Source organism: Salmo salar, chromosome ssa13 (assembly GCF_905237065.1).
Source record: "Salmo salar chromosome ssa13, Ssal_v3.1, whole genome shotgun sequence".
Taxonomy (NCBI): Eukaryota; Metazoa; Chordata; class Actinopteri; order Salmoniformes; family Salmonidae; genus Salmo; species Salmo salar.
The window spans coordinates 94,099,528-94,170,841 of NC_059454.1; the positions used below are offsets into that span (position 1 = coordinate 94,099,528).

General features: G+C 42.1%; 6 protein-coding genes and 1 long non-coding RNA gene across 9 annotated transcripts in view; 5 read left to right on the forward strand and 2 right to left on the reverse strand.

The window, feature by feature from the left end:
• Positions 1-4,952: 4,952 nt before the first annotated feature.
• plchb (1-acyl-sn-glycerol-3-phosphate acyltransferase theta-B) lies at positions 4,953-8,514 on the reverse strand (the record flags this gene model as incomplete). Its single annotated transcript, NM_001141489.2, is given in 6 exon segments — positions 4,953-5,026; positions 5,215-5,289; positions 5,481-5,775; positions 7,530-7,602; positions 7,967-8,165; positions 8,469-8,514. Coding segments are annotated over 5 exon segments (685 nt in total), but the record flags the coding sequence as incomplete, so codon positions are not given.
• A 1,472-nt stretch (positions 8,515-9,986) lies between these two features.
• On the forward strand, positions 9,987-14,321 carry LOC100194936 (Coiled-coil domain-containing protein 98). Its single transcript, NM_001139965.1, is given in 9 exon segments — positions 9,987-10,161; positions 10,322-10,412; positions 10,496-10,532; positions 10,676-10,742; positions 10,937-11,133; positions 12,104-12,223; positions 12,331-12,415; positions 12,522-12,630; positions 12,712-14,321. Coding segments are annotated over 9 exon segments (1,215 nt in total). The 5' UTR covers positions 9,987-10,074; the 3' UTR covers positions 13,134-14,321.
• Positions 13,647-15,862, reverse strand: LOC123726100 (uncharacterized). The gene is made up of 3 exons (XR_006758395.1): positions 15,669-15,862; positions 13,949-14,023; positions 13,647-13,705 (listed from the first exon to the last, which is right to left on the reverse strand). It is a non-coding gene; the product is annotated as an uncharacterized lncRNA (long non-coding RNA).
• Positions 15,863-17,117: 1,255 nt separating this feature from the next.
• Positions 17,118-27,710, forward strand: LOC106568159 (helicase POLQ-like). Its single transcript, XM_045692783.1, is given in 14 exon segments — positions 17,118-17,406; positions 17,946-18,139; positions 18,302-18,374; positions 18,452-18,549; positions 18,771-18,869; positions 19,806-19,951; positions 20,073-20,096; positions 20,098-20,310; positions 20,481-20,622; positions 20,740-20,844; positions 20,990-21,197; positions 21,845-22,002; positions 27,545-27,640; positions 27,705-27,710. Coding segments are annotated over 14 exon segments (1,851 nt in total).
• Positions 27,711-30,288: 2,578 nt separating this feature from the next.
• LOC123726101 (helicase POLQ-like) lies at positions 30,289-40,567 on the forward strand. The gene is made up of 3 exons (XM_045692434.1): positions 30,289-30,452; positions 39,749-39,862; positions 40,075-40,567. Exons 1-3 carry the CDS (start codon positions 30,309-30,311, stop codon positions 40,213-40,215), a joined length of 399 nt encoding a protein of 132 aa, XP_045548390.1. The 5' UTR covers positions 30,289-30,308; the 3' UTR covers positions 40,216-40,567.
• A 2,188-nt stretch (positions 40,568-42,755) lies between these two features.
• Positions 42,756-57,463, forward strand: LOC106568158 (heparanase). 2 transcript variants are annotated; one of them, XM_014138237.2, is made up of 12 exons: positions 42,756-43,191; positions 43,966-44,105; positions 44,444-44,572; positions 44,723-44,896; positions 46,493-46,664; positions 50,926-50,973; positions 54,523-54,616; positions 54,782-54,888; positions 55,712-55,826; positions 55,996-56,120; positions 56,406-56,558; positions 56,981-57,463. In XM_014138237.2, exons 1-12 carry the CDS (start codon positions 42,974-42,976, stop codon positions 57,138-57,140), a joined length of 1,635 nt encoding a protein of 544 aa, XP_013993712.1. In that variant the 5' UTR covers positions 42,756-42,973; the 3' UTR covers positions 57,141-57,463. The 2 variants fall into 2 exon arrangements, with proteins under 2 accessions (XP_013993712.1, XP_013993713.1); XM_014138238.2 differs by lacking the exon at positions 50,926-50,973.
• A 10,448-nt stretch (positions 57,464-67,911) lies between these two features.
• The window catches only part of LOC106568258 (probetacellulin), a 7,914-nt gene continuing 4,511 nt past the window's right edge, over positions 67,912-71,314 (forward strand). The window contains exons 1-3 of one of the 2 annotated variants that reach the window (XM_014138426.2): positions 67,912-68,153; positions 69,719-69,823; position 71,314. The exon at position 71,314 is cut by the window's right edge and continues 126 nt beyond it. In XM_014138426.2, the coding sequence (XP_013993901.1) occupies positions 68,114-68,153; positions 69,719-69,823; position 71,314 (146 nt within the window). In that variant the 5' untranslated portion in view covers positions 67,912-68,113. Of the gene's footprint in view, positions 68,154-69,630; positions 69,824-71,313 lie in introns of both variants that reach the window. The other variant, XM_045692435.1, reaches the window with a different exon arrangement.

The following is a 71,314-nucleotide window of genomic DNA, read 5'->3' on the forward strand; positions in this document are numbered from 1 at the left end:
TAAGCTTCATGTGTGTATGGAACATTTCTGGAATATTTTATTTCAGCTCATGAAACATTGTATAAACACTTTACATGTTGCGTTTATATTTTTGTTCAGTATAGGTCCAGAGACAACCTCTAATTAGCCTCCATAGGCAGCAGGTAGCCCAGCGATTAAAAGCGTTTGGCCAGTAACTGAGCCGAATATGTGAAAAATCGGTCAATGTGCCCTTGAGCAAGGCACTTAACATTAACTGCTCCTGTAAGTCGCTCTGGATAAGAGCATCTGCTAAATGACTAACATGTAAATGTCAAATAGGCATTTCCATATTCTTTATACCTATACATCTGTCCTCTCAGATCTGCATAAGTGGCTAAGGGTTAGAGCAGGGCAAGTGGTTGTTTCTGGACCAGGCCACAATGTAGATTTCATAACATTTAAATTATGAAAATAATTAACAATAAACCCCCAGTCTTTGTTTTGGACTTTGATCAAAGCACCTTCAAACATGACCTTGAGCGAACAGTATACACTGAGTGAACAAACATTATGGGCACCTTCCTAATATTGAGTTGTGTCCCCCCCCACCCCACCCCTTTTGCCCTCAGAACAGCCTCAATTTGTCAGGTCGTGGACTCTACAGGATGTCAAAAGCGTCCCACAGGGATGCTGGCCCATGTTGACTCCAATGCTTCCCACAGTTGTGTCAAGTTGGCTGGATGTCCTTTTGGTGGTGGACCATTCTTAATACACACGGGAAACTGTTGAAAAACCCAGCAGCGTCACAGTTCTTGACACAAACCGGTGCGCCTGGCACCTACTACCATACCCTGTTCAAAGGCACATAAATATTTTGTCTTGCCCATTTACCCTTTAAATGGCATACATACACATTCCATGTCTCAATTGTCTCAAGGATTAAAAATGCTTCTTTAACCTGTCTTCTCCACTTCATCTACACTGATTGAAGTGGATTTAACAAGTGACATAAATAAGGGATCATAGTTTTCACCTGGAAAGAGCAGATGTCCTTAATGTTTTGTACACTCAGTGTATATTGTAGGGGGCTATTTAGGGTAAGGAGTTGCATTGTAAGGAGCATAACGTAACATTTGAAGGAAAATTGCACAAATGAATACTAATACCAGTACAAACTCTGTGTCAACGTAAACACATTCTTGAATAATGTTAAGTTTAGTGCAATCTGAAAACGTAGTATTACAGTAACATTATCAGAGATCATTTAATATCATAGATTAGTACTACTTGCAGTTAAGTTTGATATGTTTATGTTTCTATAAAACAATTCTTTAAAAAAAAGGCATTTCATGCATTAAAAACTGATACACTATATGTTGCGTATCAGAGTCTGATACCACACAATTATAATGAATCTGTATTCAATAACACAGGCCATTTATTTGGAATTACTCCAGTCCGTATGCATTGAAGTATGTAAAATACTTTGAAGTTATCGCCCACTGTCAGAGATTGTCCAGTGTTAATTCCAATGTCATTATCTCCTGGTGCTCTCTGTGTGAGGCTCTTGTGAGTTTCTAGCTTTCTTTCCCACGACCATACTGCTGTACATCTTCTGTTGCTGCTCTTTAAATTCTTCTTTCACCTTGTCTCTCTTCAAGCTCCCATCCCTGTAGAGAGAGACAGACATGTTCTACAGTTGCCATGGCGCCCTTTTGGCAGCCTTGGCAGAGAGCTCCTGTATATTTAGTAAATATTTCATAAATGTATGTTTTTTCAATTTTTGTTTTTGAATAGCCAAACGAGTATAGATTTAGTCTGGATTACATCTTACTTGTTTCCTGCCCGAGAAAGAACGGCAAAACAGCTTTTCAAAATCAGCTATTTTGACTTGAATTCGGTCGGCCTACATTGGGATGTTTCTACGGTCTCCTTGATCCAAGACTACAATGCAGTGCCGAGTTGGCAGTGAGGAATTCATTGCTCAAGAGCATTCCTTCAAAGTTGAGAATACTGTAACCTGAGTGAGTGCATGGGAAGATAAAAAACCAACGGCAGTGTCCTACAGCACAGAGAAGACGCGTAAGGCAAGACACCCAGCTTTAGGTACCTGCCCCCGGACGACCTGATTTGGCTGCTCAGCTCTCCCTGTTGACCACCTACACCTCCCTCTGTTCAAGCCTTGTGCTATTGACTGTCGCTCCATCTGTTGGAGGTTTGAAGTAGCCTACCCAGAACTTGAAGTACGCTACTCAGAACATTGAAGTAGCTTACTCAGAACATTGAAGTGGCTTACTCAGAACATTGAAGTAGCCTACTCAGAACTTTGTAGTCCAGACCTATACTCATGTCATTCAATTTTTTGTATTGATGTTTGTTTTGCTTTTTAAGCACCTCGAGATATGTTTACTTCCATGTGCTGTGTACTGCAATTCAGACTTTAGCTGCGGCCTACTTTTTATTTCACCTTTATTTAACCAGGTAGGCTAGTTGAGAACAAGTTCTCATTTGCAATTGCGACCTGGCCAAGATAAAGCAAAGCAGTTCGACACATACAACAACACAGAGTTACACATGGAATAAACAAACATACAATCAATAATACAGTAGGAATATATATATACAGCATGTGCAAATAAGGTAGGATAAGAGAGGTAAGGCAATAAATAGGCCATGGTGGCAAAGTAATTACAATATAGCAATTAAATACTGGAATGGTAGGATGTGCAGAGGATGAATGTGCAAGTTGAGATACTTGGGTGCAAAGGAGCAAGATAAATAAATAAATACAGTATGGGGATGAGGTAGATTGGATGGGCTATTTACAGATGAGCTATGTACAGGCGCAGTGATCTGTGAGCTGCTCTGACAGCTGGTGCTTAAAGCTAGTGAGGGAGGTAAGAGTCTCCAGCTTGAAAATACTAACACATTATTATAGAACTGTATGGTTCCCAGCACATTCTATTTTGATCACAGAACTCTATTATGATAGAATGACATGTTTTAAAGGATCTTTAGTGAGAATAAAGCAGTGAAAAATAAAGTTTGCTGAGGGTTTCCTTACCACGCCATGTCCAACAGCCCTCCCTGATGTGCGATAGCAGACTTCACTCGGTTGGCAAACTTGGTAGCATCTTCCCCTTCCTATTCAAAGCGGTAATGAAGAAGGATATGATTTAAAAAATATATATATAAAGAGGAGTCTATGGTTCTGGGGGTAAGAGGAGTGTGTACTCTATGAAGGTTTGGGAATAAAACACAACATAAGGTCTGACCAGTTGGTCATGGGAAGGAGTAGCAGTAATACTGTATATAGACTGTGACACCCTACCTGTCTGGTCATTGGGGGCAGGTACCACACATTGACCACGATGGCCCAGCTGGTCATCATTCTCAGTAGGTAGCTCACCATGTTGTACTTGGCACTGTTCCAGAAGGCATCTCCAAAGCGTGGGTCATACTAATAGGAAAGGAGATCCAAACGTATATTAATCAAAAGCACAGGAGGTTGGTGGCACCATAATTGGGGAGAACGGGCTCGTGGTAATGACTGGAGCGGAATTAGTGGAATGATTTCCAGGTGTTTGATGCAATTCCATTTGCTCCGTTCCGGACAATATTATGAGCTGTTCTCCCCTCAGCCTCAACTGACCAAAAGGCTTTTACATGGAAATTAAATAAAACAATAGCTGATAAAGTCAACACATAACAAGTGAATGTCAATATGTAACAATGTTTAATGTCATACAGTAACTGCTGATTGATGACAGAGCCAGGGTTAGAACACAAGAGAGGCATTTCAGAGATTCAGACAATGGACAATTTACTGAAGACTGCAGAGTACCTTGATTGCAACTGGGTATATTGTCCCTCCAATCTCAAAGCTTCCCTTCTTGAACATCATGACCGATGTGTTGTTGATGCAGGTTCCTGCAGGAGATAAAAAGGTCACGAGACTGCCACAACCACAAACTTCCAGGAGCATTGGAGTCAATTGCATTTCAATTCAAGTCAATTCAGGAAGTAGACTGAAATTTTATCAGAAAAATTGTATACGAGTTGACTTTATGGATTGACTGAATTTAATGGAATTGACCCCAACTATACCTTCCAGACAGCAGATAAAGGTGGACGAGACACCTAATATAAAGACTACAATAAAGTCCTAGTATAAAGACTACAATAAAATCATAGTATAAGGACTACAATAAAGTATAAAGATTACAATAAAGTATAGGGACTTACCCTCTGGGAAAATCAAAATGGGTAGATTGCTCTTCGCTGCAACATGAGCCCTCAATCTAGAAGAGGACGGAGGGAGGGAGATCAATAACCAGGACAAAACTAATCACGATGAAAACAATACAATGTATGAGATGATTGAGTGGCAGTAATGGTAATGTATATCGTTATACAAGCAATAAATCGACATTGGCAAGCGATTTATTCACTTTACAGAAGAGAACTGAGTAAATATATAGATGAAAAAGACATACTAAATGCATCTCCTGCCATCTTTTCCCATTTACTTTCTGTCTCACCTACTGGTAACAGCATGTCGGTCTCTCATCTCCGATCTCTCAAACCACACATGGGGGCAGGACCTCACCATTGATCTCTGGATGACCCCCATCAGCCCACTGTGACTTTGACCCACCTGGGAATAAACCCGGACACAGTGAGCATGACAACTCTAGTCTGCTGAGAACCAAAAGTGATGTATACGATATCAAAAATCAGTGATATGTTGACACAGCCATGTTCATGTTACCCACCATAGCGTAGCATCCATCATTGGCCAAAATGACAATGTCAATAGGTGAGGTGTGGTTTGCTACGCATATTCCTCCTTTTTGTGGTTTATTATTTCTGTAAAAAATAAGTATTTATTTCAATGACATCATGACATTGAAAACATTGATACTAATATTACTTCCTAAATGTTTATTTTAGGTAGGTTGGGCCGTATACTAACTTGTTGTGGTATTGGATGGTGGCAGAGAGGCCTCTGGCACAGATCCTGTAGCACATCAGATGGACTAACTCACTGAGCCAGTTCTTCACTCTAGAACACAAGAGCAATGTACAGTAATAGCCAGGGAAATTCTATTCTCTCAAGCCGTATATCAACTCTCGAGCTAGCTAGCTGTTATAAGAGATAGGAACATTCAATGTGACTATCAATGTTCCTACCACCACAGTTTATGAAAGTTCTAAAACATTCTTTAAAACCTTTGTTGTGTACATCGTTACCTCCTGTTAGGTAGAAACCCCACCAAAGTTGTCCCGATCACCAGCCAGCTCAACCCTATGATTGCCAGGGTTATCCTGAAAGAACGATCAAAACAAATGTAAAAAATAAAATAACATTCAAATCGTGTTTAATAATAATAATATTAGTAGTAATAATTGCACTCTATCCAATAAATCCACATCAGTTGACAGAAACTGAACTTAACAAATGGGCTGTTGATTGGTTATGAGATGGATAGAGTAAAGGGGAGGTGTGGTCAGGTCACCTGAGAGGGAAAAGGACACAGTAACGTATGATCACGCCCAGGCCCCAGATGACGGTGAGGCGCAGGCTGATGTAGTGAAAGTTGTGGTTGGTGCGGGTCAGGAGGTTCCAGGAGACCAGCTCCTCAGAGGAGAAGCACTGAGTCACCTGGTCATCCACGATGCTCTCCAGGCCCTTTCTGTAGAAGTAGAATGAGTCGCTCAGCGCAAACTCTCCCCTCGATATGGACTGGGTACGATACCGACGCAGCTCCCCCATCTCCTGTTCCATAGAGCCACCCTCCCTCTGGATGAGTCCTGGGAAGAGAAGAGGGGAACAGCACAGATAAATCCCTGAGTGGGTAGCATAGTCAGAGATTTTCAGATGTAGGACATTAAATATGATGGATAAGCCTGTAGAGTGGGGGATGTATAAGAAGGATTGTATGTAAAGAGTAAAATATACACCTACTAATTGAGGCACTGTATCTATCTATGCTCTTCCTCTATTGGTATTTCCAGAGAAGGAAATGCCAATGAGGAATGCGATGGGAGGACTGTTGTGGCATAGCCTATCAGTACCAGGTACGACTGAGAGCACTGCGCTTGCATTCCTTTTATCTGTCCTCAGCACTGATGTACTGTATTTTACCCAGTTCCAGTAAAACATGAATACTTTTCTAATAACTTACTGGTTAACAATTTGCTTGTTGTCATGATTATACAGTTATATATGCTTTAGTATTATGTTCACAGAAGAAGAGTTTTAGACAAAAGCATGGTGGGTTTTGTCATCTCTGCTGCTGAATGGTTTGCTAAATCTTATTGCATAATAACATTGTGTTGACTTGACATTTTTGTCCTTCCATACAAAAAAACCAGTCCTTTTTTAAGTTTCCTGTCAACCCTGATTTAGAATACCAATGTTTCTGTGATCAGAAGATGATTGAGTGTTAATTCAACAACATAGGGTAGGATTGCAGATAGACAACTTATAGAGACACCACAAAAAAGTCCCCAGTATAAATCCGATCTTCTGGAATCTTCAAGGCAGTTCAAAATAGAATATGATATACATGTCTAATAAGTATCAAATTTAACTCAACATAGCTCCACTGAAGACGGTGACGTGACGTCTTTCAAACGTTGTACAGTATATTTCCAAGGAAGAGAAGATGAAGGGGGCATACAGTATTTCACAGCATGGGTTGAGGGTTAAGCTATACACAGAGAGTCAGTTTTCTGCCTGAAGTTATGCAATCCTCTATTGCATCATCAGAGTGGGACATGGCTGCTCCACTCCACACGGTTTCCACTAGCTTCCATATCCCCAAAGTCAGATTACATAGCCACAAAGTAAAACTTGCCTACAGAAATTTGCTTTTTGGTCTTAATTTAAGGTTAGGGTTAGGCGTAAGGTTAGCGGTGTGGTTAAGGTTACTTACAAAATATACTTTTAAGAAGATAAATTGTAGAAATGGGCAGACTTTATTTATGATATTGTGGGTATAGAAGCTCGTGATGACCACTCCGCAACCCCACATCAGCTGAGCTGACCAATCATAAGCTGACCAATCATAAGCCACCACACTGACACACAGTCACATGTACAGGGTCTACTCTACTCCTTCCAGACAGAGCTGAATTCATTCAACCCCTCATACTACAAAACAATATGCTCTAAGAGCAGAACCAAGGACTCCACATAACAATGGGATGTTGGAAATGCAGTTCTGCTGAATTCAAATATTTCTCCTATAGACCATCAGAACTCAACTCAACTTACTGGATGTATAATTACCTTATTACTGTGTAATTAGCCTAATAATTATCACAGGGCTATTCACATTTCAGTTAGGGGCAAATACAAACTAAAGAGTATTGATTCAAATGGTATCATTCAGCATAGTGAAGGAACCATAGAAAATAATTGCTTAGTACAAAAGTTAATGAAAAAAATAAAGATTAGGCTACAGTTTGATAGTCATCCACAATAAGTTACACAGACAGGGTCCCTCCAGACCTCAGCATGAACTCATTCATCGATGGGTAGTGAGTGTAATGTCACTCACCATTGGGTAGCGGAGCAGGCACTGGCAGAGTGGGTCGATCCCTGTGTCCTCTCTGGATCCGAAGGGTGGCCCACTGCCCATAGAACAGATTTATTTTCAGCTGACCTCACACACAATGCTTTCTACATACTGCATCTTGCCCAACTGCCCCGCGTTCCCCGCATTGAACATTAACTATGTCAGTCTGTTCTACGGGGTCAGGGGGCAACATGAATACAGTATACAGAGCACAAAATCCTACATATAGTAGTGAATATAAATCCATGAAATATCCGATTAATGCATTTATACAAAAAAATATGTATCTTTTCATAAATCATCTGTTCGCAAACAGAATAACATAGTTCTTTATTAGATGCTATATGAGGTTATGCTTCAATAAAATGTTTCAGAATAAAATAAGAAATAGTGAGCTATATCGAACTTCCAGCAGTTACCTCCAATATCTTGACCAGAATCTGAATGTAGACCGAAGTGACCCCCAGGGAGAGGCCAAACATAGCTGGTATCATGATGAGCCCAATCATCACGGAGAACCACACCTGCAGCAACAAAGTCGCTATACTCCACAGGTCATCCATCCCTCCCTCAGAGAGGTCTGTCATGCACTGGTATGGCACATATGGTTCAAGTTATCTACAGAAGAGAGACATAACGTTTATTAGCTATTCATTCCAAATAAGCATTATATTTTCTTTTTATAATAGAGGAGACTGAATTCATATTTTTGACTTGGGCCTAGCTAGGTAGTTAGCTATGTAAAGTTAGCTAGGTAAACAGGATCTGAAACGGGATATGAACACCGAAATAGCCTAGCTAACTATACAGCCAAGCCGAGAAGAGAACCACTAGAAATAGCTTACATTATTGAGCCTACCATATCCGAGTTTGACTGCAGAACATGAAATGTTTCCAAATGTATTAAAGAGAAATAGTAACCTGAAGACCTCTTCGTTGTCTTAGCGAGTTTTCCATTCTTCTGTACGTCGCTGTAGCGGTAGTGGTCGCAGGTTGCAACCCAACAGTGTAGTCAGCCACAGGACAGTGCGCAAGATCTGCTGTAAAAATAAAACCAGGACGTCACTAGTTACCACATTCACAAAGTCATAAACCGCGCCTATTTCTACAATGCATCTACAATACAATGCATCTTCGCAGTGGTGAAAAAAGTACCCCATTTTCATACTTGAGTAAAAGTAAAGATACTTTAATAGAAAATAACTCAAGTAACAGTGAAAGTCACCCAGTAAAATAATACTTGAGTAAAAGTCTAAAAGTATTTGGTTTTAAATATACTTAAGTATTAAAAGTAAATGTCATTGCTAAAATATACTTAAGTAAAAGTATAAATACATTTCAAATTCCTTATATAAAGAAAACCAGATGGCATACTTTTCTTGTTTTTTATTTATTTACTGATAGCCAGAGGCACTCTCCAACACATAATTTACAAACTAAGCATTTGTGTTAGTGAGTCCGCCAGATCAGAGGCAGTAGGGATGACCAGGGTTGTTGATACGTGTGTGAATTAGACAATTGTCCTGTCCTGCTAAGCATTCAAAATGTACATTTGGGTGTCATGGAAAATGTATGGAGTAAAAAGTGCATACTTGTATTTAGGAATGTAGTAAAGTTGTCAAAAATATAAATAGTAAACTTAAGTACAGATACACAAAAAAACTACTTAGGTAGTACTTTCAAGTGTTTTTACTTAAGTAATTCACACCACTGTATCTTCCTAAAAAGTGATTTTTAACCGAACTCTAACATTAACCAAACAGCTAACCGTATGCCTAACCCTAAACATAAATTAAGAACAAAAGCAATTTTCTGTTAATATACATTTTTTTACGAAAAAGCCATTTTGACTTTATGGCTGTGGTAACTAGTGGAAATAATAAAACCACTCCCCCCACTGGCGAGTTGCTCGAAAAAAGTTCAGCTTTCGTGCATATTCAGCTGCGCAGAAAAAAAACGCTGTTTTTACGCAATCGTAACACCAAATATATTTATAACTAACCCGAGATAGTTTATCTGTGACGTTTACAGTTGGAGGAAATTAAGCATAGTGGGCAGAACAAGCAAGGAGGTGGGCAAAGCCAAACACGAGCTAGCGAGATCCTATTGGCGTGTATTTTCATATTTCAGTTAGGGAATGTCTTCTCTATGAAATGCGCGTATGCATTAACGCAATTCGACATTGCACTTCTTCTAAACAACGCCATTTTATAAAAAAGTTGGCAAAGCGTCAAGTCTATTCAACTTAGTGCACTGTGTTCGTAACAGATTGTAGTTTTGGGAACAGAACAATGTATTGGAGATCAGATTTTTCATCGATGATAAAATTAGCAGAATGTCGGTCCAGTTTCACCTAGTTACATCCTCTCCCACTACCCGCGACTGAACTTCCTCTCGCTACCATATTTGGTGGTGAGAAAACGTTCTAAACGGATGCTTCAGCTTTATAGCCCCTGTGACGTGTCTGGATTACTCCTTATGTTTGTGTGGTAACACTTTTGATGTTGTCTTTCTGACAAAAAGAAGCATGGAGGACTCAAACTCTTATATTCGCGTCTCTGGATTTGTTCTTGGTTCATTGATGTTTCAGCACTTGAACAGTGACTCTGATGTGGTAAGCAGTTGGCTAGATCGCTAGCTAACTAGCTACGTTAGCTAGTTAGCTAACACCACAACAGATAGGTCTGACCAAATAGCTTACCTATTCAGATACTGGTTATTATATTAAACTGACTGTACACATGTATGTAACGTTACCTCATAACATTTTGCAGGAAGGTCTCATTCTCGGGGAGACCAAAGCTGAAGAGCGAAGCAACATCACTGACTCTCAAATCGACAACATACAGTTTGAGCATACAATAAGTGAGTCATCAGCTGTGTACTTACATTTTATAATATCATCTTGGTGTGTGCTGACTGTTGTCTCACCCTGCTTTCTGTTCCAGACATTCAGAAACACATATCATGTCGCAAGCTCAATAGGTAAACTGCAGAGACTAAAGGTTTCTTAAAATTGTGATTCAGCTGTGTGTGTAACTATTTCAACAGTATATCACTTACTATCATAGATCATTTCTGGAAGCATGTCACTTAAACAAATCTATTTTTCTCTCCACCTCCCTTAGCTTCTATAATAGAATAGGGGAGGTGAACCGGGATGAAATAAGGCACATTTTATCCAACTATAAGGAGGTAAGTGGAAGAATATAGCGTGATAATATTGATGTCACAGATGGTGGTATTGCAACTAAGTCCAGGGAGTAAAGGAACCTGTGCCATTAGGCAAGTTGTTTGCGTTGCGTTTCTTTCCTTTCCTATCTTGTTTGATTAGCCAACAAAGCACACTTTTATTCACCCTCTTTCTTCTATTTCACTTTCCTATCCAGGAGAATGTGATTGGTTGGTATAAACAGCGGAGAAACACAGATCAACAAATTACCTTCAGAGAGCAAGTAGTCCACGAGAACCTGAAGAGGGCACTCTCCAATCATGAGCTGATCTTTCTGCTACTGACACCCAGTGAGATCACAACATCAGGCTCCACTCACAAACTGGAGTATGCAGTCTACAGATCACATGGCAGGTCAGTACATTCACATTTTGATGGCCTTCACACTGTTTTGAATCAAACTGTGTTGCACTGTGAGTAGTCTATCACTGCCTTCACTAAAAACTGATCTGTTCAGTATGGCTTTCTGCTTAACTCGGCTCTAGTTTAAACAGTTTAATTTATATATTCTACACTGAGTACAAAACATTTGGAACACCTTCCTAATAATGAGATGCACCCCCTTTGCTCTCGGAACAACCTCAATTAGTCGGGGCATGGACTCTACAAGGTGTCAGGCGTTCCACAGGGATGCTGGCCCATGTTGATTCCAATGCTTCACATAGTTGGCTGGATGTCCTTTGGGTGGTGGAATATTCTTAATACAAACAGGAAACTGTTGTGTGGAAAACCCAGCAGTGTTGCAGTTCTTGACACTCAAACTGGTGCGACTGGCACCTACTACCATACCATTCATAGGCACTTCAATCTTTTGTCTTGCCCATTCACCCTCTGAATGGCATGCATACACAATCCATTTCTCAATTGTCTCAAGGCTAAAAAAAAATCCATCTTTAACGCGTCTCCTCCCCTTCATCTACACTGATAGAAGTGGATTTAACAAGTGACATCAATAAGGGATCATGGCCTTCACCTGGTCAGTCTATTGGCCTCCCGGGTGGCACAGCGGTCTAAGGCAGTGCTAGAGGCATCACTACAGGCCCTGGTTCGTTCCCAGGCTGTGTCACAACTGGCCGTGATCGGGAGTCACATAAGGCTGCGCACAATTGGCCCAGCATGGTCTGGGTTAGGGGAGGGTTTGGCCTTCCTTGTAAATAATAATTTGTTCTTAAATGACTTGCTTAGTTAAATAAAATGGAATCATCAGGTATTCCTAATGTCTTGTACACTGTAGTTTTATCCATGGTTTGTTTTTTACTCTTGCTGTACAGTCCTTGGATTTAAAGCACCTTTCAAGAAATCCCCTTTTTATTATTATTATTAGTCAGTATTGCAGTGTTCCTGTCCTGGTCAGCAACCTGGGTTTGTTGGAAGAGCAGGACTACTGGAGACTCTCTGCATCTTGTTCATCAGTCAACTACAACCATGCTGTTAGGAAACACAGGTACTACTACTGGGCCTCAGCACTGGGCACTATTGACTTTGAAAAATGTAATATGTGTGTTTGTCTGGTACCTGAATGACTAGTCTTACACTTTTTGTCCTGTGTAGATCTAAATTCTTCTCCTCCGATGGATCTCTGCATGAGGTGGATGAGATTAATGACATGAACAACTCCTTGCAGGGTGAACTGAAGGTACGTTGAATTGATGGCAAGGGAAATGTAAAAGGTGTACCAAAGACTGCACAGTCCAACCATTGGTAAACATGGTGTCACCTGGGACTTGTTTTTCTTTTCACAGATGGCATGTAAGAAAGTGGAGGAGAGTGAACGATTGGTTGAGAAGCTGCTTGCAGACGTTTCTGATCTAAGAAGGATGGTCAATGAGAGGAAACAAGAGCTGAGAGAAAGTATAACCTTTGTTTCTATTGATGAATCAATCTTGATTTATTCTTGTGTGTATTGAACATTTTATTTACGTTTGTTTCCAGTCTCAGCAGATGGAGCCTCCACCCCGGCACAGCCCCGGGAGAATGTGCTGCTCTGCGAGGTCATCAAAACACTATTTCCTGGGGCATCTCTACTCCAAACGCAGGCTCTAAACTTCCAGGGGTTTCCATTGCCCGAGTTCTGCTGCAGCACTGACCATGGCATAGACATTGCCACAACACTGCCTTTGATCCTGAGTCATACACTCCCTAAAGCCAGGAAGGGGAGGCTTGGGAGAGGCGGAGGTACATCCTGGAGAAAATGTCCCCTTCGTGAATCATCTGAGGTGCCCAAGAGGAGGAAAGGCATGCTGGAGGAGACTGATGAGACTTTGTCAGTCAGTGGGTCAGAGACCGAGGAGGATTTGATCCCAGCCAATCGGAACGGAAATAATTTAGATGTGTCCAACTCCCCGGTTTTCTGAGGACCAAATGGACCACTCAAGAATGGTCATTTTGCATTAAATGTCACTGTGTATGGATTATAGGAAATTCTGTGGCATTCCCCTGTAACAGTCCTCTATCAACAACTGAAAACTTGATATGTTTGCAGGGATGCCTTCAATTAGCTCATTTTTAGGAGCAACATGTTTTATTTAGAAGTGACTGTCCAAGTTCTTGATTATAATAACTTTAGTGTTTATCAACAATTTTTCATAATGTGGGTCCAGACATGAATCCTGCGGAGGAAAATATGAGTATTATAGAAAGGCCTAAATGATCAAAACATGGCCATTTTGAGCAATAGACAGGTCTGTAGCACACAATGTCATCAGTACCCTCTGGTCAGTAGTGATAGATGGTGCATTGACGTTTTATAAAGAGAAACTATCACAGAGCAACCTCGAGGCTTAATGCTGCTGACCCAAGAGTATTGGATCATATGATATTCTGTCCCAAGACCAGTCAATAATAAAATGAGTGATTTGATGACTTACCCATAGAATGAGCTTTATTTATGGCTTTGGAAATCTCCCCTCTGTTTCTTACCACAGACCTGGAAAGGAATAAACACCTTGTTAATATGACATGATATGTGATATGAACATGTTTAGCTTTATCTGACCAAGTTCTCACATGTTATGTGCCTACTGTAAATTGTTCCTGTGAGGGGGTTTATAAACAGGGACAGCAGCTATTGGAAAGAAGTTTGGAGGAAATGTATGCATTTTATAATGAAACATTGCTCAATTGCATCTCTGCTCATCAGTACTGTATTATGTACTGTAGTCTGACAGACCTGAACATTCTTGAACATTCTCCACAGAATGCAGCCCTTCTGTGGTTGTTCATATGGATTCTCCATCCATAATGGCTGGGGAGATAAAAATGTACATAAAGTTATGTGAATCCATCCAACAATGTAGTTGCCATAGACGTAAACAAATGAGACATGGCTTCAAATCCTGTTTATAATGGTAATAATGTTCGTCATGTGGAATGTCACTCCTTGAGCACCAAGAGTGCATATGAATCAAGTTATATTTGCATTTTCAAATGTCATCCGAAACCCAATTAGTCCATCCATATAGATTTTATTTGTGCACTCTTACTAGATGGATAGCTAGCTAATCGTAACGTTACATATGCAGATTAAATCGTTTACAATTTCATCGTTCTTCTGGACTACATTAGACGAGCCTGGGATACTGAGACATTGTTCTGCGAGTAAAGTAAAGAATACATTAGCTTACATCAAATATAGTTTACTCTGGCCAGCTAGCTAGTTTATTAGCCAGCATATCCGACCCGTTTGCTTACATAGGGTCGGACAGCATTCCTGTGTAGATTAAGACACCGCGGAACTGGCAAAATATATGGTTCGGGAAATGTACATCAATCCAGGGATGACAAATGCTTTGTACTCCGAATTGTCTCATTATCCCAAATATTACAGCACTGTCTCTGTGGTTTCTTAATCTAGATAGGAATGATGTCAGACCCTAATGCAGCTGTAAGTAAACGGGTCGGATGCTGGATAGTTAGCTAGTTTATAGGACACATGTGGCTTGTTAACGTTAGCTAACAATGGATGGCATAGCTGCAGTTAGAGGTTAGCCATTTGGCTAGCTAATACTAGGTTATCTTAATCATTACGAACGTCAGTATGATTGTGCTTTTATCCCTAGCAATGAAATGTATACACATGAATAAAACTGCAATCTTATATGTGGCTCCAAGCCGTGAAATGTTTGATTATAAAGATCGAACGCTTCGGACAGCGAGCATTTTTGACCTGCTGTGTGAAGAAACAAACATTGACGTCACATCCTGTTCAAGTTTAAATGTTGGATGGAGCATGATCAGTAGTTCCTCCCATAATGAATAGATTTTCAAAGTGATAATTTGTTAAATTTCCATATAACACATCTTAATACTTCCTTATAACAAATATAATGAATCTAAAATATAAAAATACGGTACTGCAAATATGAACTAATTGTATCACTGTCAATAGGTCGGAATAAATACAGTCTATTTACTCCACTGGACTCAATTTGAAGTTAGATGTATATATTTCCTCGTCTCTGATGGGCTAATCCGTTAAATAAATTCATGTTTACTAAACGGATCCAACTCTAACGTCACCCAATTGAAGTTGACATTTAAAACGGTTAAGGTAAGGGTTTAGGATTTAGGGTTGGGTTAGAATAGGGTTTAAAATTAGGGTATGGACGTCCCAAGGATCCCCGATAGCACTAACCGTTTAAAATTGAATTCTCTGTACCGTAGCCATTTAACTAATTTAAAAAAGTTATCCTCTGTATATACAGACCATTTTTTGAGTCGTTTGGTAGTAAACTAAGCTTTAACCATGTCTAACGTCATTTAATTTAGCTACGTTCAACTAACGTAAAGTAACGAAACACGTAGAGTTTTCTGGCAACATTTCGTTATTTAACGTTAACTAACGTTAGCCAGTAAAACATTTTTTAAAGCTAGTTTGTTAACTCACTCACCCAAGTTGACTAATTTACTGTTAAAGTTGCGTCAATTCGATCTGGTATCAGAACAAAATAGTCAGCACATAGTAACTTCCGATTTCTTTGTACTTTAATTAATGCAAACACTTGAATGCTAAATGTGTGGTTCGTATATACGGGATCTCTGTAACACCACGCAGGGCAGACAGAGAACTCTAAATGACATCATAAATTCTTCATTAAATACTCTGACAGAGATAGTTCCCGCTCACTGCTGGCCTGTCAGAGTAGAGGCTTGGGTGTGGTTTAGACTTACTCCAGCATATCGTTGGCGTGCAGGCTGGTCCCAGCCTCTAGACGCATCTTTGTTGCCAGGCATAGTTGTCTTCTAGCTTATCTTCGTGTGTGTAACCGAGAGTCAGACACCCAAGGACAGTGCCTGTTCTTGTGCTACAGTTATCTTCCATTCTACCAGCCCCTCCCGTACACCTGTCCTTGAGCGGCCCCTCAACCAGGCATTGTGTGTGTGTGTCAAGAGTCTACTCAGCCTACACTCCTACTAGCCAGCAACCCTCCAGTTAGTCATGTCTATTATATGTCGCTCAATCTATGTTAATACAATATAAACCTCTTATGTTTAGCATTAGTATTCATAAGTTATGCACCACAACTAATTTTATTATATAGGTTTAAATAGTTATATTATATTGGTTATGCAAACAAATAGTTGGTCAAAACCTAACATTACCAAGTAATTGGGGAGCTCAACTTGTCAGTCACCATGCTTGTATTGAATGCAACGTTACTTACTTGCTTAGGCTAGGTGTCAGACAGAGTCAGGTTTGACAATGAGTGCCGAGATCAAAGTAAAACGACTGTCCTCGAGGAAGAGGTTCAGAGATGGGCTCAGAAGTCATCTCACGCCCTTAAGGAAAAGACCCAGTGCTTCTGGACGAAAATGTCCTAACAGCAGCACAGGAGAAATGGAGCATCCCAGGGCTATGGACCAATCTATGGATGCAAAGTTCAGTGAGGTGGGTAGCTAACATATCAACCGTACAGTACACTGTTTGTGGTCTGATCATATATTGTCTAGTAGTGCGTTACACATGTATTAACAGTTTAAAAAAAAATTGCAGTACTGTAGTGACACTGAGGATTTATTTGGGGACTATGACATCATTGTAGGTGACAGCTCTTTCCTGGCCAAGCTGGATAGAGAGGAGCAGAACATGAGATGTCATGACATTGACCATGCAACCAGCTACCAATGCCCTGTGGTTCTGCAGCATGAGAACCCTGACTTCACCTCACTGAAGTCTTCAACCTACAACTATCTGAAAAAATCACGTGATGACTCAATGACAGACTCAATCCTGAAGGGCTTCAGTAATTACTTTTTTAGACATGCAAAGCTCACAGCTCGCCTTTCAACAGGACTCTCTCCAAACAGCAGAGCGGATCTGCTGTCCAGATGGGGACAAAATGTCCACGCCTACGAGACGTCCTGAGTCTATCAGCACTGAAGATGGAAATGAGAGGCACAATGCAGGTGTGGTCCCCAAGGCGAGGAAGAGCATGTCAGATCATCTGAAGAGAGCCATGCTCGTTAATGCAGCAGCTCCTTCTAGTGTCTCACGGACTGCAATGCAGAAGGAGGCCGTAGTTACAGAGGAGATCAGTGTTGCCATGCAGGCTATGGAATCTGTCTCCATGGAGAAAATGGACCTTAGGCCTTTCTTCGGTCTTCCCACCAAAGTGAAGGCGCTGATATGTAATCTCAAAGGAATCAAAGATTTATATGGTGAATAGCTTTCTACCACATTTCCCTGTCTAATTGCATGTCCTCACTGTAGTTCTGTGTCAATTTTACCATGTTTTAAAAGTGTGTGGTTGTCTTGAGTAATTGGATTTCTTGCCCTGCTTCATATTACAGAGGATCATAATCAATGCTCTCTTCTATTTCAGAATGGCAGAAGAACTGTCTAAACCTGGACTCAGTTCAGCAGAGGAGAAACCTCATCTACTCTCTGTCCACCAGCGGTGGGAAGACTCTGGTGGTTGAGATTCTCATCCTCAAAGAGCTTCTAAGCAGAAAGAGGGATGCCCTTTTCATCTTGCCATACATATCTCTAGTGCAGGAGAAGGTATTGTGGTCATTATTTTATGTTTACAAAATATCTATAATTCCTCTTTCATCCAACTACACAGGAATTATAATCCAACATTTTAGTATTCAAGGTCACATTTGGGTTGGGAAATTGTCACAAAACTCATGTCAATGGCAAATCTGCATGCATTTCAAGGTTTGAGGGTTGGCCAGTTTTGACCTGGAGCTGGACTTCATGGTGGAGGAGTATGCTGGCAGTAAGGGCAGGTTCCCTCCAGTGAAGAGAAGTGGCAAGAGGTCCCTGTACATCGCCACCATAGAGAAGGCCCACAGCCTGATCAACTCCCTCATAGAGGCCAACAGACTGGACAATGTGGGGCTGGTGGTTGTTGACGAGGTATGCAAATATCTTAGTACATAAACATCTAAGACATTATCATTGGCAAATATAGAATAGCCACTCACTAAACACAAAAAATGAATCCTCTGATGCATTGTGTATTTGATGCAATCAATTATATTGTACAGTAGTGTCTAATTATTTATCTGTTTTTATTAGCTCCACATGTTGGGTGATGGTAGCAGAGGAGCTATCATTGAGATGACTCTAGCCAAAGTGCTCTATGTCAACAGTAAGTGTGACTGCTATTCTTACTCTCATCATGTTCATGGAGATTCTTTTGAAACATTTATTTTCTCCTTTACACAGAGTCAACTCAGATCATTGGAATGAGTGCTACTCTGGGCAATGTCCAAGATCTTCAGAGGTTTCTGAGCGCAGATAACTACACTAATGACTTCAGACCGGTTTGTAATTTCCTAACCATAGGCTTGATATACACAATGCTATTTTATCCTCTGTGGTATGCCTACTTCTTGTTTGTGAGAGTCTACATGCAACATGAAAATCACCAACATATATATTCTTTGAAACCTCACTTAAAATGGATACAAGTTAGACTGCGGGTTGTGCACTGCTTTGTCTCTGTGATTGTAGGCCACTGATAGCCATGGTGTTTATGTTTCAGGTCGAGCTTATGGAGTATGTTAAACTGAAGGACAGCATATACGAGGTGGAGCCAAAAGAGGAGGAGTGCTTCAGGTTCTCTCGGCTCCTAAACTTTAAGGTATGTTCATCCATTTTATTTTGAAGAGTCATCATATTTTATATGGCCTGAGGGGGGTGTGGTATATGGCCAATATACTACGGCTAAGGGCTGTTCTTATGACGCGGAGTGCCTGGATACAGCCCTTAGCCGTGGTATATTGGTAATATACCACAAACACCGAGGTGTCTGTTAATGGAATTTTATATCTTAATGATAATAATCAACAATCAATAAGCCTTGACTAATTCCCAAGGTTTGTAAGACAATGGGTTAAATAATTAGGCAAGGACTCAGCTTTCTGCAAAAGGTTCATTCGGCTTTATTCAGAGAACGTTCTGCCCAACATACACAAAACATCTATTATATACCAGGCTCCTCATTTACACACACACATAACACACTAAGGAGAGTTCATTGTTCTTCCTCAGAACTCTCAACACCGTAAATTCTTACCCAGCTGACAGTTTTTAGTACAATGAGATTAGAGAAACCTGGAGGGTTCAAGCTAGGTCAGGTCAACCACAGTTTAACAGTTCTTTATGTTTACTTAAACACACAGACCTCCATTTCTCTCTTATCCTCGTCAATCTCATGAGACTTATACTTAACACTTTAGTTACTCTTGCTACAGGCTATATATACCCATGCTACATAACTTCTAATTAATAATGGATTATTAATTCATTTGCCTTTATTAGATAATTCTCTTATCAGTGTCTTATTTCTATTATAAACTGGTTACCAACATAATTAGAGCAGTAAAAATAAATGCTTTGTCTTACCCGTGGTATACGGTCTGATATACCACAGCTTTCAGCCAATCATCATTCAGGGCTCTAACTACCCGGTTTATAATGAAATATATACTTGTCTCCAGTACCAGGCAGTCGGCTGTTGAAGGCTGACACATTGTATTTGAAGTCTTAACACCTGACTAATCCTTCTGTTTTCCAGTACTCCAGTGCAATACAGAAGATCGATCAGGATCATATTGTTGCCTTGGTAACTGAGGTCATTCCAAGCCAGTCGTGCCTTGTCTTCTGTCCCACCAAGAAAAATTGTGAGAACATGGCTGAGATGATCTGCAAATACATGAAAAAGTAAGAGACATATCTTTGTATCCCTCCTCTCTGTATTCCAAATCATGGTAAGCCTGTCCAGTGGCTGTGATTGTGTGGATTGTGATTGATCCAACATGCCACTTCTTCTTGAATTCTCCAGGGACTTTATCCAGTGCATGCAGGCAGAAGGCTGTGTTGCTGGGGGAGCTAAGGAGCAGTGGGAACGGCTCCCTGTGTCCGGTGCTCAAGAAGACAGTGCCGTACGGCCTGGCCTATCACCACAGTGGGTTGACCAGTGAGGAGAGGAAGCTGGTGGAAGAGGCTTACTCTGCTGGGGTTCTCTGTCTCCTCATCTGCACCTCCACACTGGCTGCCAGGATCAACCTACCTGCTCAGAGGTAAGCCAAAGCAAAGAAGCTAACCTGTCTCAGACTACTTTACTGCTACTAAGGCTACTAGGAACAGCTGTTCTCACATGCGACATGTCATAACATAAGTTGCATCTCTGTGTTAGATAATGACAGTTCTTATAGACTTAATTGGATCCATCATTGTGTGTTTGAACCAGGGTGATTCTGCGTTCTCCGTACATGGCAGTAGACTTCCTGAAGAGGAGCCAGTACAAGCAGATGGTGTGGAGTGCTGGACGGGCCGGGATAGACACTCATGGAGAGAGCATCCTCATCCTACAGGACAAAGACAAAGTCATGGTAAAGAGCAACAACCGTAAACATGTGCATGTAGTACTATGTACTGACATCAGGTGTTTGCACGTTCTGACAGACTCATCTAATGCATTGTTCCTGTCCACCTTTTTTTATTTTCAGGTCAAAAAGCTTGTGTCCGTGCCAATGGAGATCTGTAAAAGCAACCTAATGCATGATAACGGAATGGGTGTCCTGAGTCTCATCCTGTCAGTCATTGGATTAAATGTGAGCACTTCTTGAAGAATATCCATAAGTGAATTCCAGAAAAATCCAGTTTCTTTTTTTAATGTATATTTTTAGCAAAGAACTTGGTCTTAATTAATGAATTGATGATATGGTTTTTGTGTTTGTTTTCTTTGTCTCCCTTCAGATCACGAACAGCTTAGAGCAGGTCATGGACTTCATGGATGGCACGTTGTTGTCTGTCCAGAAGAAACAGGTGTGCTTGGAGAGGAGCCTGTGGGAGGTGACACAGGAGTGTGTTGAGCTGTTGAAAGAGAAAGGCCTTGTCACTGTGTCCACAGAGCCACAGGATAGGACTCTGCAGGTCACCAAGCTAGGAAGAGCTACTTACAAAGGTGAACTACTCTCAAACACTCCAGAGCTGGTGTTAATTCCATTTCTATTCCCATACCAGGACATTGTTAGTTAGCTAGCTAGCTGTGCTAATCTTGCTATTTTGTAGAAAGCCCTTGTTGATACTAGCCAGATGGCCACAGTTGTTTTTAAATAATTATAATATCAATACTAGCTACATTGGTTAGCTAGCTTGGAGGGAGTATTTAGTGTTGCGTGCATTGCGTCTGTGCATTTAGCTAGCTACCATCCCATAGCCTACATCGCATATGAAGTGTGACTGGCTCATCCAAGGATGTATGGAGAAAATGCCCTCTTTTTCCTTTTTGTTGTCACTGCTATTTGCTCTTCCACGTGGGGGTTCATGCTCTTGTTTTGGCTCAAAGTCAAGTTGTTGGCCGCTGACGAGCATTGCGATTCTGCAAGTAGAAATTGTATTTTCTTCACCCGGCAAGCAGCAGGTACCGCTTTTGTTTTAGCAAGAGAAGGAACGGCCTCCCAGTGTGATAAGTGCCTATCGCCAGTCTATTGACAGTGAGATTCTCGGTGTGTTTCATGCTTAGGAATCCATCTCAATCCTGTTACAGAGACATGCTTTTTCTATGAATCAATCCTACAGTCTTAAGTATGTCTGCCCTCTCCTCCTCAGGCTCAGTGGATCTGACCTACTCTGGGGTCCTGTATAGAGAGCTGTCTAAAGGCCTGGAGAGCCTGATGCTGGATAGTTTCCTCCACCTGGTCTGCCTGGTAACACCCTATGACATGGTCTCCCAGTGCAAGCCTGATTGGATGATCTACTTCAGATAGGTTAGAGCCTTTATGTGCTTCTTAATTCTTTATTTTTAATAATATATACACTACCGTTCAAAAGTGTGGGGTCACTTAGAAATGTCCTTATTTTTGAAAGAAAAGCATTTTTTTTGCCCGTTAAAATAACATAAAATTGATCAGAAATACAGTGTAGACATTGTTAATGTTATAAATGACTATTGTAGCTGGAAACGGCAGATTTCTAATGTAATATCTACATAGGCGTACAGAGGCCCATGTATTAGCAACCATCATTCCTGTGTTCCAATGGCACGTTGTGTTAGCTAATCCAAGTTGATAATTTTAAAAGGCTAATTGATCATCAGAAAACCCTTTTGTAATTGTGAGCACAGCTGAAAACTGTTGTTCTGATTTAAAGAAGAAATAAAACTGGCCTTGTTTAGACTAGTTCAGTATCTGGAGAGTCAGCATTTGTGGGTTCGATTACAGGCTCAAAATGGCCAGAAACAAAGGACTTTCTTCTGAAACTCGTCAGTCTATTCTTGTTCTTAGAAAGGAAGGCTATTCCATGTGAGAAATCAAATCAAAGTTTATTTGTCACGTGCGCTGAATACAACAGGTGAAATGCTTACTTACAGGCTCTAACCAATAGTGCAAAAAGGTATTAGGTGAACAATGGGTATGTAAAGAAATAAAACAACAGTAAAAAGACAGGCTATATACAGTAGCGAGGCTAGAAAAGTAGCGAGGCTACATACAGACAGCGGTTAGTCAGGCTGATTGAGGTAGTATGTACATGTAGATATGGTTAAAGTGACTATGCATATATGATGAACAGAGAGTAGCAGTAGCGTAAAAGAGGGGTTGGTGGGTGGTGGGTGGGACACAATGCAGATAGCCCGGTTAGCCACTGTGCGGGAGCACTGGTTGGTCAACCCAATTGAGGTAGAATGTACATGAATGTATAGTTAAAGTGACTATGCATATATGATAAACAGAGAGTAGCAGCAGCGTAAAAAGAAGGGTTGGGGGGGGGGCACACAATGCAAATAGTCCAGGTAGCCATTTGATTACTTGTTCGGGAGTGTTATGGCTTGGGGGTAAAAACTGTTGAGAAGCCTTTTTGTCCTAGACTTGGCACTCCGGTACCGCTTGCCATGCGGTAGTAGAGAGAACAGTCTATGACTGGGGTGGCTGGGGTCTTTGACAATGTTAGGGCCTTCTTCTGACACCACCTGGTGTAGAGGTCCTGGATGGCAGGCAGCTTAGCCCCAGTGATGTATTGGGCCGTACGCACTACCCTCTGTAGTGCCTTGCGGTCAGAGGCCGAGCAGTTGCCATACCAGACAGTGATGCAACCGGTCAGGATGCTCTCGATGTTGCAGCTCTAGAACCTTTTGAGGATCTCAGGACCCATGCCAAATCTTTTTAGTTTCCTGAGGGGGAATAGGCTTTGTCGTGCCCTCTTTACGACTGTCTTGGTGTGTTTGGACCATACTAGTTTGTTGTTGATGTGGACACCAAGGAACTTGAAGCTCTCAACCTGCTCCACTACAGCCCCGTCGATGAGAATGGGGGCGTGCTCGGTCCTCCTTTTCCTGTAGTCCACAATAATCTCTTTAGTCTTGGTTACGTTGAGGGATAGGTTGTTATTCTGGCACCACCCGGCCATGTCTCTGACTTCCTCCCTATAGGCTGTCTTGTCGTTGCCGGTGATCAGGCCTACCACTGTTGTGTCGTCTGCAAACTTAATGATGGTGTTGGAGTCGTGCCTGGCCATGCAGTCGTGGGTGAACAGCGAGTACAGGAGGGGACTGAGCACGCACCCCTGGGAGCTCCAGTGTTGAGGATCAGTGTGGCAGATGTGTTGCTACCTACCCTTACCACGGGGGGCAGCCCGTCAGGAAGTCCAGGATCCAGTTGCAGAGGGAGGTGTTTAGTCCCAGGATCCTTAGCTTAGTGATGAGCTTTGAGGGAACTATGGTGTTGAACGCTGAGCTGTAGTCAATGAATAGCATTCTCACGTGTGGAGTGCAATAGCGATTGCATCATCTGTGGATCTGTTTGGGCGGTATGCAAATTGGAGTGGGTCTAGGGATTCTGGGATAATGGTGTTGATGTGAGCCATTACCAACCTTTCAAAGCACTTCATGGCTACAGACGTGAGTGCTACGGGTCTGTAGTCATTTAGGCAGGTTGCCTTTGTGTTCTTGGGCACAGGGACTATGATGGTCTGCTTGAAACATGTTGGTATTACAGACTCAATCAGGGACATGTTGAAAATGTCAGTGAAGACACCTGCCAGTTGGTCAGCACATGCCCGGAGAACACATCCTGGTTATCCGTCTGGCCCCGCAGCCTTGTGTATGTTAACCTGTTTAAAGGTCTTACTCACGTCGGCTACGGAGAGCATGATCACACAGTCGCCTGGAACAGCTGATGCTCTCATGCATGCCTCAGTGTTGCTTGCTTCAAAGCGAGCATAGAAGTGATTTAGCTTGTCTGGTAGGCTCGTGTCACTGGGCAGCTCACGGCTGTGCTTCCCTTTTGTAGTCTGTAATAGTTTGCAAGCCCTGACACATAAGACGAGCATCGGAGCCGGTGTAGTATGACTCAATCTTAGCCCTGTATTGACGCTTTGCCTGTTTGATGGTTCGTCGCAGGGCATAGCAGGATTTCTTGTAAGCTTCCAGGTTAGAGTCCCGCACCTTGAATGCGGCAGCTCTACCCTTTAGCTCAGTGCGAATGTTGCCTGTAATCCATGGCTTCTGGTTGGGGTATGTACGTACAGTCACTGTGGGGACGATGTCCTCGATGCACTTATTGATAAAGCCAGTGACTGATGTGGTGATGTAGTCCTCAATGCCATCGGAGGAATCCCGGAACATGTTCCAGTCTGTGATAGCAAAACAGTCCTGTAGTTTAGCATCTGCTTAACCTGACCACTTTTTTATAGACCGAGTCACTGGTGCTTCCTGCTTTAATTTTTGCTTGGAATCAGGAGGATAGAGTTGTGATCGGATTTACCAAATGGAGGGCGAGGGAGAGCTTTGTACGCGTCTCTGTGTGTGGAGTACAGGTGATCTAGAATTTTTTTTCCCTCTGGTTGCACATTTAACATGTTGATGGAAATTTGGTAGAACTGATTTAAGTTTCCCTGTATTAAAGTCTCCGGCCACTAGGAGCGCCGCTTCTGGGTGAGTGATTTCCTGTTTGCTTATTTCCTTATACAGCTGACTGAGTGTGGTCTTAGTGCCAGCATCTGTCTGTGGTGGTAAATAACAGCCACGAAAAGTATAGCTGAAAACTCTCTAGGCAAGTAGTGTGGCCTGCAATTTATCACAATATACTCTACTTCAGGCGAGCAAAATCTAGAGACTTCCTTAGATTTCATGCACCAGCTGTTGTTTACAAATATGCACAGACCGCCCCCCCTTGACTTACCGGAGTGTGCTGTTCTATCTTGCCGGTGCAGCATGTATATCCATGTCGTCATTCAGCCACGATTACGTGAAACATAGGATATTACAGTTTTTGATGTCCCGTTGTTAGGATACTCGTGATCGTACCTCGTCTAGTTTATTGTCCAATGATTGCACGTTGGCGAGTAGTATTGACGGTAACGGCAGCTTTCCCACTCGCCTTTTTCGGGTCCTGACCAGGCATCCGGCTCTTTGTCCTCTGTACCTGTGTCGCTTCCTCTTGCAAATAACATGGATGTCGGTCCTGCCGGGTGTTTGGAGAATGTCTTGTGCGTCTTGTTTGTTGACGAATAAATCTTTGTCTAATCCTAGGTGAGTGATCGCTCTCCTGATATCCAGAAGCTCTTTTTTTGCCGTAAGATACGGTTGCAGAAACATTATGTACAAAATAAGTTACAAATAACGCAAAAACCCCCCACATAATAGCACAATTGGTTGGGCGCCCGTAAAACTGCTCGCATTTCTTCCGGCGCCATTTTAATGTAATCCAAGAAACTGAAGAACTCGTACAACTCTGTGTACTACTCCCTTAAAAGAACAGCACACACTGGCTCTAACCAGAATAGAAAGAGGAGTGGGAGGCCTCGGTGCACAACTGAGCAAGAGGACAAGTACATTAGAGTGTCTAGTTTGAGAAACAGACGCCTCAAGTCCTCAACTGGCAGCTTCATTAAATAGTACCCGCAAAACACCAGTCTCAATGTCAACAGTGAAGAGGCGACTCCGGGATGCTGGCCTTCTAGGCAGAGTTGCAAAGAAAAAGCCATATCTCAGACTGGCCAATAAAAAGAAAAGATTCAGATGGGTAAAAGAACACAGGCACTGGACAGAAGAACTCTGCTAAGAAGGCCAGCATCTCTGAGTTTCCTCTTCACTGTTGACGTTGAGACGGGTGTTTTGCGGGTACTATTTAATGAAGCTGCCAGTTGAGGACTTGTGAGGCGTCTGTTTCTCAAACTAGACACTAATGTACTTGTCCTCTTGCTCAGTTGTGCAACGGGGCCTCCCACTCCTCTTTCTATTCTGGTTAGAGCCAGTTTGCTCTGTTCTGTGAAGGGAGTAGTGCACAGCGTTGTACAAGATCTAAAGTTTCTTGGCAATTTCTCACATGGAATAGCCTTCATTTCTCAGAACAAGAATAGACTGACGAGTTTCAGAAGAAAGGTCTTGGTTTCTGGCCATTTTGAGCCTGTAATCGAACCCACAAATGCTGATGCTCCATATACTCAACTAGTCTAAAGAAGGCCAGTTTTATTGCTTCTTTAATCAGAACAACCATTTTCAGGTGTGCTAAAGTAATTGCAAAAGGGTTTTCTAATGATCAATTAGCCTTTTAAAATGATAAACTTGGATTAGCTAACACAACGTGCCATTGGAACACAGGAGTGATGGTTGTTGATAATGGGCCTCTGTACGCCAATGTAGATATTCCATAAAAAATCTGCCGTTTCCAGCTACAATAGTCATTTACAACATTAACAATGCCCACACTGTATTTCTGATCAATTTTATGTTATTATAATGGACAAAAAATGAGCTTTTCTTTCAAAACGAAGACATTTCTAAGTGACCCCACACTTTTCAACAGTAGTGTATATACTTTTTTATGTGCTTCTTGGTTTTCTACATTAGATGTAGATTGGTAGGTAAAATACCTCATACATGTTTTTTTATTTTATGCATTTTGGGTGTGTTTGACAATATCTATGAAATAATGAAATGCATGTTGTTTTGTGTAATTGTTTATCTTCTGCAGTATTTAGTAGGCTCTTTACGATACCAGTATCGCAAAACTACGATACCTGATTTTCCACCGCAAAGGAAAACACAAAGCAGTCTAAACTCATTGGTTTAATAACCTACTGTATGTAAAATCTTGTGTGCTCTAGCTTGGAAAATAAACGTTTGATTCTGGTTGACAACAACATAAGGCTGCTTGTTTCCAACATTAGGACTGTTTTCCTCAGGAAATATGGTCCGCTTCATGTTTTGTTTCTTTGCCACGATACCGCTGAATATCTGGTATTGTAACAGCCCTAGTATTTAGCATAACAATTATTGTGTAAAATATATATTTTTTTGCTCATCAATTCCAGTTCACAATGTTGTCCGCTGCGGAGCAAAAAATGTGTGCAGCAGTTGGAATGCCTGAGAGTTTCGTTGCTAGAAAGGCTGCTGGCCAGAATGTGAAGGTAAGAATATTCAATATCTTAAATACTGTTATAATAATAGTGTAATATTTTCACATTTCCCTAGGTTTAGAGATCATCATTTGCTTTAAAGATGCACTAGGCAGAAATCGCTCTGCCTTTTCCTGGTTGCTAAAATTCCAAAATTTGCCTAATTTCAGTTTGACAAAACAAGCAAGTATAGTGTAGAGCAGTGGTTCCCAAACGTTTTATTTCCCCCTACCCCTTCAAACATTACATCTCCAGCTGCGTACCCCCTCCAGCATCAGGGTCAGCGCACTCTCAAATGTTGTTTTTTGCCATCATTGTAAGCCTGCCACACACACACGATGCGATACATTTGTTAAACATAAGAATTAGTGTGAGTTTTTGTCACAACCCGGCTCGTGGGAAGTGACAAAGAGCTCTTATCGGACCAGGGCACAAATAATAATAATCCAGTTGTTTGAGTCGTCCGTTTCGGGAAAGTAGCTGCGTAATTGCGCACCCAGCTCACTCAGGTGCTTTGCTGTGTCACATTTGACATTGTCCGTAAGCTTGAGTTCATTTGCACACACAAAATCATACAATTGGGTTGGATTGTGTTTCGGAGGACGCATGGCTCTCGACCTTCGCCTCTCCCGAGTCTGTACGGGAGTTGCAGCGATGAGACAAGACTGTAACTACTACCAATTGGATACCACGAAATTGGGGAGAAAAAAGGAGTAAAATAATTTTCAAAAAGAAAAAAAATGAGAAACTCATCATCATGCAAGCGGTCAAACAAGTGAAAATTATTGTCAGTAAAGAACTTTAAGCTCGTCTCTCAATTTAAAAAAAAAACGTGTCAATACTTTGCCCCTTGATAACCAGCGCACTTCTGTATGTTGTAAAAGCGTTACATGGTCGCTGCCCATATCATTGCATAATGCAGAAAATACACGAGAGTTCAGGGGCCTTGCTTTAACAAAGTTAACCGTTTTCACTGTAGTGTCCAAAACGTCTTTCAAGCTGTCAGGCATTCCCTTGGCAGCAAGAGCCTCTCGGGGGATGCTGCAGTGTACCGAAGTGGCGTCTGGAGCAACTGCTTGCACGGGCGTTACCACTCCACTATGTCTCCCTGTCATGGCTTTTGCCCCATCAGTACAGATACCAACACATCTTGACCACCAAAGTCCATTTGATGTCACAAAGCTGTCCAGTACTTTAAAAATATCCTCTCATGTTGTCCTGGTTTGCAGAAGAGGATGTCTTCCTTAATTGACCCCGCGCCATAAACGTAACGGACATATACCAGGAGCTGTGCCAGGCCCGTCACGTCTGTTGACTCATCCAGCTGTAACGCATAGAATTCACTGGCTTGAATGTGAAGCAGTATTTGTTTCAAAACATCTCCTGCAAGGTCACTGATGCGTCGTGAAACAGTGTTGTTTGATGAAGGCATTTTCTGTATAGTTTTTTTTGCCTTTTCCCCCAGCATTGTCCCAGCCATATCCACGGCAGCAGGAATAATTAAATCCTCCACAATAGTATGGGGCTTGCCTGTTCTAGCCACTCGGTAGCTCACCATATAAGACACTTCTAGCCCCTTTCCTATTAATGGTATCTGTTGCTTTTATACATGTCTTACTACTCGAAAGTCGTCTTTATTCTTGCTTATTTTTCAAATTGTCATGTTTCTAAATGTCTGCGCAAGAGTGAAGGTTTCCCAGCGCAAGAGTAACAATTAATGTGATTGGATGTTAATTATTTGACTAGGCTACCTGTATTTGACATTGTGTTGTTATTTCGCTGAACACTAGATGGTTTAATTGTATTTTTGGCAGTGAAACGAGGCTACTCAGGCGAGAAAAAAACCTCACCCAAATGTATAGCCCGGTTGGAAAATATAAATGTACTGTTTGAAAGTGTGAAGAATTTTTTTTAATCTAATGTGAATCACATTTTACTTGGCGTACCCCCGACGGCATTGCCTACCCCAGTTTGGTAATACCTGGTGTAGAGAATAATTGTGCCATCTAAACCACTGTGAAATAACTTTCCCATAACCCCAAAATATTGTATTTTCAGCTGTTTGAGGCTGGTGTACAAAACTGAAAGTAAATGATGCAAAAACGAAACTTAAGAACAGATCTACCGATTCTTAGCCTTGCGTTCAATGAGTGGCAGATCTACAACACATATTTCTATGTGAATTTGGTCAGGTCGTCCAAAAAATTTTGCAGCTTTAAATCCCCGTCGTTTTTAAGGGGTATTATGAGGCCTTATACTTAAGTAGGTTGTCTTAAAACCATTATTTAATTGTCTTGTTTTTGTAGCTTCCCCCACCCACTTTATCCACTGGATGGAAGGCATGCTTAAATAATTTAAGTCCTGAGATAATAGAAGCTAATGAACTGTAAATCTCCTGTGATGTGAATTCAAATCTGCTCTAAACTGTGATCATTGATGTAATACTGTAATGAGCCAAACGGACAATGAGACATTCTTTTGTACTATGATGTCCTTCCTACTGTAGTAGGAATAATTATATTTCTGTGGTCTTTTTTTTCCTCACCTTTATTTAACCAGGTAGGCTAGTTGAGAACAAGTTCTCATTTACAACTGCGACCTGGCCAAGATAAAGCAATGCAGTGCGACACAAACAACAACAAACAGTTACACACTTTACCTATGCTCTCTGCCTCAGAATATGGACACGGTGGTGGTGAGCCGGCTTTACCTGGCCCTGGTGCTGCTGTTTCTGTTGAAGGAGACTGACCTGTGGAGCGTGGCCGACAGGTTTCTGCTCAGCCGGGGCTTCATCCAGACACTGCTCAGCTCCTCCTCCGCCCAGGTGAAAGCTATGATCCCTTATTGATGTTACTTGTTAAATCCACTTCAATCAGTGTCGGTGAAGGGGAGGAGACCAGTTACAGAATGATTTATTTTTAAGCCTTGAGACAATGGAGACATGGATTGTGTATGTGTGCCATTGAGGGTGAATGGGCAAGACAAAATATGTAAGTGCCTTTGAATGGGGTATGGTAGTAAATCAAATCAAATTTTATTTGTCACATACACATGGTTAGCAGATGTTAATGCGAGTGTAGCGAAATGCTTGTGCCTCTAGTTCCGACAGTGCAGTAATATCTAACAATTCCCCAACAACTACCTAATACACACAAATCTAAAGGGGTGAATGAGAATATGTACATGTAAGTATATGGATGAGGCACACCGGTTTGTGTCAAGAACTGCATGCTGCTGTATCAAGAATGGTCCACCACCCAAAGGACATCCAGCCAACTTGACACAACTGTGGGAAGCTTTGGCATCAGCATCCCTGTGGATGATTTCAACACCTTGTTGAGTCCATGCCCCGACGAATTGAAGCTCTTCTGAGGGCAAAAGAGATATATTAGTAAGGTGTTCCTAATCAAATAAATGTTATTTGTCACATGCGCCGAATACAACAGGTGAAATGGTTACTTAGAAGCCCTTAACCAACAATGCAGGTTTTAAGAAAAATACGAGAACCAAAAATATTTACTAAATAAACAAGTAAAAAAAAAAGACAATAACAACTAGGCTATATACACTGCCTTGCAAAAATATTCATCCCCCTTGGCGTTTTTCTTATTTTGTTGCATTACAACCTTTAGTTTAATGGATTTTTATTTGGATTTCATGTAATGGACATACACAAAATAGTCCAAATTGATGAAATGAAAAAAATTACTTGTTTCAAAATCTTTTTTTTTTTTAAATATGGAAAAGTGGCGCGTGCATATGTATTCACCCTCTTTGCTATGAAGCCCCTAAGTAAGATCTGGTGCAACTAATTACACTGCTCAAAAAAATAAAGGGAACAATTAAACAACTCCAAGTCAATCACACTTCTGTGAAATCAAACTGTCCACTTAGGAAGCAACACTGATTGACAATAAATTTCACATGCTGTTGTGCAAATGGAATAGACAACAGGTGGAAATTATAGGCAATAAGCAAGACACCCCCAATAAAGGAGTGGTTCTGCAGGTGGAGACCACAGACCACTTCTCAGTTCCTATGCTTCCTGGCTGATGTTTTGGTCACTTTTGAATGCTGGCGGTGCTTTCACTCTAGTGGTAGCATGAGACGGAGTCTACAACCCACACAAGTGGCTCAGGTAGTGCAGCTCATCCAGGATGGCACATCAATGCGAGCTGTGGCAAGAAGGTTTGCTGTGTCTGTCAGCGTAGTGTCCAGAGCATGGAGGCGCTACCAGGAGTCAGGCCAGTACATCAGGAGACGTGGAGGAGGCCGTAGGAGGGCAACAACACAGCAGCAGGACCGCTACCTCCGCCTTTGTGCAAGGAGGAGCAGGAGAAGCACTGCCAGAGCCCTGCAAAATGACCTCCAGCAGGCCACAAATGTGCATGTGTCTGCTCAAACGGTCAGAAACAGACTCCATGAGGGTGGTATGAGGGCCCGACATCCACAGGTGGGGGTTGTGCTTACAGCCCAACACCGTGCAGGACGTTTGGCATTTGCCAGAGAACACCAAGATTGGCAAATTCGCCACTGGCGCCCTGTGCTCTTCACAGATGAAAGCAGGTTCACACTGAGCACATGTGACAGACGTGACAGAGTCTGGAGACGCCGTGGAGAACGTTCTGCTGCCTGCAATATCCTCCAGCATGACCGGTTTGGCGGTGGGTCAGTCATGGTGTGGGGTGGCATTTCTTTGGGGGGCCGCACAGCCCTCCATGTGCTCGCCAGAGGTAGCCTGACTGCCATTAGGTACCGAGATGAGATCCTCAGACCCCTTATGAGACCATATGCTGGTGCGGTTGGCCCTGGGTTCCTCCTAATGCAAGACAATGCAAGACAATGCAAGACCTCATGTGGCTGGAGTGTGTCAGCAGTTCCTGCAAGAGGAAGGCATTGATGCTATGGACTGGCCCGCACGTTCCCCAGACCTGAATCCAATTGACCTGAATCCACATCTGGGACATCATGTCTCGCTCCATCCACCAACGCCACGTTGCACCACAGACTGTCCGGGAGTTGGCGGATGCTTTAGTCCAGGTCTGGGAGGAGATCCCTCAGGAGACCATCCGCCACCTCATCAGGAGCATGCCCAGGCGTTGTAGGGAGGTCATACAGGCACGTGGAGGCCACACACACTACTGAGCCTCATTTTGACTTGTTTTAAGGACATTACATCAAAGTTGGATCAGCTTGTAGTGTGGTTTTCCACTTTAATTCTGAGTGTGACTCCAAATCCAGACCTCCATGGGTTGATAAATTGTATTTGCATTGATCATTTTTGTGTGATTTTGTTGTCAGCACATTCAACTATGTAAAGAAAAAAGTATTTAATAAGATTATTTCTTTCATTCAGATCTAGGATGTGTTGTTTAAGTGTTCCCTTTATTTTTTTGAGCAGTATACCTTCAGAAGTCACGTAATTAGTTAAATAAAGTCCACCTGTGTGCAATCTATGTGTCATCTGATCTGTCACATAATCTCAGTATATATATATATATATACACCTGTTCTGAAAGGCCTCAGAGTCTGCAACACCACTAAGCAAGGGCATCACCAAGCAAGCGGGCGGCACCATGAAAACCAAGGAGCTCTCCAAACAGGTCAGGGACAAAGTTGTGGAGATGTACAGATCAGGGTTGGGTTATAAAAATATATCAGAAACTTTGATTATCCTACGGAGCACCATTTAAATCCATTTTTAAAAAATGGAAAGAATATGGCACCACAACAAACCTGCCAAGAGAGGGCCGCCCACTAAAACTCACAGACCAGGCAAGGAGGGTATTAATCAGAGGCAACAAAGAGACCAAAGATAACCCTGAAGGAGCTGCAAAGCTCCACAGCGGAGATTGGAGTATCTGTCCATTGGACCACTTTAAGCTGTATACTCCACATAGCTGGGCGTTACGGAAGAGTGGCCAGAAAAAAAGCCATTGCTTTAAGTAAAAAATAAGCAAAAGACATGTGGGAGACTCCGCAAACATATGGAAGAAGGTACTCTGGTCAGGTGAGACTAAAATTGATATTTTTGGCCATCAAGGAAAACGCTGTGTCTGGCGCAAACCCAACACCTCTCATCACCCCGCGAACACCATCCCCACAGTGAAGCATGGTGGTGGCAACATCATGCTGTGGGGATGTTTTTCATCGGCAGGGACTGGGAAACTGGTCAGAATTGAAGGAATGATGGATGGCGCTAAATACAGGGAAATTCTTGAGGGAAACCTGTTTCAGCCTTCCAGAAATGTTAGACTGGGACGGAGGTTCACCTTCAGCAGGACAATGACCATAAGCATACTGCTAAAGCAACACTCGAGTGGTTTAAGGGGAAACATTTAAATGGCTTGGAATGGCCTAGTCAAAATCTAGACCTCAATCCAATTGTGAATCTGTGGTAGGACTTAAAGATTGCTGTACACTAGCGGAAACCATCCAACTTGAAGGAGCTGGAACAGTTTTGCCTTGAAGAATGTGCAAAAATCCCAGTGGCTAGATGTGCCAAGCTTATAGAGACATGCAGCTGTAATTGCTGCAAAAGGGGGCTCTACAAAGTATTGACTTTGGGGGGGTGAATAGTTATACACGCTCAAGTTGTTTTTTGTTGTCTTATTTCTTGTTTGTTTCAGAAAATATTTTGCATCTTCAAAGTGATAGACATGTTGTGTAAATCAAATGATACAACCCCCCCCAAAAATCGATTTTAATTCCAGGTTGTAAGGCAACAAAATAGGAAAAATGCCAAGGAGAGTGAATACTTTCGCAAGCCACTGTATATACAGGGGATACCGGTACTGAGTCAATGTGCGGGGGTACAGGTTAGTCGAGGTAATATGTACATGTATGTAGGGGTAAAGTGACTATGCATAGATAAAACAGTGAGTAGGAGCAGTGTTTAAAGGGGGGGGGGGGTCAATGCAAATTGTCCAGGTAGCCATTTGATTAGCTGTTCAGCAGTTTTATGTCTTGGGGGTAGAAGCTGTTAAGGGGCATTTTAGACCTAGACTTTGTGCTCCGGTACCGCTTGCCGTGCTGTAGCAGAGAGAACAGTCTATGACTAGGATGGCTGGAGTCTTTGGCATTTTTAGGGCCTTTCTCTGACACAGCCTGGTATAGAGGTCCTGGATGGCAGGAAGCTTGGCCCCAGTGATGTACTGGGCAGTACGCACTACCCTCCAAAGCGCCTTTCAGTCAGATGCCAAGCAGGTGCCATACCAGGCAGTGATGCAACCAGTCAGGATGCTCTCGATGGTGCAGCTGTAGAACTTTTTGAGAATTTGAGGACCCATACCAAATCTTTTCCGTTTCCTGAGGGGGAATAGGTGTTGTCGTGCCCTCTTCACGACTGTCTTGGTGTGTTTTGGACCATGATAGTTTGTTGGTGATGTGGACACCTTGGAACTTGAAGCTCTTGACCTGCTCCACTACATCCCCATCAATGAAATGCTTTGCCCTCTTTTTCCTGTAGTCCACAATCATCTCCTTTGTCTTGATCACTTTGAGGGAGAGGTTGTTGTCCTGGCACCACACTCCCAGGTCTCTGACCTCCTCCCTATAGGCTGTGTCATCGTAGTGGTGATCAGATCAGGCCTACCACTGTAAACTTAATGATGGTGTTGGTGTCATGCCTGGCCACGCAGTCGTGGATGAACAGGGAGTACAGGAGAGAACTAAGCACGCACCCCTGAGGGGACCCTGTGTTGAGGATCAGCGTGGCATATGTGTTGTTGCCTACCCTTACCATCTGGGGGCGGTTTTTCCAACAATCGTTTACAGACAGATTTTTTCACTTATACTTCACTGTATCACAATTCCAGTGGGTCAGAAGTTTACATACACTATGTTGACTGTGCCTTTAAACAGCTTGTAAAATTCCAGAAAATGATGTCATGACGTTAGATGCTTCTGATAGGCTAATTGACATCATTCGAGTCAATTGGAGGTGTACCTGTGGATGTATTTCAAGGCCTACCTTCAAACTCAGTGCCTCTTTTCTTGACATCATGGGAAAATCTAAAGAAATCAGCCAAGACTTGAGAAAAATAATTCTAGACCTCCACAAGTCTGGTTCATCCTTGGGAGCAATTTCCAAACGCCTGAAGGTACCACGTTCATCTGTACAAACAATAGTACGCAAGTATAAACACCATGGGACCACGCAGCCTTCATACCGCTCAGGAAGGAGACGCGTTCTGTCTCCTAGAGATTAACGTACTTTGGTGCGAAAAGTGCAACTCAATCCCAGAATAACTGCAAAGGACCTTGTGAAGATGCTGGAGGAAACAGGTAGAAAAGTATCTATATCCACAGTAAAACGAGTCCTATATCGACATAACTTGAAAGGCCACTCAGCAAGGAAGAAGCCACTGCTCCAAAACCGCCATAAAAAAGCCAGACTACGGTTTGCAACTGCACATGGGGACAAATATCGTACTTTTTGGAGAAATGTCCTCTGGTCTGATGCAACAAAATTGGAACTGTTTGGCCTTAATGACCATTGTTATGTTTGGAGGAAAAAGGGGGAGGCTTGCATGCCGAAGAACACCATCCCAACCGTGAAGCACGGGGGTGGCAGCATCATGTTGTGGGGGTGCTTTGCTGCAGGAGGGACTGGTGCCCTTCACAAACTAGATGGCATCATGAGGGATGAAAATTATGTGGATATATTGAAGCAACATCTCAAGACATCAGTCAGGAAGTTAAAGCTTGGTCACAAATGGGTCTTCCAAATGGACAATGACCCCAAGCATACTTCCAAAGTTGTGGCAAAATGGCTTAAGGACAACAAAGTCAAGGTATTGGAGTGGCCATCACAAAGTCCTGACCTCTATCCTATAGACAATTTGTGGGCAGAGCTGAAACAGTGTGTGCGAGCAAGGAGTCCTACAAACCTGACTCAGTTACACCAGCTCTGTCAGGAGGAATGGGCCAAAATTCTTGTGGAAGGCTACCCTAAAAGTTTGACCCAAGTTAAACAATTTAAAGGCAATGCTACCAAATACTAATTGAGTGTATGTAAACTTCTGACCCACTGGGAATGTGATGAAAGAAATAAAAGCTCTCTACTATCATTCTGACATTTGACATTCTTAAAATAAAGTGGTGATCCTAACTGACCCAAGACAGGGAATTTTTACTAGGATTAAATGTCAGGAATTGTGAAAAACTGAGTTTAAATGTATTTGGCTAAGGTGTATGTAAACTTCCGACTTCAACTGTAGGTATACCAGACTCAGACATTAACAGGTTGAAAATATCAGTGACAACACTTGCCAGTTGGTCAGCGCATGCACTGGGTACATGTCCTGGTAATCCGTCTGGCCCTGCATCCTTGTGAGTGTTGACCTGTTTAAAGGTCTTACTCACATGAGCTACAGAGAGCATGATCACACAGTCGTCTGGAACAGCTGGTGCTCTAATGCATGCTTCAGTGTTGCTTGCATCGAAGCGTGCATAGAAGTAATTTAGCTCGTCTGGTAGATTCGTGTCACTGAGCAGCTCGCAGCTGGGCTTCCTTTTGTAGTCTGTAATAAACTCAGCAAAAAAAGAAACATCCCTTTTTCAGGACCCTGCCTTTCAAAAGATAATTAATAAAAATCCAAATAACTTCACATATGTTCATTGTAAAGGGTTTAAACACTGAACAAGATTTGGAAACAATGACCCTTAAAAAATGTATGAACATGCACCTGCGGAACGGTCGTTAAGACATTAACAGCTTACAGTAGGCAATTAAGGTCACAGTTATGAAAACTTAGGACACTAAAGAGGCCTTTCTACTGACTCTGAAAACCACCAAAAGAAAGATGCCCAGGGTCCTTGCTCATCTACGTGAATGTGCCTTAGGCATGCTGCAAGGAGGCATGAGGACTTCAGATGTGGCCAGGGCAATACATTGCAATGTCCGTACTGTGAGACGCCTAAGACAGCACTGCAGGTAGACAGGACGGACAGCTGATCGTCCTCGCAGTGGCAGACCACGTGTAACAACGCCTGCACAGGATCAGTACATCTGAACATCACACTTGCGGGACAGGTACAGGATGGCAACAACTGCCAGAGTTATACCAGGAACGCACAATCCCTCCATCAGTGCTCAGACTGTCCGCAATAGGCTGAGAGAGCCTGGACTGTGGGCTTGTAGGGCTATAGTAAGGCAGGTCCTCACCAGACATCACCGGCAACAATGTTGCCTATGGACACAAACCCACCGTCGCTGGACCAGACAGGACTGGCATAAAGTGCTCTTCACTGACGAGTCGCGGTTTTGTCTAACCAGGGGTGATGGTAGGATTCGCGTTTATCGTCGTTACACCGAGGCCTGTACTCTGGAGCGGGATTGATTTGGAGGTGGAGGGTCCGTCATGGTCTGGGACGGTGTGTCACAGCATCATCGGACTGAGCTTGTTGTCATTGCAGGCAATCTCAACACTGTGCGATACAGGGAAGACATCCTCCTCCCTCATGTGGTACCCTTCCTGCAGGCTCATCCTGACATGACCCTCCAGCATGACAATGCCACCTGTGCGTGATTTCCTGCAAGACAGGAATGTCAGTGTCCTGCCATGACCAGCAAAGAGCCCAGATCTCAATCCCATTGAGCACGTTGGGGACCTTTTGGATCGGAGGGTGAGGGCTAGGGCCATTCCACCCCAGAAATGTCTGGGAACTTGCAGGTGCCTTGGTGGAAGAGTGGGGTAACATCTCACAGCAAGAACTGGCAAATCTGGTGCAGTCCATGAGGAGGAGATGCACTGCAGTACTTAATGCAGCTGGTGGCCACACCAGATACTGACTGTTACTTTTGATGTTGACCCCCCCCCACCCCCTTGTTCAGGGACACATTTTTCAATTTCTGTTAGTCACATGTCTGTGGAACTTGTTTAGTTTATGTCTCAGTTGTTGACACTTATGTTCATACAAATATTTACACATTAAGTTTGCTGAAAGTAAACGCAGTTGACAGTGCTGAGTTTTTAGTTTGAAAGCCCTGCCACAACCGATGAGTGTCAGACTCGGTGTAGTAGGATTCAATCTTAGTCCTGTATTGAAGCTTTGCCTATTTGATGGTTCGTCGGAGTGCTTGCATCTTGTTGAGTGCGGTCTTAGTGCAAGCACTGGTTTGTGATGGTAAATGGACAGCTACGAAAAAATATAGATGAAAACTCTCTTGGTATTTAGTGTGGTCTACAGCTTACCATGAGATACTCTTACCTCAGGCAAGCAAAACCTTGAGACTTCTTTTAATATTAGATTTTGCGCACCAGCTGTTATTGACAAATAGACAGACCACCACCCCTTGTCTTACCGGAGGTAGCTGTTCTGTCTTGCTGATGCACAGAAAACCCATCCAACTGTATATTATCCATGTCGTCATTCAGCCACAACTCGGTGAAACATAAGATATTCGTTTTTAATGTCCTGTTGGTAGGATAGTCTCAAACGGTGCTCATCCAGTTTATTCTCCAATATTTGCACGGCGGCCAATAGGACGGGTGGTAGATGCGGGTTACCCACTTTCCGCCAAATTCTCACAAGGCATCCGGATCTGCGTCCCCTGTATCGGCGTCTCTTCTTTTTGCAAACAACGAATTTGGGCCTGGTCTGGTACCAGCAGTAAATCCTTCACATGTGACTCATAAAAAAAAAAATATCTATCTGCGGTTCGATGCGAGTAGTTGCTGTTCTGATATCCAGAAGCTGCTTTTTGGTCATAAGAATTGGACATAAGAGATGGTGGCAGAAACATTTATGTACAAAGTAAGTTACAAACAACTCGAAAAAAACTGGCAAAATAGCACAATTGGTTAGGAGCCTGTAAAACGGCAGCCATGCCCTCCGGCGCCATTCTGATGTTTGGTATACTCAGTGAATGTCATTGGGGACCAGGCAAGCTAAATATAACTATATTTGTCCCTCGTGTCAGTGTTTTCATAGAGGCACTCTGAAAATGGATCCATATCGTATGCATGATTATCATAAGAGATTTCACCTCAGTGTAACAGGGCTTGGGGTTACTGCAAACACTTCTCAGTACTAAGAATAGCTCTTTAGTTGTGTCTGCTCTTTGCCGTCCATTTTGACCCCACTGATCTCACTGCGTCCTCTCTCTGTTATCAGGAGCTGGAGGAGTTCTGGCCCTTCAACGCTCTCCTGACTGAGCTGACCCGCAGGCTGACCTACTGTGTCCAGGCCGAGCTCATCCCTCTCATGGAGGTAGCGGGAGTCATGGAGGTCAGACTTTAAAAAAATCTCTATTCATTTTATTGGCATTATACCATCCTCAAAATGGTGCCAATGTCCTACTTACCTGTCAACAAAAGGCCCAAAAAAACATATCCACATCTTAGGTATCCAGTTATGAGAGCAATTGTCCTAGCCAAGGTATTCAGGCATTGTTCCAGAAGTATTTTTGCATGCTGTAACCCTTTATCTGCTTTTGACAGGGAAGAGCCAAGCAGCAGTACAAAACTGGATATAAGACACTGGCTCATCTGGCCAACGCTGACCCAAACGTTCTTATGAAGACTTCGGCTTGTTTCTTGAAGAGGTTCTCCAATCAGATTGTTGCTTCTGCAAAAGTATGACTGTTGTCAAATGCTTAGCACACACACACACACAATTGTGCTGTTTACATCGTAAATCCATAAAGAATAAATAAAAAAATTGAATATCGTAGAAAATGGGATTGTGATGAGACGTGACGAGCATTTACTCTGTGATCGTTGTCCTTTTTGGTGGTCTTCCTTTGTTTCAGATGCTGCTGAATAAGAAAGCTGATGCACTTCAGGAGGAGGTGGATGACTTGTTAATGATGCCTCTTGATCTCCCTTCTTTGTAAACATGTTGCTGGGGTGGATTTATTTAGTAAACATTACTTTTATTTGGCCTGGTGTGTTAATATTGTTTGGTGTAACATATTGTTTATCGGAGTGCTATTAAAACATAGTGTGTATCTCTATTTTTTGTGATTAATGTGGAAGATTTCTTCAAAATAGAGTAATAATTCCATCACATAGAGATGAATAAGATGCTCATGTGAAACAGTGCATCAAAACCATGAAAGAATTCAAGCTCAGTGATCAATGATCACCAGTGATGGGATGGGAAATATTACATTCTATTACAGCATTGCCATAATTTATCGACAGGCTCCCACGTGCTTGACCCAAGATCAGTGAGTAGTCGGACATATAGGGAGTTCTTCTAGTGCTAGTTTTCATTGGAAATGCAGATAAAGGCTTTTTAACAAAAGCAATCACTTTTTCATGTGAACACAGAATCCTACTCATTACTCCACGTGCTTAACCTATGACACTGCCGTTGGCTAAAGTGGGGCACCACACCTGGGAAGCAGCTTGGTTCTAAAACGAATGCAACAGAGTTAACCCACTTCACCCGGGGCATTAATAGTGCTGCCTTATAGTAAAGTAGGCAGCCTACAGTGTATTGAAACCACCCCTACTTACTTGCAGGTTCCAATGATACGCACATGTAATTGCCTGAGACCAGACACATTTCATTGGCTCCCCAAGCTAAATTTCCTAGGCTTTTGGCTTAGCAGGTTAATATGTTCTTCTGATTTACAAGACACCAGGTTCAAACCCTGTCTAAAATCAATGCACAGAGCGTGTGGCATGGCTAGGATGCGTCACTGCATGGTGGTGTTGTTTTTCTCTCCTGGTGTATGCCTCCAGTAATCAATATTTGCATACACTTTGAAAATGAAAAGAGAATGCTAAATAGGCCAGTTACCACTTTGCACTTTTGCATTCACCGTTTTCTGTTAACGCTGCAGTATGTAACTTTTTGGGCGACCTGACCAAATTCACATAGAAATGTGAGTTATAGATCTGTCATTCTCATTGAAAGCAAGTCTAAGAAGCGGTAGATATGTTCTATTAAGTTTGCAGACTACACAGCAGTAGTAGGCTTGATTACCAACAACGACGAGACAGCCTGCATGGAGGAGGTGAGGGCTCTGGGAGTCAGCAAAACAAAGGAGATGATCGTGGACTTCAGGAAATGGCAGAGGGAGCACCCCCCTATCCACATCGATGGGACAGCAGTGGAGAACGTGGAAAGTTAAGTTAATCGGCGTACACATCACTGACAAACTGAAATAGTCCACCCACACAGACAGTGTGGTGAAGAAGGAGCAACAGCGCCTTGTCAACCTCCGGAGGCTGAAAAAATTTGGCTTGTCAGCTAAAACCCTCACAAATTTCTACCGATGCACAATTGAGAGCATCCTCCCGGGCTGTATCACCACCTGGTATGGCAACTGCACCACCCACAACCGCAAGGCTCTCCAGAGGGTGGTGCGGTCTGCACAACGCATCACCGGGGGCAAACTACCTGCCCTCCAGAACACCTACAGCACCCGATGTCACAGGAAGGCCAAAAAGATCATCAGGACAACAACCACCCGAGCCACTGCCTGTTCACCCCGCTATCATCCAGAAGGCGAGGTCAGTACAGGTGCATCAGAGCGGAGACCAAGAGACTGAAAAACGGCTTCTATCTCAAGGCTATCAGACTGTTTAAATAGCCATCACTAGCTCAGAGAGGCTGCTGCCTATACACAGAGGCTTGAAATCGTTGGCCACTTTAATAAATGGAAATAGTGTTTACATATCTTGCATTACTCATCTCATATGGATATACTGCATTCTATACGTTTCTACTGTATCTTAGTCTATGCTGCTCTGACATTGCTTGTCCAAATATTTATATATTCTTAATTCCATTCCTTTACTTTAGATTTGTGTATATTGGGTATATGTTGTGAAATTGTTAGATGATATAGTTCACAGAGGTTTAGATGGTACAAGGATTCTCTACATTATACTTGCTTGTTTTGTCACAAACTGAACATTTGAATTTTTGCATACAGGAAATGGCGCAGTGATGTCTGTGTAGTGCACCGATAACAATTTGCCATTCATTTTCTGTTTACTATTCTAAAATAGAATTTTCAATGAGCCATTTTAGATTTTTATTTTAACATTGCAATTTCATTGTGGCATGAATCATGCGCACTGTTAAGAAAAACAAATGCATTTATCATTTTCACGTTCTTATTTAGCATTGCATTTTCAAACTGACACTGATCACCCTCCATAGACCAAGGTATTTTGTGAACCAGGAAACTCAGTTCACTCACACAATTGAGTCTGAGCATAACTGCATACGAATTTACTAATGACGATGATGGATTTACACATATCGACGCATTTATTGGGATAGTGAGGGAATATAGAAAGCATCAGTAGATTTGGGTTACAATTGTCTTATAGTGAATACACTACAATAATATTTGAACTGTGTCGGTCTAGCCTTATCATGTCAGACATATTAATCTTGGCATTTGTGATATCTATTCTATCTCATGGATATTATGTCGGAGCAAGTGTCAGGTCTGCGAGGGATGAGGTGAATTTTGAGTCTGTAAATCTGAATGTAGACCTTTCTCGAGTACTCAAGAGAGTGAACGAACGTTTTTTGTCTGTGGCCATAGATGCGAGTCTCGTCGCTGAAGAGAAGTTCATGTACCTTTTAACGTGAGTATTACTACTTTTAGCACAATTTACATGTATTTGTTTTATAAAACGATTGCCTTCAGTCAATTTTTTTTTTGAAACCAGCAGACTACCACTAGATTAGAATCAGTCAGGTTCTATACATATTTTCTCTCTGGAGAAACAAACAGTTCAGAGAGACGTCTGGCGTATTCATTACGCCTATAATGTTGTAAAATGTTTTTTAAACAGAAGCAAATGGAACGAAATGGGGAGAGACCTACCTGAATTTCCAACAGAAACTTGTTTTAGTTGCGAAACAACTGTTTGGACTAATGATTACAGCCCCAGGGGTGTATTCATTAGATTCTGTTGCAAAACGTTTCGCAACACACAAAACAGTTTACTCTAGGAACCACCAAACAGAACGAGCTGAATGTGCCCAAGAGAAACTGTAATATTCATATGTGTAAACATACTGAATTATAATTGGATGCATTTTACCGCCGTATCATACTGTGCTATGATTGGTTAAGTCCACCCAGATGGTTAGGTCATGGTCAGTTGATCATGTTTGGAGATAAGTGAACATGCCAGTTGTAGCTAGCTAATAAAGAGCTACGTTAAGAAATATCCTGTAGTACTACATTTTATTATTTTGTACAAAGCGTGCAAAACAAGACAAACTTTTGAAGTTCCCATTTGAAGTAAACGTTTTGCAACGGAGAACATTTTGCATTGAAATCTGACTAATGAATACACTCCAGCTCAACTTAATCTTCCAAAACTGCATACATTCTCAACTAAATCCACCAGGTCTCCAAAGCTGAGGACATTGGCTAAAGCTTTATCCCCAGCATTTCTAAGATTTGGAGGGACAAGACAAGATTTCATGACCTTCAACCCTGCATTTTTACATTCAAATGAGTATCACAAAAACTATGTTTTTGATGCAGGTAAATATGGCATACATTGTCACACATTTCAACTGCTTACTAGTCATATTACCACAGAGAGTCGTTTCATATATTTCACCAGCAGCTCTTGTGATGTGTGTGTGTGTGTGTGTGTGGTTTGATTGTGGTCACTCACATCCACAGCACAATTCCTGTTTTGCATTAATGACACTGAGAAGGAACAGTATGTTGATTCACACACAGTCAGCTTGAATGCACACAGTAGACCAGGCAGATCTCAAACAATATCATGCGTTTGAGGTAAATCTTAGGTCATCAGCTTCTGAGTGACTCATAGCCACTTGGTTTCTGATTCCTGCTTTCTATTCTACTGTCAGATGATCTCTGTGAAAGGCTGGAGCTGCCCCCAATACTGGAGGAGAGGCTGAAGCAGGAATGGGCTTTACAGGAAGTACTTCTCCAGAAAGAGGACTTGCAGAGGAAGTACCGGAGTGTAAAGTTCACAGGTACTGTATGAGCAATGGTTGTCATGCAGGCAGCATCAGTCTAGCTCACAATAGACTTGACTCTTGTTTAGCTAACCACCCATTTTCCCTTGAGCAAATAGTCTGAAAGAAGAAGAAAACAACATTTAAAATATGTTTTTTCCCTGACAGAGTATGCAGTGGATCTACTGTACTCTTTTACAAACTGTTCTGGATTAGATCTTATCTTTGGGCTCAACGAGCTGCTCAGGACCACTGGCAACTCCTGGGACAGCAGCAATGCCAGGACCCTCATACAGTACTGTGAATCCAAACAGTACAGCATGGCCTGGGAGCTGGGCAATGGTAACTATTGCAGTTTGGTTCATTGATTGAATTGACTAAACAATTAAATAAACTAAGCAAAAAAAGTAACGTCCTCTCACTGTTAACGGCGTTTTATTTTCAGCAAACTTAATGTGTAAATATTTGTATGAACATAAGATTCAACGACTGGGACATAAACTGAACAAGTTCCACAGACATGTGACTAACAGAAATTGATACATTTTTCCCTGAACAAAGGAGGTGGTCAAAATCAAAAGTAACACTCAGGATTGGTGTGGCCACCAGCTGCATTAAGTACTGCAGTGCATCTCCTCCTCATGGACTGCACCAGATTTGCCTGTACTTGCTGTGAGATGTTACCCCACTCTTCCACCAAGGCATCTGCAAGTTCACAGACATTTCTGGGGGGAATGGCCCTAGCCCTAATCTTCCGATCCAAAAGGTCCCAGAAGTACTCAATGGGATTAAGATCCGGGCTCTTCGCTGGCCATGGCAGGACACTGACATTCCTGTCTTGCAGGAAATCATGTGCAGAACGAGCAGTATGGCTGGTGGCATTGTCATGCTGGAGGGTCATGTCAGGATGAGCCTGCAGGAGGGTACCACATGAGGGAGGTGGATGTCTTCCCTGTAACGCACAGCGTTGAGATTGCCTGCAATGACAACAAGCTCAGTCCGACGATGCTGTGACACACCCTCCACCTCCAAATCAATCCCACTCCAGAGTAAAGGCCTCGGTGTAACGCTCATTCCTTCGATAAACGCAAATCCAACCATCACCCCTGGTGAGACAAAACCGTGACTCGTCAGTGAAGAGCACTTTTTGCCAGTCCTGTCTGGTCCAGCGACGGTGGGTTTGTACCCATAGGCGACATTGTTGCCAGTGATGTCTGGTGAGGACCTGCCTTACAACAGGCCTACAAGCCCTGAGTCCAGCCTCTCTCAGCCTATTGCGGACAGTCTGAGCACTGATGGTGGGATTGTGTGTTCCTGGTATAACTCTGGCAGTTGTTGCCATCCTGTACCTGTCCCACAGGTGTGATGTTCGGATGTACTAATCCTGGGCAGGTGTTGTTACACGTGGTCTGCCACTGCGAGGATGATCAGCTGTCCGTCCTGTCTACCTGTAGCGCTGTCTTAGGCGTCTCACAGTACGGACATTGCAATTTATTGCCCTGGCCACATCTGCAGTACTCATGCCTCCTTGCAGCATGCCTAAGGCACATTCACGCAGATAAGCAGGGACCCTGGGCATTTTTCTTTTGGGGTTTTTCAGAGTCAGTAGAAAGGCCTCTTTAGTGTCCTAAGTTTTCATAACTGTGACCTTAATTGCATACCGTCTGTAAGCTGTTAGTGTCGTTTATGGTTCATTGAACAAGCATGGGAAGCAGTGTTTAAACCCTTTACAATGAGGATCTGTGAAGTTATTTGGATTTTTACGAATTATCTTTGAAAGACAGGGTCCTGAATAAGGGACGTTTCTTTTTTTGCTGAGTTTGTCAGCTTCACACCAATGCAATGGCAACACATATTACAACTCCTCAAGGATAACATCAAAAAGTCTGACTTATGTCCATTCTGGTCCTCTAAAAATCCTGTCTCCATTCATATCAGAGCCCAACAGTTATGAGAAGAAGGCAGGGATCCGGGTGAACGGATACCAGCTGGGCCAAGACTTCATTCAACTCCGCAGGATTCTGCGGGAATCCAAACTTTACCATGACACTGGACTCTATGGACCAGACATTAGCCAACCCCGAGAGCACCGGAGAGACTTACTGGAGGGGTGAGAGTTTGTCCCTTTTATGTAGCCTATACATAAGGTAGCCCCAATATAGTCATATTTGACATGCTGGTGTACTAGCTAAAGCAATAGTATTGGAAGTCTCCTCGGTCAAAGTAAGAAACATATTTTCCCAAACATGAAAGAGTCGTTGCTAACTGGAAAACGACTAAGGCAAAGAAACTATGAATTATTATTAATTAAAAGGATATTCTACAATTGAATTACGACATGACGTGCATACTTGTCTATATTCATGGTTAAATATCACTGCCAATGCAGTAGGAGACTAATCCCTGAATAATAGGCCACTTGATTTAGACTGGTTTGTCCAGTTTATGGGCGTTTTCTGTCTTTTCACAGCCATATTATACAATATGGTCAGAGTTGTGTTACTGCTTCTCTCATTTTCCTCTGGCATGTTGATACCAAAGACTGTGGTTCAAACCTAAACTGTTAATAACACCAACTCATTAATCTCTCATCTCAACAGCACAAAGTAAATCAAACATTTCCAGTGTCTTTTCCCTATTGGGAAAACTCCTTTATTTTTTTACAAATGTATAGGACAAACTATCACCCCTCCAGTGTGTCTCCAGTGGTCTCAGGTCTGGTTAACGTTGGGTCATTAGATTATTCTCACACAACCACCAATCATGTGGGATTTTATTTATATATACACACAGTACCAGTCAAAAGTGTGGACACACCTACTCATTCCAAGGTTTTTCGTTATTTTTACTATTTTCTACATTATAGAATAATAGTGAAGACATCAAATCAATGTAATAACACATGGAATCATGTAGTAACCTAAGTGTTAAACAAATCAAAATATATTTTACATTTGAGATTCTTCAAAGTAGCCCCCCTTTGCCTTGATGACAGCTTTGCACACTCTTGGCATTCTCAACCAGTTTCATGAGGTAGTCACCTGGAATGCCTTTGTTAAAATTTAATTTTGTGGAATTTCTTTCCTTCTTAATGTGTTTGTGCCAATCAGTTTTGAGCACTTAGGGGGTCGTATACAGAAGATAGCCTTTTTTGGTAAAGATCAAGTCCATATTATGGAAAGAACAGCTCAAATAAGCAAAGAGAAACAACAGTCCATCATTACTTTAAGACATGAAGGTCAGTCAATCTGGACAATTTCAAGAACTTTGAAAGTTTCTTCAAGTGCAGTCGCAAAACCCATGAAGCGCTATGATGAAACTGGCTCTCATAAGGACCGCCACAGGAAAGGAAGACCCAGAGGTACCTCTGCTGCAGAGGACAAGTTCATTAGAGTTAACTGCACCTCAGATTGCAGCCCAAATAAATCCTTCAGAGTTCAAGTAACAGACCGATCTCAACATCAACTGTTCAGAGGAGAGTGCGTGAATCAGGCCTCAATGGTAAAATTGCTGCAAAGAAACCACAACTAAAGGACCCCAAGAAACACGAGTAATGATCATTAGACCGGTGGAAATATGTCCTTTGGTCTGATGACTCCAAATTTGATATTTTTGGTTCTAACCGCCGTGTCTTTGTGAGATAATGATGATCTCTGCATGTGTGGTTCCCACCGTGAAACATGGAGGAGGAGGTGTGATGGTGCTTTGCTGGTGACACTGTTTGTGATTTGTTTCTAATTCAAAGCATACTTAACCAGCATGGCTCCCACATCATTCTGCACCGATACACCATTCCACCTGGTTTGCGCTTAGTGGGACTATCATTTGTTTTTCAACAGGACAATGACCCAACACACCTCCAGGCTTTGTAAAGGCTGTTTGACCAAGAAGGAAAGTGATGGAGTGCTGCATCAGATGACCTGGCCTGCACAATCAACCGACCTCTACCCAATTGAGATGGTTTGGGATGAGTTGTACCGCAGAGCGAAGGAAAGCAGCCAACAAGTGCTCAGCATATTTGGGAACTCCTTCAAGACTGTTGGAAAAGCATTCCAGGTGACGCTGGTTGAGAGAATGCCAAGCGTGTGCAAAGCTGTCATCAAAGCAAAGGGTGGCTACTTTGAAGAATCTGAAATATTGTAACGACTGTTGTAAAGAGGGTACCAAAGCGCAGCGTGTTGATTTCTCATATTTATTATAACTCAATAAAACAGAAAATGATCAGCTCACACTTCTGTCAGGTACATAGACTAAACAGAATACAACTACCCACAAACACAGGTGGAAAAACCCCTACTTAAATATGATCTCCAATTAGAGACAATGAGGACCAGCTGCCTCTAACTGGAGATCCCAAAAAACAACATTGAAAACTATAACTAAACATAGAAAAACACAACACCCCCTGTCACGCCCTGACCAATTCTACCATAGAAAATACCATCTTACTATGGTCAGGACGTTACAGTACCCTCCCAAAGGTGCAGACTCCGAATGCTACTAATAAACAAAAACGAAAAAGGGAGGTTAGGGTGGGTAACTACAGTTTATGGCGGCTCTAGTGCAGTCCACATAACCTTATCCTGGAGGCCGGGTGCGCAGAGCAGGCACAGGGTATACTGGGCCGTGGAGGCGCACTGGAGGTCTGGAGCTTATGGCTGGTACAACCTGTCCTGGCTGGATAACCCCCGTAGCCCGGCAAGCGCGGGGTGTTGTAACAGGTCGCACAGGTTTGTGTTGGTGAACTGGGGGTACCTGGGCCGAAGAGACGCACCGGAGACCAGGAACACTGAGCAGGCACACTCCTTCCTGGCTGAATGCCAACTCTAGCACGGCAACTGTGGGAAGCTTGCACCGAGCTCACCGGGCTGTAGCTGCGCACTGGCGACACAATGCGCATCCCCGCATAACACGGTGCTTGCTCGATCACTCGCCCCCCACGGTAAGCACGGGGAGTTGGCTCAGGTCTCCAACCTGACTCTGCCAATCTACCCGTGTGCCCTGGGGGGGGGGCTGTCTCTCGCACTTTTACATTTACATTTTAGTCATTTAGCAGACGCTCTTATCCAGAGCGACTTACAGTAGTGAATGCATACATTTAATATATATATTATTTTTTTCTTCGTACTGGCCCCCCGTGGGAATCGAACCCACAACCCTGGCGTTGCAAACACCATGCTCTACCAACTGAGCCACAGGGAAGGCTCAGGGCTGTGAGTGCTGTGATTCGACACGTCATGAATTCTGTGATTATGACTGCTTTTGACAACCTTCTCCCAGCACAACTCTCTGCTGCGGTGAATTAGGAAGCAGAAATAACATACCGACAAGCAACATTTCAAACCTACACTTGCCTCGTGGTTGGTACAGCACCTCATAATAACGCCGCTCCGCTTTTGCTGCCTCAATCTCCCTTGGGCGGCAATACTCCCTGACTCCAGCCTGACACCAGGGTCCTTTTCCGTCCAGAATTTCTTCCCAGGTCCATTCCTTTCCATGATTTCTCATGATGATATTTATTATAACTCAAAATACTAAAGGAAAAAATAACAAACAGAAAACGATCAGCTCACAGTTCTGTGAGGTACATAGACTAAACAGAATACAACTAACCACAAACACAGGTGGAAAAAACCCCTACTTAAATATGATCTCCAATTAGAGACAATGAGGACCAGCTGCCTCTAATTGGAGATCATCACAAAAAACAACATAGAAATAGAAAACTAGAACTAAACATAGAAAAACACAAAACACCTCCTGTCACGCCCTGACCAACTCTACCATAGAAAATAACATCTTACTATGGTCAGGACGTGACAAATATAAAATATATTTTGATTTGTTTAACACTTTTTTGATTTTTACATGTTTCCATATGTGTTATTTCATAGTTTTTATGTCTTAACTATTATTCTACAATGTAGAAAATAGTAAAAAAAAAAAATAAGAAAAACCCTTGAATAACTAGGTGTGTTCAAACTTTTGACTGATATATCAAAATTGTCAGTTTCTCTGGTTTTACTATTTTATAGGTATTTGTTTGGGTAAAATTATTTTTTGTTTTGTTTTATTCTATAAACTACTGACAACATTTCTCCCAAATTCCAAATAAAAATATTGTCATTTAGAGCATTTATTTGCAGAAAATGACAACTGGTCAAAATAACAGCAATGCTCTAAATGACTATTTTTATTTGGTAGAAATGATGTCACTAGTTTATAGAATAAAACATAAATGTTCATTTTACCCCAACACATACCTATAAATAGTAAAACCAGAGAAACTGATACTTTTGCAGTGGTCTCAAGTTTTTCCAGAGCTGTATATAAAAAATATTGAACAATCATACCCTATTTACTTTTCATAGGTTCTTGGAAAGTGGGGCAGAAGCAATTGACGCATGCACCTGGCACCAGTAAGTTGAACTGTCTGTCCTCACCTGGCACACAGTGATGGATCAGATGTCACATGTTGCTGCTTTTCACTTTGACACAGACACTGAACAAACACAGGGTTAGTTTATTAGTGTGCGTGGAAGGTTGGGCACGTGGGGTTGTCACAAGGGGAAAGAGGAACTGTTTGTAAAGGCTTGCACTAACCAGACTTCACGAGTCTGTCAATGAGGGATGTACTTTTCAGTTGGAACATCATAGAATATGTAAAGGTTTATTTTCATTGTTTAATTCCAGACATTTTAATGATACATATACAGCACCAGTCAAAAGTTTGAACACACCTACTCATTCAAGGGTTTTTCTTTATTTTTACTATTTTCTACATTGTAGAATAATAGTGAAGACACCTAAACTATGAAATAACACATGGAATCATGTAGTAACCAAAAAAAATGTTAAACAAATAAAAATATATTTGAGATTCTTCAAAGTAGCCACCCTTTGCCTTGATGACAGCTTTGCACACTCTTGGCATTCTTTTAAACCAGCTTCACCTGGAATGCTGTTCCAACAGTCTTGGTGGAGTTCCCACATATGCTGAGCACTCGTTGGCTGCTTTTCCTTCACTCTGCGGTCTAACTCATCCCAAACCTTCTCAATTGGGTTGAGGTCAGTTGATTGTGGAGGCCAGGTCATCTGATGCAGCACTCCATCACTCTCCTTCTTGGTCAAATAGCCCTTACACAGCCTGTAGGTGTGTTGTGTCATTGTCCTGTTGAAAAACAAATGATAGTCCCACTAAGCGAAAACCAGGTGGGATGGCGTACCGCTGCAGAATGCTGTAGGTGCCATGCTGATTAAGTGTGTCTTGAATTGAAAATAAATCACAGACCGTGTCACCAGCAAAACACCATCACCTCCATGCTTCACGGTGGGAACCACACATGCGGAGAACATCCGTTTACCGACACTGCGTCTCACAAAGACACGGCGGTTAGAACAAAAATTCTCAAATATGGACTCATCAGACCAAAGGACAGATTTCCACCGGTCTAATGTCCATTGCTCATGTTTCTTGGCCACAAAAAGTATCTTCTTCTTATTGGTGTCCTTTAGTAGTGGTTTCTTTGCAGCAATTCGACCACGAAGGCCTGAATAATGCAGTCTTCTCTGAGCAGTTGATGTAGAGATCTGTCTGTTACTTGAACTCTGAAGCATTTATTTAGGCTGCAATTTTTGAGTCTGTTAACTCTAATGAACTTTCCTGTGGCGGTCCTCATAAGAGCCAGTTTCATCATAGTGCTTGATGGTTTTTGCGACTGCACTTGAAGAAACGTTCAAAGTTCTTGAGATGTTCCGTATTGACTGACCTTCATGTCTTAAAGTAATGATGGACATATTCAATCAATCCTTATCCCAGTCTGCTGTTCCCACATGCTTCAAGAGGGCCACCATTGTTCCTGTTCCCAAGAAAGTGAAGGTAACTGAGCTAAATGACTATCGCTCCGTAGCACTCACTTCCGTCATCATGAAGTGCTTTGAGAGACTAGTCAAGGACCATATCACCTCCACCCTAGTCCCACTCCAATTTGCTTACCGCCCCAATAGGTCCACAGACGACGCAATCGCAATCACATTGCCCTAACCCATCTGGACAAGAGGAATACCTATGTAAGAATGCTGTTCATCGACTACAGCTCAGCATTTAACACCATAGTACCCTCCAAACTCGTCATTAAGCTGGGTCTCGACCCCGACCTGTGCTACTGGGTCCTGGACTTCCTGACGGGCCGCCCCCAGGTGGTGAGGGTAGGTAACATCTCCACCCCGCTGATACTCAACACTGGGGCCCCACAAGGGTGCGTTCTCAGCCCCCTCCTGTACTCTCTGTTCACCCATGACTGCGTGGCCATGCACGCCTCCAACTCAATCATCAAGTTTGCAGATGACACTACAGTGGTAGGCTTGATTACCAACAACGACGAGACGGCCTTCTGGGAGGAGGTGAGGGCCCTCAGGAGTGTGGTGTCAGGAAAATAACCTCACACTCAATGTCAACAAAAAACAGGAGATGATCGTGGACTTCAGGAAACAGCAGAGGGAGCAGCCCCCTATCCACATCGACGGGACAGTAGTGAAGGTGGAAAGTTTTAAATTCCTCAGCGTACACATCATGGACAAACTGAAATGGTCCACCCACACAGACAGCGTGGTGAAGAAGGCGCAGCAGCGCCTTGTCAACCTCAGGAGGCTGAAGAAATTTGGCTTGTCACCAAAAACACTCAAACTTTTACAGATGCACAATCGAGAGCATCCTATCAGGCTGCATCACCGCCTGGTACGGCAACTGCTCCGCCCACAACCGTAAGGCTCTCCAGAGGGTAGTGAGGTCTGCACAACGCATCACCGGGGGCAAACTACCTGCCCTCCAGGACACCTACACCACCTGATGTCACAGGAAGGCCAAAAAAATCATCAAGGACACCAACCACCCGAGCCACTACCTGTTCACCCCGCTTCCATCCAGAAGGCGAGGTCAGTACAGGTGCATCAAAGCTGGGACTGAGAGACTGAAAAACAGCTTCTATCTCAAGGCCATCAGACTGTTAAACAGCCATCACTAACATTGAGTGGCTGCTGCCAACATACTGACTCATCTCTAGCCACTTTTAACAATGAAAAATGGATGTAATAGATGTATCACTAGCCACTTTAAACAATTTCACTTTACATAATGTTTACATACCCTACATTACTCATCTCATATGTATATACTGTACTCTATACCATCTACTGCATCTTGCCTATGCCGTTCGGCCATCGCTCATTCATATATTTTTATGTACATATTCTTATTCATTCCTTTACACGTGTGTGTGTGTGTGTGTGTGTGTGTGTGTGTGTGTGTGTGTGTATAAGGTAGTTGTGAAATTGTTAGGTTAGATACTACTGCATGGTCGGAACTAGAAGCACAAGCATTTCGCTACACTCGCATTAACATCTGCTATCCATGTGTATGTGACGAATAAAATTCGATTCGATTTTACTGTCGTTTCTCTTTGCTCTTTTGAACTGTTCTTGCCATAATATGGACTTGGTCTTTTACCAAATAGGGCTATCTTCAGTATACCACCCCTACCTTGTCACAACACAAAAGATTGGCTCAAACGCATTAAGAAGGAAATAAATTCCACAAAGTAAATGTCAACAAGGCACACATGTTCATTGAAATGCATTCCAGGTGACTACCTCATAAAGCTGGTTGAGAGAATACCAAGAGTGTGCAAAGCTGTCATCAAGGCAAAGGTTGGCTACTATGAAGAATCTCAAATATAAAATATATTTTTATTTAACATTTTTGTTTTTGGTTGCTACTTGATTCCATGTGTGTTATTTCATAGTTTTGATGTCTTCACTATTATTCTACAATGTAGAAAATATAACAAAAATAAAGAAAAACCCTTGAATGAGTAGGTGTGTCCAAATTTTGGACTGGTACTGAATGTTTCTGTCATGTCACTTTGATTTGAAGAACTGATCTTTAATCGACTACTCTGTATTTTTATTAGTTACTATGTCAACGGAAGACACACATCTTTAAACGATTTCCTAGATCCTGAGGTGCTAAACACTTTAGCCCTGAAAACACATGAAGTCATGGAGGTAATGGAAAAGATGTGGGAATACGTGTCTAATCATAGTATATAAGATATTTTTCATTTTATAGATGAGTGCCAGTGCACGGCAATTTCACAGGAAATAAAAATGTGTATGTTTTATATTTCAGTAAAGGCAATTAACTGGTTGTCCTGTGTTTTGTATCTTCAGACTGTTGATCTGGCATCCCCTGGGAAGAAGGTGTGGCTTGGAGAGACTAGTTCTGCCTATGGAGGCGGGGCTGAGGGGCTGTCTGACACATTTGTCGCTGGATTCATGTGAGTGTGTGTGTCTGTGAGGACAGAAAGATAGCCCCATTCAGAATCATACCCTGATACCATGTGAGCCGGAGTGATAATTTTAGTCTGACTGAGTCTGGATGTTGTAACAGGCAGCCTACTCATGCTGGCCGGATTCATGGCGCTCCACTGTGGGAAGAGAGACTATAGACAGCCTAGCTTTGCACGCTCAGTGCACTAGCAGCAGTTGAGTCAATTATGTTAGTCTACTCTCATGGAAGGCAATCTCTGCTATTTGGGAACGTGGATATCATTGAATTTACAGGTCACCTGTCAGCCTGCATCTCATGATCAATCTTTCAACCATGCCCTGTTCCAGGAAGACTTACAATAGTGGTCTCGCGTGCCAAATTATTTTAAAGGAATGTCACAAAAATGCGTGTCCAATGATGTATCCAACATTGACTTAATCCAGTGTGAGGGAAGTATTTTCTTACAAGGGATTACATCTAATGTAATTCTCATTGAGCCTGAATACGGTTGATTGTTTCTAGATCAGATGATATGTGGCTGCATCTCATTATTGTCCCCAAAAACTTTATTTTATCTTGAAACAGTACTGCAGGGGTAGGCAACCCTGTTCCTGGAATGCTGCAGGTACTGCAGGGTTTTGTTCCAACTAGGCACCACACCTGACCAACTGAGCTAATTGATCAGTTCAGTGATTCCCTAAATTCAACACACCTGGTCCTCCTGGTTGTTTAAATCAAAAACATGACGTGCCTGCGGCACTCCAGGACCAGGGTGGCCTACCCCTGCAGTACTGTATTTGTGGTGTAAAATAACTCTTTAATGATTACAGGTGGCTGGATAAACTGGGCCTTGGTGCAAAGCTTGGCTTAGATGTTGTAATCAGGCAGGTTTTGATTGGATCTGGGACTTACCACCTGGTAGATGATAACCTCAATCCACTTCCTGTAAGATAAATTCTTGTTTATTCTCCTCATGTCTTTTGAATTCCTGAAAAAAACGGCAATGATCCAATTAAGTATTTTTTAAAATGAAAAAAAGAGTGTCTATTCTAGGAATATTCAATTTCTTTATATATAGTAAATTCTCTGGTTTATATTTGTATCACTTTGGCAGGATTACTGGCTATCAGTTCTGTACAAGAGGCTTGTTGGACCAGAGGTGCTGAGTATAGAAGCCTTTTCCATTTTGGGAAAGACGAAAAGAGTACGGGTCTACCTACACTGCACTAACAAGAAAAGGTATTTCACAATCTAGCTGTATTAAAGATGGAATCTGCATTAGGCGAAACAGGTAAATCCACCTCAGGCAGCGTGGTAAAAAATATTGCAGCACATTCTGCTGTTCTATAACGCGTGCAATGTGACAAAGTGTTCGCTGTTTTCAGTAACTTCCTGGTTGTAGTGTCTCAAACGGACGTGGGAGTTTCACCAATTATGCATTCCAGCTTTAAGATGTGAGACAACTTGTGTTTGTGAGACAACCATCCAGCCTGTCCCTCAATTTTCTCTTCCTCTCTTCTCCAGTACAAGCTACAAAAGTGGAGCAGTCACATTGTTTGCTCTGAACCTGAGTAAGAGCCCTGTGAGGATCGCTGTGCCTGCCATGGTCTCTAACAGCACTGTAGAGGCCTTCGTTCTTCAGTCTGAACAGCCTGGCGAGGAGGGACTCTACTCGAAGTAGGCTACCATTTATCTTTATTCCCATCAATGGGGCCACTAACCTTAAGTTTGTTGCTTGAACCTTTTTGCTGTCTTTTTATTATTATTGCAATTTTTATTTTTATTGAACTTTTATTTAATTAGGCAAGTCAGTTATTTCTTATTTACAATGACGGCCCAACCCGGACAACGCTGGGCCAATTATGTGCAGCCCTATGGGACTCCCAATCACGGCCGGATGTGATACAGCCTGGAATTGAACCAGGGACTTTAGCAATGCCTCTTGCACTGAGATGCAGTGCCTTAGACCGCTGCGCCACTCGGGAACCCTGTACAAGGAAGTGTTACCTATTTCTGCTTTTGTCTTGCCTTGTAACATTGTCAGTGTAAACAATACCGTGCTAAAAAACTATAGAAAGGATGTGTGCTGTGATCTCCAGGTCTGTGAAACTCAACGGAGAGGTGTTGAAGATGGTGGATGACCGAACTCTTCCATCGCTCCAGGGAACTCCTCTTGCTGCAGGAGAACATCTCAGACTCCCTGGTTATTCCTTTGCCTTCTATCTCCTCAGCGAGGCCCAGGCACTGGCCTGCCGATGACCCCAACTGGAGAGGAGGACTTGGATGTATATTCACTGTCTTGACTAAGAAGGAAACACTTGACTATTACTCTAAACACAGCTGTATGTTTTTGCCGAAGAATGTTAACCAGGTGAATGTGGTGAAAGGATTCAATATATATATTTTTTAATAACTTTGTTTTCAGCTACAGGACCAGTCAAACGTTCCTTCAAGACTATTGAAAAAGCATTGCAGGTGAAGCTGGTTGAGAGAATGCCAAGAGTGTGCAAAGCTGTCATCAAGACAAAGTGTGGCTACTTTGAAGATTCTCAAATATAAAATATATTTTCATTTGTTTAACACTTTTTGTTGGGTTACAACATTAATCCGTATGAGTTATTTCATAGTTTTGATGTCTTCACTTTTATTCTACAATGTAGAAAATAGTAAATATAAAGAAAAACCCTTGAATGAGTAGGTGTGTCCAAACTTTTGACTGGTACTATATATATATATATATATATACAGTTGAAGTCAGAAGTTTACATACACTTAGGTTAGAGTCATTAAAACTCGTTTTTCAACCACTCCTCAAATTTCTTGTTAACAAACTATAGTTTTGGCAAGTCGGTTCGGACATCTACTTTGTGCATGACACAAGTAATTTTTCCAACAATTGTTTACAGACAGATGATTTCACTTATAAATCACTGTATCACAATTCCAGTGGTTCAGAAGTTTACATACACTAAATTGACTGTGCCTTTAAACGGCTTGGAAAATTCCAGCAAATATGTCATGGCTTTAGAAGCTTCTGATAGGCTAATTGACATAATTTGAGTCAATTGGAGTTGTACCTGTGGATGTATTTCAAGGCCTACCTTCAAACTCAGTGCATCTTTGCTTGACATCATGGGAAAATCAAAATAAATCAGCCAAGATCTCAGAAAAAAATTGGGAGCAATTTCCAAACACCTGAAGGTACCACGTTCATCTGTACAAACAATAGTATGCAAGTATAAACACCATGGGACCACGCAGCCGTCATACCGCTCAGGAAGGAGCCGCGTTCTGTCTCCTAGAGAGGAACGTACTTTGATGCAAAAAAGGCAAATCAATCCCAGATCAATAGCAAAGGACCTTGTGAAGATGCTGGAGTAAGAGGGTACAAAAGTATCTCTATCCACAGTAAAAACGAGTCCTATATCGACATAACCTGAAAGGCCGATCAGCAAGGAAGAAGCCACTGCTCCAAAACCGCCACAAAAAAGCCAGACTACAGTTTGCAACTGCACATGAGGACAAAGATTGTACTTTTTGGAGAAATGTCCTCTGGTCTGATGAAACAAAAATAGAACTGTTGGTCCATAATGACCTACGTTTTGTTTGGAGGAAAAAGGGGGAGGCTTGCAAGCCGAAGAACACTATCCCAACCGTGAAGCACGGGGGTGGCAGCATCATGTTGTGGGGGTGCTTTGCTGCAGGAGGGACTGGTGCACTTCACAAAATAGATGGCATTGAAGGAAGGAAAATGGTGTGGATATATTGAAGCAACATCTCAAGACATCAGTCAGGAAGTTAAAGTTTGGTTGCAAATGGGTCTTCAAAATGGACAATGACCCCAAGCATACTTCCAAAGTTGTGGCAAAATGGCTTAAGGACAACAAAGTTAAGGTATTGGAGTGGCCATCACAAAGCCCTGACCTCAATCCCATAGAAAAATTGTGGGCAGAACCCAAAAAGCATGTGCGAGCAAGGAGGCCTACAAACCTGACTCAGTCACACCAGCTCTGTCAGGAGGAATGGGCCAAAATTCACCCAACTTATTGTGGGAAGCTTGTGGAAGGCTACCTGAAACGTTTGACCCAAGTTAAACAATTTCAAGGCAATGCTACCAATTACTGATTGAGTGTATGTAAACTTCTGATCCACTGGGAATGTGATGAAATAAATAAAAGCTGAAATAAATCAAACTCTACTATTATTCTGACATTTCACATTCTTAAACTAAAGTGGTGATCCTAACTGACCTAAGACAGGGAATCTTTACTAGGATTAAATGTCAGGAATTGTGAAAACTGAGTTTAAATGTATGTAAACTTCCGACATCAACTGTATATATTATATATTCCATATATTCCAATGTTTTTTAGGCAATAATTAATGGACATTTATGTTTGATATTTGATGCCAAAACTCTGAGACTAAACACAACTTGTTTACATTCTGTTTACACTTAATAGTTGAATTGTGAAAATGCAGTAATGAATTCAAAGCGTGTCATTCTGTGACGTTTCATATTCTTTGTTTAATATTCTCTTAATACCATTATTTAACTTAATTTGAATCAGTGAGGGTCATTAATGCAGACTTTATACACAGAACAGTCAGTAGTACCACCAGCCCCTGTCTGACAACACTAACATGGACGTTGATATGACGCTGACAGATCCTTTACTCCTCCTGTTCCTCCTTGTGTGTGATGATGTAACAGGTATTTTATAGTCCATGTTTCCTGCTGGGTCGTGGTAGATGACTGGAACATCTATTTCACCTAAAAAGAATCGCAGACATTAAATATTAGGGGTATTCACATTACTTATTGTCAAACAATAAACAGAGGTTAGCACACAGCCTGTAAGTGTGGTACTGGGTTTATCTAGCCTGCTGTACACCTGACCTGCGGATGCTCCAAATTGTCCACAAAAGTAATCTTTATATCGTACACTTAAAAAGGTTTACAGTGTTAAAAGTTATCTGCCTCTTACCACCTCGGCTGTAAACTTGGCTGTTTGTGTCATCAGTATGCGCTTGTAGCAGTGGAGTTTCCTCAGAGAAGCAAGAGGAGGACCATCCTCAGTGAATTTTATAAAAATAGTAAAGCATTAAAGTTAACCTTTTCACATAAAACTCTACAAAATATATTCACGTCACCAAATAATTTATTAAAACACAGCGTTTTGCAATGAAGGTCTACAGTAGCCTCAACAGCACTCTGTAGGGTAGCACCATGGTGTAGACAGAGGACAGCTAGTTTCTGTCGTCCTCTGGTTACACTGACTTTAAAACCTAGGAGGCGCGTGGTTCTCACTCCCTCCCTTAATTATGACAACTTCCGGAGGATGTCCTCCAACCTATTGGAGCACTTGCAGCATGAACTGACATGTCCACCCAATCAAAGGATCAGAGAATGAATAAACAGATAGCTAGCACTGTAGTGCATAAAATGTGTCGATTAGTTTTATTTGTATTTTTTTATTTCACCTTTCTTTAACCAGGTAGGCCAGTTGAGAACAAGTTCTCATTTACAACTGCGACCTGGCCAAGATAAAGCAAAGCAGTGCGACACAAACAACAACACAGAGTTACACATGGAATAAACAAACGTACAGTCAATAACACAATAGAAATGTCTATATACAGTGTGTGCAAATGAGGTAAGATTAGGGAGGTAAGGCAATAAATAGGCCGTAGTGGCGAAGTAATTACAATTTAGCAATTAAACATTGGAGTGATAGATGTGCAGAAGATGAATGTGCAAGTAGAGACACGGGTGCAAAGGAGCAAAAAATAAATAAATAACAATATAGGGATGAGGTTGTTGGATGGGCTATTTACAGGTGGGCTATGTACAGGTGCAATGATCTGTAAGCTGCTCTGACAGCTGATGCTTAAAGTTAGTGAGGGAGATATGAGTCTCCAGCTTCAGTGATTTTTGCAATTAATTCTAGTCATTGGCAGCAGAGAACTGGAAGGAAAGGCGGCCATAGGAGGAATTGGCTTTGGGGGTGACCAGTGAAATATACCTGCTGGAGCGCGGGCTACGGGTGGGTGCTGCTATGGTGACCAGTGAGCTGAGATAAGGCGGGGCTTTACCTAGCAAAGACTTATAAATGACCTGGAGCCAGTGGGTTTGGCGACGAATATGAAGCGAGGGCCAGCCAACGAGAGCATACAGGTCGCAGTAGTGGGTAGTATATGGGGCTTTGGTGACAAAACAGATGGCACTGTGATAGACTGCATCCAATTTGCTGAGTAGAGTGTTGTAGGCTATTTTGTAAATGACATCACCGAAGTCAAGGTTCGGTAGGATAGTCAGTTTTACGAGGGAATGTTTGATAGCATGAGTGAAGGATGCTTTGTTGCGAAATAGGAAGATGATTCAAGATTTAATTTTGGATTGGAGATGCGTAATGTGAGTCTGGAAGGAGAGTTTACAGTCTAACCAGACACCTAGGTATTTGTAGGTGTCCACATATTCTAAGTCAGAACCATCCAGAGTAGTGATGCTAGACGGGCGGGCAGGGATCGGTTGAAGAGCATGCATTTAGTTTTACTTGCATTTAAAAGTAGTTGGAGGCCACAGAAGGAGAGTTGTATGGCATTGAAGCTCGTCTCGAGGTTAGTTAACACATTGTCCAAAGAAGGGCCAGAAGTATACAGAATAGTGTCGTCTGTGTAGAGGTGGATCAGAGAATCACCAGCAGCAAGAGCGACATCACTGATATATACAGAGAAAAGAGTCGGTCCGAGAATTGAACCCTGTGGCATCCCCGTAGAGACTGCCAGAGGTCCGGACAACAGGCCCTCCGATTTGACACATTGAACTCTATCTGAAAAGTAGTTGGTGAACCAGGCGAGGCAGTCATTTGAGAAGCCAAGGCTATTGACTCTGCCGATAAGAATGTGGTGATTGACAGAGTCGAAAGCCTTGGCCAGATTGATGAAGACGGCTGCACAGTACTGTCTTTTATCGATGGTGGTTATGATATCGTTTAGGACTTTGAGCGTGGCTGAAGTGCACTCATGAACAGCTCGGAAACCAGATTGCATAGTGGAGAAGGTACGGTGGGATTCGAACTGGTTGGTGATCTGTTTATTAACTTGACTTTCGAAGATTTTAGAAAGGCAGGGCAGGATGGATAGTTGTCTCGAAGAGAGAAAAGACAATAGTTTAACAAATGAATTTATTCCAAAAATGAAGGAGTCAAGGTAAGCTTTTGGTTTTATTAATTTATTGCCACCGGGGCAATACTGCTAAACTGCTTGCTTCTGACTGTACACTGATTATAGCGGGTTTACTAACGCGTTAGTTATAGTAGCTACAGTGCCTTCGGAAAGTATTCAGGCCCCTTGACTTTTTCCACATTGTTATTTTACAGACTTATTCTGAACTTGATTAAATGTTTTTTGTCCCTCATAAATCTACACAAAATACCCCATAATGACAAAACAAAAACAGGTTTTTAGAAATGTTTGTCAGTTTATATATATATATCCCAAAAAATTGATTACAGTTACATAAGTATTCAGACCCTTTAATCAGTACTTTGTTGAAGCACCTTTGGCAGCATTGAGTCCTCTTGGGTATGACTCTACATGCTTGGCACACCTGTATTTGGGGAGTTTCTCCCATTCTTTTCTGCAGATCCTCTCAAGCTCAGTCGGGTTGGATGGGGAGCGTTGCTGCACAGCTATTTTCAGGTCTCCAGAGATGTTTGATCGGGTTCAAGTCCGGGCTCTTGCTGGGCCACTCAAAGACTGTCACGTCCTGACCAGTAAAAGAGGTTGTTTGTTTTTGTAGTTTGGTCAGGGTGTGGCAGGGGGTGTTTGTTTAGAGTGTTTCGGGGTTTGTTGGGCTATGTTCTTGTTAGTTTATTTCTATGTTAGTTCTAGTATGTCTATTTCTATGTGGTGTTTATTGGGTTGACTTTCAATTGGAAGCAGCTGCTCCTCGTTGCTTCTAATTGAAGGTCCTATTTAAGAGGGGTATTTTTTCTATGGGATTTGTGGGTAGTTATTTCCTGTTTTGTGTTCATGCACCTGACGGGACTGTTTAGTGTCGTTTGTTGTTTTTGTATACGTGTTTCTTTGTGTTCCTTCTTTAATAAAATAAGAAGATGAGTTTACACGTTCCCGCTGCGTTTTGGTCCAATCCCTACGACACCCGTGACAAAGACATTCAGATACTTGTCCCAAAGCCACTCCTGTGTTGTCTTGGCTGTGAGCTTAGGGTTGTTCTCCTGCTGGAAGGTGAACCTTCGCTCCAGTCTGAGGTCCAAAGCGCTCTGGAGCATGTCTTCATCAAGGAGCTCTATGTCCTTTGCTCTGTTCATCTTTGCTTCGATCCTGACTAGTCTCCCAGTCCCTGCAGCTGAAAATATCCCCACCGCATGATGCTGCCACCACCATGCTACACCGCAGAGATGGTGCCAGGTTACCTCCAGACGTGATGCTTGGCATTCAGGCCAGAAATGTCAATCTTGGTTTCATCAGACCAGAGAACCTTGTTTCTCATGATCTTTCTCATGACTCTTATGGTGCCTTTGGCAAACTCCAAGCGGGCTGTCATTTGCCTTTCACTGAAGACTGGCTTCTGTCTGGCCAATCTACCATAAAGGCCTGATTGGTGGAGTGCTGCAGATATGGTTGTCCTTCTGGAAGTTTCTCCCAACTCCACAGATGAACTCTAGAGCTCTTTCAGAGTGACCATTGGGTTCTTGGCCTTGACACAATCCTGTCTCAGAACTCTACGGACAATTCTTTCGACCTCATGGCTTGGTTTTTGTTCTGACATGCACTGTCAACTGTGGGACCTTATATAGACAGGTGTGTGCCTTTCCAAATCATGTCCAATCAATTGAATTTACCACAGGTGGACTCCAAGTTGTAGAAATATCTCAAGGATGATCAATGGAAACAGGATGCACCTGAGCTCAATTTTGAGTCGAGTCTCATAGCAAAAGGTCTGAATACTTATGTAAATAAGGTATTTCTGTTAATTGAAATAAATTCCAGGTGACTACCTCATGAAGCTGGTTGAGAGAATGCCAAAAGTGTGCAAAGCTGTCATCAAGGCAAAGGGTGGCTATTTGAAGAATCTCAAATATAAAATATATTTTGATTTGTTTAACACCTTTTTGGTTATTACATGATTCCATATGTGTTATTTCATAGTTTTGATGTCTTCACTATTATTCTACAATGTAGAAATCAAATTAAATCAAAGTTTATTTGTCACGTGCGCTGAATACAACAGGTGTAGACCTTACAGTGAAATGCTTACTTACAGGCTCTAATCAATAGTGCAAAAAAGGTATTAGGTGAACAATAGGTAAGTAAAGAAATAAAAACAACAGTAAAAAGACAGTGAAAAAAAACAGTAGCGAGGGTATATACAGTAGCGAGGCTATGAAAGTAGCGAGGCTACATACAGACACTGGTTAGTTGGGCTGATTGAGGTAGCATGTATATCTAGATATGGTTAAAATGACTGCATATATGATGAACAGAGAGCAGCAGTAATGTAAAAGAGGGGGTGGTGGGTGGCGGGTCACAGTGCAGATAGCCCGGTTAGCCAATGTGCAGAAAATAGTATAAGTAAAGAAAAACCCTTGAATGAGTAGGTGTTCTAAAACTTTTGACCGGTAGTGTATGTGTCATTAAAATGTCTGTGATTGAAGAATGAAAATAAAACACATTTACATATTCTATGGTGTTCCGACTGAAAAGTACATCCCTCATTGACAGACTCGTGAAGTCTGGTTAGTGCAAGCCTTTACAAACAGTTCCTCTTTCCCCTTGTGACAAGCCCATGTGCCAAACATCCCAAGCACAATGGTAAACTAACCCTGTGTTTGTTCAGTGTCTGTGTGTCAAAGTCAAGCAGCAACACGTGACATCTGATCCATCACTGTATGCTAGGTAAGAAAAGAAAGTTCAACTTACTGGTGCCGGGTGCATGCATCAATCGCTTCTGCCCCACTCAAAGAACGTATGAAAAGTAAATAGGATATGATTGTTCAATATTGTGTGTGTATATATATATATATATATATATATATATATAGCTTGTTGAGAGAATGCCAAGAGTGTGCGAAGCTGTAATCAAGGCAAAGGGTGGCTACTAGCGTCTCATCCCGTCAGCGGGATCAAAATCCAGCGAAAAATCATATCGCCAATTAGCATAATTTTTTTTAAATTAATAATTTTTTGTTTTTGTTTTATAGATACACCTCTCCTGAATCGACCCACGTCGTCCGATTTCAAAAAGGTTTTACAGGAAAAGCAAATCATTAGATTATGTTAGATGAGTCCATCGTAAAAAGCAGCAACATAGCCAGGGGTTATTTGTCATTATAGTATGGTCAGGGCGTGGCAGGTGGTGTTTGTTTTGTGTGTTTTGGTGTTTTTGAGTTTTGTTCTATGTTTTCTATATCTATGGTTAAATTCTAGTTTTCTATTTCTATGTTGGTTTTTGGGCATGACCTCCAATTAGAGGCAGCTGGTTGTAGTTGTCTCTAATTGGAGGCCATATTTAGTTGATGTTGTTTCACTTGTGTTTTTTTGGGTGGTTATTTTCTGTATAGCCTGGATGCCTTATGGAACTGTTTTTCATCGTTTGTTTATTTTGTTTAAGTGTTTTCATCGAATAAATTAAGTATGAGCACTTTACCCGCTGCGCCTTGGTCCTATCCTTACGATGCCTATGACAAGGATGTGCTTTACTAGAGATAGCTTAGGAGTAGAACAATCCCTCATTGTCTCAAAATCATCCTTGCATCTGGGAAACTAAGCCAGGGTGGTGTTAAGACAACAACCCACGTGCAGATAACAACAGGATGAACCCAGAGTGGCGTATGATGCTCCTTGGTCTACATGAGGGGGGTTAAATCAACCATGACTGAGCATTGTTAGTATCAGCTATATATATAGTCCTTGTGTATAGGTTAGGTTACTCGGTCCAACACTCAAGGGCGGGGGGGTCGACCAGCCTCCTTATTGCAATAATTAATCGATATTAAATAAAGATGAAAACTCTCTAGGTAGATAGTGTGGTCTACAGCTTGTCGTGAGATACTCTACCTCAGGCGAGCAAAACCTCGAGACTTCCTTAGATATCGTGCACCAGCTGTTGTTTACATAAATGCATAGGTCCCCGTCCCGTGTCTTACCAGAGGCTGCTGTTCTGTCCTGCCGATAGAGTGTATAACCCGCCAGCTGTATGTTCTTAATGTCGTTGTTCAGCCATGACTCAGTGAAACATAAGATATTACAGTTTTTAATACCTCGTTGGTAGGATAAACGTGCTTTCAGTTTGTTCCATTTATTTTCCAGCGATTGAACTTTAGCTAGCAGGACGGAGGGCAAGGGCAGATTAGCCACTCGTCGCCTGATCCTCACAAGACACCCTGATCTCTTTCTGCAAAATCTCAGTTTCCTTCTCCAGCGAATAACGGGGATCTGGGTCTGGTCGTCGTCTGTATTATATCCCTTCCGTTCGACTCATTGAAGAAGAACTCTTTATCCAGTTTGAGGTGAGTAATCGCAGTTCTGATGTCCAGAAGCTCTTTTCGGTCGTAAGAGACTGTAGCAGCAACATTATGTACAAAACAAGTTACGAACAAAGAAAAAAAAAAAAAAATAGCCTGGTTGGTTAAGAGCAGATAAGACGGCAGCCTTCCCCTCTGGCGCCGTCACAATTTTGAAAATAAATAAATAAATAATAATAAATAAAGGAAAAAATACAAATAAAGGTGCGTGGCCAAGCAATCATAGGTGAGCAGAGAGTACAGGAGGGGCTGAGCATGCCCCCGTGATGAGGATCAGTGTGGTGGAGGTGTTGTTGCCTACCTTCACAACTTGGGGTCGGCCTGACAGGATGTCCAGGACACAGTTGCACAGGGCGGGGTTCAGACCCAGGGCCCTGAGCTTAGTGATGAGCTTGGAGTGCACTATGGTGTTGAAGGCTGAGCTGTAGTCGATGAACAGCATTTTTACATAGGTATTTCTCTTGTCCAGGTGGGATAGGGCAGTGCAATGGCTACCGCGCCCGTGGATCTCTTGGGTGTCAGGTAAGGTGGAGGTGATATGGTCCTTAACTAGCCTCTCAAAGCACTTCATGATTACAGCTACCGGGCGATAGTCATTTACTTTAGTTACCTTCTCTTTCCTGGATAGAGGAACAATTGTGTATATCTTGAAGCAAGTGGGGACAACAGACTGGGATATGGAGAGACTGAATGTTTACGGACATATTGGCAGGGTTACATATATCAAGGAACCACCTGGAATTGTACCTTCGAGGGATAACTCTACCCCTGTAAATGATTTCCATTTTCCACTATTTATTACCTGGCCTTGCAGCATTGATGTCCATAGACTACCTATACTTGAGTTCACATTTTAGCAGAGGGCTCATTGTGCACTGAGTAGGCCTCAATAGAGAGTAGTCTGAAGGTAAGAAATGAAAGAGCACACAGGTAGACCTGGCCGGACTCACATCACCTCTTCCTCCTGGGGAATAGTGAGGCATGCTTGCCAATGAACACAAACCAACTCTCTGGTCACAGCTCTAGACTGGCCCATGGTCTCATTAGCTTGCGCCGTCTGCCATTTACCAACAGTTCAGAGTAGAGGTCACTAAAATGTGCTGATGCAGGTAAAACTATATATATTTTAGTGAAATCCATAAGTGCTACATTTGTATATGCAAATATCATGGGATGATGCTTGAAATATTTTTAATTGTTTACATTTTTGTTTACAGGCCAACTCTGTTTGTAACAATGTGAATGATGTTCAAATTATGTTCTGAAGGAGATTCATCTTCTGTCATATGTTAGAATAATATTAATTAAGAACTTCTTGCATTAGGCTATGTGCACATCTACGGATTACACATTTAATAGCCTAGTAGCCAATTTCCAGTTTAAGCTGCATGCCATAATAAACTGCAATGGTCAAGTGCACTCACACATACATAGATGGGTGTGTCAGCAATGGGTTCAGATTCCATTTCACCCATTCAAACCTCTAAACTGCGCAATCTCTAGCCTACTGTAGTTCACCAGTGCGCGATTTTGCTGGACTACATTATTCGTGAGTTGGGACACAGAGTATCCTACTAAGAAGATATTTTGGTGAACTTTTAAGAGGATTGGATAAAATGAACTCAATCTGCTTTTAACTATATTTATCCACCTGGAAAAGTAGATAACTTGCCCACGAACATGGCAAAGGCATACAATCTGTATGTAGGAATGGTAACAGGTAAGAGGCACCATTCTGTGATTAAGTTGAACAACTCTTCAGCCTCACTTTATTTACACCAGCATTTCCCAAACTTGGTCCTGGGGACCCCAATGGGTGCACGTTTTGGTATTTTCCCTAGTACTACACAGCTGATTCAAATAATCAAAGCTTGATGATAGTTGATTATTTGAATCAGCTGTGTAGTGCTCAGGCAAAAAACTAAACGTGCACCACTTGGGGTCCTAGGAACCAAGTTGGGAAACGCTGATTTACTCACTGTATCTAAATAGAATTGCCTATAGACTGGTTATTAACTGAATTAGTACTGTTCGATTAACAAATAACATTGTATTTCATTTTATATGAATATATTTCATGTATTATTAACATGTTCTTTCTTAACTTTACTAGTTTTCCTTTATTCAAAATATTCTGTACGTATTATAGGCCTACTGTAATGCTAAAATTGGATAGGAGGCCTGTGTGGGCTTACAGTTCCATTGCAATTGGGTATCTGGCTCAGGTCTCTGTTGGCCTCTTTTCACCAGAAGAGACAATACAAACCATTTATATGATATTTATTTGTGCAACTCAGTGAAGTAGAAAGTTGTATGGTTTTTATAACAAAAGATATGCCAGCAAAGATGAATGGACTTTTAATGGATACTCAGGGAAAAAAGGTGTAGATTCACGCGCAGAGGAATCGTGGTTACAGTCAGGCAATGGTCAAACACAGGCTGGCAGTCAAAAACAAACAATACCTTACATCCATACAAACAGAAAGAACTGGACTAAATAGGGAGCTGATGAGACCAGGTGAGAAACGAACACAGGTGAAATCAATGAACAAAAATGAAAGACAGGGCTACGTTCCAGTACACAAAGAAACAGGGCAACGTTCAAGAACACAAAGAAAAAGAACACAAGGTTGACTAAGAAAAGAAAAGCAGAACCTTATAGGACTGCCCAATTTTGAAATTATTTCCCCTGTCTAGCTACTTTGATTAATCTATCTGTGATTTAAAGGAGTCTGCAACACTGATTTTAGATACTGGAGTGTAGTGTACTGTTAACTTAATACTCCTATGTACCTGCCTATACTGTGATTGACAGCAGCAATTAGCATGCTGGTGTGTCAGATGATCAGCAAATGATCCACCACCCCATAACACTCTCTCTATTTACAAATAGAGTTCCCCAATGCACATGCCAAGTTTACCCAAACCAATAGAATAGACTATTAATAACCACATCTGTTGTTTTTATAGATCACTTATCCCATTCACCACATTCATATCATGGCTGGGTGTTGTTTTGAATATTATGAAAAACTGACAGTGTTGTTGGATTGAATGCAAAGACTATCTTTATAAAGGTTATCATGGTGTTGTAAAATCCCAGACACCCAAAGCCTGAGCTAGGAGGTATTACTGTCAAATTGTCAATCACATTAAGCTCCATAATCTATTGCCCTGCTCTGTGCTTTTCCTTTCAGATTCTAACACCAATGTTGGTGGATTTGGAAGGATTTGACTTGATGTTTGTGCATTGTGTGACCAGCTCTGTTTGTTTTCTGGTCGTAGCTTTGGCCCTGTGTAAATACTCTCTGGCTGAATTGAATACAACTGAGCAGCCAGCGAACAACACTGTGTCCCTCCATCACCAAGGCAACACAAACAACTTCAAAGGTAGATTGTTTTCCCCAGAGAAACATAAACTTATGGAGGGATAATCATGCCATAAAAGTTTGTTTGAAGTTTTTTATCATCTGACATGCACGTGTTATCATTTTTGAGTCATTTTGACTTTAGAATTAGCCAGGTTTAGAAGAAACCTGGTGGATTAGAAAAGTAATGTGTTTGTGACATTTGTAAAAAGTCCTTCAAAAACATTCTTATACTATTCTTATATGTATTCGTGCTCTGTTGTTAAATTGAAGGCCATGCTTCAGGAGTACGTCATTCACAGTCATTCATTCAAACAGTTGGAATATCAAATGCTTCTCCAATCCCCACCTGGCCCTAAAGTAACAGGAGGTGGTGTCACCTACCAGCCCCAAATGAGACCATAGTGCACATTAAAGCCTTCTTGCCACCAGTGACCATGCAGTCATTACCTCCCCTGTGAGTGTTATTGTGAAGTGTACCACCAGCTTGTTATGTGCCCTGGGTTAGGTTCCTCTGATGCTATTTAGACCTTCCCTTTATGGACGGCAGGCTGACATCATGTGTCAGTTGAAGCAAACTTAGTTGGGGCCTCCACTGTTCAGGAGTTGTCAGTTGCTGTTTGATGATAACCCTCACACCTAAAAGGGCTAATCAACTACTGATCATACTATTGTATTTACCCACATGGAGAAGAAGAGTGATGCAGTGATGTGCATTTTATTACGGTGAAGTAGATCCTGGTTCCCTCTGCCATATACCTCTTATGTTCTGTTGATCAAACAGCAGCAGCATTTCCCAGCTGCTCACTTATCCCGGTGAAGTATAGTGTGATCACTGGCTACACATACAGCTACTTAACTAAATACCTACATCAATTTACACCTGTTGTTAGTTTGTAACCAGTTCGGCTACTATTCAATATGGGTCATTTTAATTTTAAAGGCATGCTCTAATGTTTCACACTACAATTGGGGCTTTCTCCCTCTCCCTCTCTGGAACTAAGCCTCATTATTATTTTACCGGCCCAAGTTTGCCATGACTCACTGGATGGGAAAAGAGGAGTATGTAATAAAACTCTAGGTATCCCTTCTCTTTACTAACAGTGGCCAAATCGATTATGTTTGAATGTTATGTTTGTGTATTTCTACACAACAACCAAATTTGGCTAAGAAGGTTGTCTTTTACTCAGTTTTCTTTTACTTTGACAGTATTTCATTACATATAATTGACACATTATTATCCTCAACCACACCAGTCCTGTCCTCGTGGTGACAGTTCAGTTCCTGGTCCTTCCTCAGATAATATTGCCAGGAGCTTATTTATATGACAGGTGATACTGGCCACCCTGAGTCGGATTACTAAGGGAAAACCGGAGCTTCTCACTTCAAACTCATATCTTATTCTACATCACCTTTGCAATGCAATCTTCTTATCAGAAGGACATTATATGGCAAAATAGTTACTCTATAATCCCCCTTTCCCCCATATTTTTCTATTTGCACTCTCCATAGA

Coding starts and splice junctions, on each gene's coding strand:
- LOC106568158 (XM_014138237.2), top strand. CDS start 42,974: ATGTCAGACATATTAATCTTGGCATTTGTGATATCTATTCTATCTCAT. Junction 44,897..46,492: donor GGCCTGGGAGCTGGGCAATG/GTAACTATTGCA, acceptor CATTCATATCAG/AGCCCAACAGTTATGAGAAG. Junction 56,121..56,405: donor CACTGCACTAACAAGAAAAG/GTATTTCACAAT, acceptor TCTCTTCTCCAG/TACAAGCTACAAAAGTGGAG.
- LOC123726101 (XM_045692434.1), top strand. CDS start 30,309: ATGGACACGGTGGTGGTGAGCCGGCTTTACCTGGCCCTGGTGCTGCTG. Junction 30,453..39,748: donor TCAGCTCCTCCTCCGCCCAG/GTGAAAGCTATG, acceptor CTCTGTTATCAG/GAGCTGGAGGAGTTCTGGCC. Junction 39,863..40,074: donor AGGTAGCGGGAGTCATGGAG/GTCAGACTTTAA, acceptor TGCTTTTGACAG/GGAAGAGCCAAGCAGCAGTA.